The 71,397-nt window shown below is 33.3% G+C and overlaps 5 protein-coding genes and 1 non-coding gene across 25 annotated transcripts; 3 read left to right on the top strand and 3 right to left on the bottom strand.

Moving 5' to 3' along the window:
* Positions 1–14,583: 14,583 nt before the first annotated feature.
* On the bottom strand, positions 14,584–20,521 carry LOC112705561 (TATA-box-binding protein). Of its 3 annotated transcripts, none has more exons than XM_025756414.3 (10): positions 20,127–20,521; positions 18,998–19,079; positions 18,735–18,822; positions 18,393–18,464; positions 18,080–18,130; positions 17,745–17,789; positions 16,080–16,172; positions 15,505–15,606; positions 15,338–15,411; positions 14,584–14,969 (listed from the first exon to the last, which is right to left on the bottom strand). In XM_025756414.3, coding segments are annotated over exons 1-10 (975 nt in total). In that variant the 5' UTR covers positions 20,494–20,521; the 3' UTR covers positions 14,584–14,968. The 3 variants fall into 3 exon arrangements, with proteins under 3 accessions (XP_025612199.1, XP_025612201.1, XP_072056458.1); XM_025756416.3 differs by lacking the exon at positions 20,127–20,521 and adding an exon at positions 19,550–19,916; XM_072200357.1 differs by lacking the exon at positions 18,393–18,464 and having other exon boundaries at positions 20,127–20,488.
* Positions 20,522–31,323: 10,802 nt separating this feature from the next.
* On the top strand, positions 31,324–31,427 carry LOC112708577 (small nucleolar RNA R71). Its single transcript, XR_003156429.1, has one exon. It is a non-coding gene; the product is annotated as a small nucleolar RNA R71 (small nucleolar RNA).
* Positions 31,428–33,084: 1,657 nt separating this feature from the next.
* LOC112705560 (uncharacterized) lies at positions 33,085–37,066 on the bottom strand. Of its 4 annotated transcripts, none has more exons than XM_025756411.3 (4): positions 36,402–37,054; positions 35,430–35,562; positions 35,236–35,344; positions 33,085–35,099 (listed from the first exon to the last, which is right to left on the bottom strand). In XM_025756411.3, the coding sequence occupies exons 1-4, from the start codon at positions 36,755–36,757 to the stop codon at positions 35,083–35,085; spliced, it is 615 nt and encodes a 204-aa protein (XP_025612196.1). In that variant the 5' UTR covers positions 36,758–37,054; the 3' UTR covers positions 33,085–35,082. The 4 variants fall into 4 exon arrangements, with proteins under 4 accessions (XP_025612196.1, XP_025612195.1, XP_025612197.1 ...); XM_025756410.3 differs by having other exon boundaries at positions 34,735–35,099; positions 35,245–35,297; positions 36,402–37,066; XM_025756412.3 differs by having other exon boundaries at positions 34,735–35,099; positions 35,245–35,344.
* Positions 37,067–37,513: 447 nt separating this feature from the next.
* Positions 37,514–48,099, top strand: LOC112705559 (uncharacterized). 14 transcript variants are annotated; one of them, XR_003811322.2, is made up of 16 exons: positions 37,514–37,948; positions 40,081–40,490; positions 41,311–41,443; positions 41,576–41,628; positions 41,774–41,870; positions 43,139–44,091; positions 44,433–44,558; positions 44,850–44,922; positions 45,232–45,277; positions 45,405–45,477; positions 45,932–45,997; positions 46,491–46,568; positions 46,654–46,826; positions 46,959–47,005; positions 47,137–47,337; positions 47,471–48,099. XR_003811322.2 is itself a non-coding variant. In XM_025756402.3 (16 exons), the coding sequence occupies exons 2-16, from the start codon at positions 40,123–40,125 to the stop codon at positions 47,827–47,829; spliced, it is 2,841 nt and encodes a 946-aa protein (XP_025612187.1). In that variant the 5' UTR covers positions 37,514–37,948; positions 40,081–40,122; the 3' UTR covers positions 47,830–48,099. The 14 variants fall into 14 exon arrangements, 8 of the variants coding, with proteins under 8 accessions (XP_025612187.1, XP_025612186.1, XP_025612189.1 ...); XR_011864399.1 differs by having other exon boundaries at positions 47,137–47,379; XR_011864400.1 differs by having other exon boundaries at positions 47,137–47,389.
* Positions 48,100–54,707: 6,608 nt separating this feature from the next.
* Positions 54,708–60,419, top strand: LOC112705556 (glucose-1-phosphate adenylyltransferase large subunit 1). Of its 2 annotated transcripts, none has more exons than XM_025756397.3 (14): positions 54,708–56,138; positions 56,243–56,368; positions 56,457–56,630; positions 56,703–56,795; positions 56,884–56,967; positions 57,040–57,095; positions 57,171–57,264; positions 57,336–57,521; positions 57,608–57,688; positions 57,959–58,045; positions 58,139–58,243; positions 59,663–59,769; positions 59,918–59,978; positions 60,074–60,419. In XM_025756397.3, exons 1-14 carry the CDS (start codon positions 55,935–55,937, stop codon positions 60,173–60,175), a joined length of 1,560 nt encoding a protein of 519 aa, XP_025612182.1. In that variant the 5' UTR covers positions 54,708–55,934; the 3' UTR covers positions 60,176–60,419. The 2 variants fall into 2 exon arrangements, with proteins under 2 accessions (XP_025612182.1, XP_025612183.1); XM_025756398.3 differs by having other exon boundaries at positions 54,831–56,138; positions 56,252–56,368.
* Positions 60,339–63,332, bottom strand: LOC112705557 (mannan endo-1,4-beta-mannosidase 7). The gene is made up of 5 exons (XM_025756399.3): positions 62,705–63,332; positions 62,422–62,619; positions 62,026–62,148; positions 61,748–61,941; positions 60,339–61,116 (listed from the first exon to the last, which is right to left on the bottom strand). Exons 1-5 carry the CDS (start codon positions 63,014–63,016, stop codon positions 60,669–60,671), a joined length of 1,275 nt encoding a protein of 424 aa, XP_025612184.1. The 5' UTR covers positions 63,017–63,332; the 3' UTR covers positions 60,339–60,668.
* Between the last annotated feature and the right edge of the window lie 8,065 nt (positions 63,333–71,397).

Genomic DNA, 71,397 nt, shown 5'->3' with positions numbered 1-71,397 from the left:
TTGATAATATTTCATACTCCATTATGTATGATAATGTTCCATGATATGCCATCCCCAATAATAATCCTTTTATAACATTTTCTCTTGGATGTCATTAGGGATATGCTTTGTTAAAAACATTGTCAGAAAAAATCATGCATCATGCAGGATAAAATCCTGATTAAAGAAAAAAGATAATATTTTTTATAATGAGAATTTTCTCGTTTAAAAGACCTCATAAAAAAAATCCAATGGGATGAAAATCTGGAAGAGTATAGTCTCTCACTCTCTTGATAACATCATATAAAATCTCGATAGTGACACATTCTAATTTTATGTACTAGATTTTCAAATGAGGATGCAGGAAGTGACTTGGTAAATAAGTCTACTAAATTGTCACTTGAAAGAATTTGTTGAATGTCAATTGTTCCTTAATTTTAAATGTCGTGTATCAAAAAGAATTTGAAAAAAATATGATTCGTTCGATCACGTTTGATATATCTACTTTTGAGTTGAGCAATATATGCCGCATTATCTTCATACAACGTTATAAGGGTTATCTTGTCAAACAATCCACATGATCATTGAATATATCCAATTAAACTCCTAAGTCAAAAGCATTCACGACTTGCCTCATGTATTGCAAGTATTTCAGCATAATTAAAAGATGTTCCAGTTATAATTTGTTTCGTAGATCTCCATGATATACTTGTATCACCAAATGTAAACAAGTATCCTATTTGGGATCTACCTTTATGGAGATCAGATAGATGACCTGCATCTACATAGTCAACTAATTGTTACTTAGATCCACAAGGATAAAATAACCCCATACCAGTTGTTCTACGAAGATATCGAAACACATTTTTTATTTCATTTCAATGTCTTCTGGTTGAAAAGAAACTTCATCTCACTAATACATTTACAGCAAATGCTATATCGGGACCTGTATTATTAGCAAGATACATTAGTGCCCCTATGACACTAAGATATGGTACTTTATACCAAGTGTTTCTTCATCATCTTCTTTTGGTCGAAATGGATCGTTCTTCACATCTAGCGATCTTTCTATCATTGGGGTTCTTATTGGATGTAATTCATTCATATAAAATCTCTTTAAATTTTTTTTGTGTAAGTTTTTTTATGAATAATATCTTTTTTGTTACATACTCAATCTGAAAGCCGAGATAAAATTTGGTTTTTCCAAAAATTTTTATCTCAAACTCTTCTTTCAGTGTATTTATTATCGTTGGGATCTATTCAGGAAAACCAGTGATATTTAAATCATCAACATACATAATAATTATAATGAATCTAGATACATATTTTCTTATATAAACACATGGGCCAATATTATCATTTTTGAATTCCTTTTCATCAAATACTCTGTACGACAATTGTATCACATCCGTCCAGATTGCTTTAAACTATATAAAGATATTTGCAATATAATCGAGTATAATCCTTAAGAGTCTCTTCAGATGATTCAGATATCTTTAGTCATTTAAAGACTCTCATATAGATATGACGATCTAATGATCCATATAAATAGGTCATGATCACATCCATTAGGAGCATATTTAGCTTATGGTATAAAGATAAGCTAATCAAATATCTCAAGTAATTGTATCAACTACATGAGAGTAGGTCTTATCATAGTCTAATTTGTAAGAAACCTTGTGCTACAAGTCGAGTTTTGTAGTATACAATTTTATTATTCTCGTATCGTTTTCTCATAAATTCTCATATGTATTCAACAGGTTTCACACCTTCGGATCTTCGGGCTACATGTTCAAAGACTCACGTTTTGCAAGTGATTCTAATTTATTTTTTATTGCTTCTTTCTTTTTTTTTTCAATCATCCATTTGTCGACATTCTTTGACGGTTTTTGGTTTATGATCCTCATTTCATGCATATTATCTAACGCTGCATTATACGAAAATATATTATCGACAATTATTTGTCTTTGCTTTTATTTTTTTCCTGTAAAGATATTTTATCTAGATAACATCATCTTGACAATTTAATATTTTGGATTTTACTAAATAAATATAGTATATAACTAGTATATAACTAGTTTTAATATTTTGGATTTCACTAAATAAATATAGTAGTTATTTTAAAAAAATTATATTAAAATAATAAGATTCAACAAGTGATCTCACAAATCGATTTTTTAATTATTGAGTTCTATCATATAAATTAAACAATAATAAAATTATAATTTTAAAAAATTTAAAAGATTTAAATTTTAAAATAACTACTATATTATTTAGTGAGATTTAAAATATTAAAATTTTAAATATATAATCAACAATAATTTGATAAATTTGTTTAAATAAAAAAAATTTACTATAAAAAATTACAATTTAAAAAATATAAAATTTTAAAATACAAATGACAAAATAACTTATAATAATTTAATTATTTTTATTATTTTATGTAAAGAGAATTTTGTTTATTAATATCTAAAAAACAATATTAAAATTCGTGCTATCAAAAAATATTTAAAATTTAATATTATGAAGAAAAATAAAAGAAATTTATATAAGGACTAATTTGATTAATTTTTAAAATTTTAGAGATGAAAATGACTTACGTCTAGACTTTCAGGACTATTTTGATTATAAATAACTTTATTACATGTCAAGTGACACGTCAACCAATCATCTTGTAACATGTGACATTAACCTACCATGTCATCATGTCATGTGGCACTTAACGTGATACGTCATCATCTAACTAACGGAATGACCAATTTGATTTACGTTTTATCTTTCAAAGACTAATATGACTAAAAATATTATTTGAAGACTAATTTAAAAAATGAGTGATTTTTTAGGGACAAATGTGACTATTAACTCTTAATTTAGTATTAATCTTTAACTACTAATATACAGTCTAGGGTTAGAGGTAATATTTTTTTCTTAAGGCATACCATGTTTAAACACTTCTGCATATCAAAACTTACTAATGGTATGATGGAGAGGTATCAATAGTGATTAATCATAAAATTAAATTGAAATTAATTTTTTAATAGATTGGATGACTATAAACATGTTGCATACATGTCGCCTCTAAAGATCGAATCTGGAATATAATGTAATATGATGTTTAAGCAACTCAAATCATTATTACTTGTGATAAGTCTCATAATGTACACAGATATGTTTAATCTATATAAACGGCCATATTTAGTGAATAAAAATTTGAAGAAAAATAGGAAGGGAAGAGGGAGAGGAGGGGGTGTTTCAAAAAAATACATCTTTTGTTTTTGTCATGCAAAAAACCCGAAAAAGATACATCTACCATGACTTGTGGCCATCATCCATCAAAGTTTGTATCCTAGGCCTACACATAAAACATTGAAGATAGGTTTTTTTTTTGTTAACTTGAAGTTAGTATTTGAATTCTATTAGACTACGTTTTAGGGAGGAAAATTGAAAACCCAAAAATATCCATATCCAATCTTCTATTCAATTCAAGCCCATATTATGAATACCCAAAGCCAATGTCTAGAAATGCGTAAGCCACCACACCAGTATTGCAAGACAGGTGTTGTAGTGGTAAAGCTGATTGCCTCAAATACAGCCACACCAAATGCGATTTTTAACCGTGACCAGGTTAGTGTGTGTGACTGGATGAATGTGCGGGGTGTTATGTTGGATTAAATTAATTTTAATAAGGCAGATCATTTATATTGAATCACAAAAAATATATCATAATGCGAAAGGATACTTTTACTCATAAAAGTTAGAAATTGATGAAAAGATTTGAATCTTGTGGTTCTTTCGATCTTCCTCAACTAAAGTCTTCTGTGTTTTTAGGTGGCTAAACTACAACTCTTTTGATGGGGAAAGAGCAACAAAGGCGGTATTGGTATATTGGGGATCGAAACTCTGAAGGTCTATTTATATTTGAGCATAACACCCATTAAACTCTAAAACCCAAATAAAATAGTATCTAAAACCCAAAAGATAATATATCTAAAATTCAAAAAGATAATTATCTATAGAACAAAAGATAATATCTAGTTTTATTCTCATTTAATTCCAAATCAAAAGTAATAATGACTTATTCAATTAATATTTATAACAATAAATGAGATCATCACTATATAAGTCATTTAATTTAAAATAACATAATTTGTGACTATAATTAATATATGTATTGCTCACAAACAAATTAGGAAATTAAAATAATTTCTTGACAATCTCCCACTTGGGCTATACATATATTCTTTCTTGACATATATTCACATCTTATAAACTTTATGCGTGCATCTGAATGCTATTTCTCTCATTACTTTAACAATCTGGTCCGTCTCATACATTAGATATGGAACTACCACAGCTTTTATAACATTAATGTCGTGACTAAACCACGACAATCACCATCCTAATATACTTAACGACATAGATCAAATTTGGATGAGTAATATGAAAATTACATGCCAAGTGATCTTATGCATGTCTATTTCCAACTGGTCCAACTTTAAAACTTTATTGAGATCAAACATAATAAAAATATTGCAAAATGAACATTCCACATAACATAAAATAAACCATCAACTTAATTCTGTAGAAAAATAATTCAATATCTGTCATAGGTCATATAGCATAAAATAAACTCCCACTAAACTAAGGCATCACAATTATTGACACCCATCCGAGTAGTGTGCTCATGAAAGACTTTAAGGATCAATTCCTTGGTTAACGAGTCTGCTAGTATATATTCTATTTCTATATGTCCTATGGAAATCTGTTTTTCTTAACCTTTCTCCTTGATAACTAAGAGCTTTATGTCTATATGCTTCGATTTTATTAAGCTCTTATTGTTATTGGAGTATAGTACTGCTGACTTATTGTCACAGAATATCTTTAATGGTCTTTCAATATCATCTACTATATGAAGCTCAGTGACAAAGTTTCGCAACCATATGCCATGAAATCGAAATCAGAGTACCTAATGATCTCCAAATTTTCTGATCTCCGATAAATAAGCATGTAATCCTTTATTCTCTTTAAATAACGCATTACGCGTTTTATAACTATCCAATGATCCATGTCCGGATTGCTCAAGTATCTACCCCACACTCCCACTATAAATGATATATCGGGACGTGTGCAGATTTGAGCATACATTAAGCTCCCTAGTGCTGATGTATAAGGTTTATCATGCATTGTTGTCCTCTCAAGATCATTTTTAGGGCATTGCTTGAGACTGAACTTGTCTCCTTTAGCTACGGGTGTGTCCATTGGTCTACAACTTTCCATGCCATATCTACTTAAAATCTTTTCGATATAGTTCTTTTGTGATAATTCAAGAATACCTTGAGAGCGATCTCTTAGTATCTTGATTCCTAATATAAAAGAGGCATCACCAAGATCTTTCATTTCTAATTTGTTCGATAAAAATTTCTTAGCTTCATACAACAAGCCTATATCGTTACTGGCAAGTAGAATGTCATCAATATATAAGACCAAAAAAAAGTATTTACTCCCACTGAACTTGCGGTATACACATTCAGCTATTATATTTACCTCAAAATCATATGAGGTAATGACTTGATTAAACTTGTGATACCATTGATGGGAAGCTTGTTTGAGACTATAGATGGATTTTCTCTTTTCTCTGTTGGATCTCCTTAATGACCCTTTTTGAGGTTGTTGAGCTTGCTGTATGGGTTGGAGTTGAGGAGGATTCTCATTATTTTCTTGTACTGTAGCAGTATCTTGAGCAACAATAATATTCTCATTGTTCTCTTGTACTGTAACTAGATCTACAGTAGGATTCTCATTGTGCTCTTGTACTGTAACTGTATCTTGAACAGTAATAGGCACAAGGACCTGATCATTGTCAGTTACAGAATCCTCATCAAAAGCAACATTTCTAATATTTCCTTCCCCCTCCCCCCAAACTCAACATCCTCAAGAAATCTCGCATTTTTCGTCTCAAAAATAGACCTTGATGCAGGATTGTAAAACTTGTACCCTCGTGAACGCTCACCGTAACTAACAAAGTAGCAACTAATTGTCCTTGAGTCCAATTGTCTTTCATGCGGTCTATAAAGTCGCGCCTCAGCTGGACATCCCCAAATATGCAAATACTTTATACTAGGCCTTTTCCAAGTCCAAATTTCATATGGGATTTTGTTAACTGCTTTGCTTGACACCCTATTAAGGATGTATACTGCGGTCTTTAAGGCTTCTCCCCAGAGTGATTCAGGCAAGGAAGAATAACTAATCATACTTCTCACCATGTCTTTAAGTGTTCGGTTCCTTCACTCTGCAACACTGATAAACCACTATGTTACAGTTTATCTTGTTTTTAATTGAGTAGATTTTATCAATCTTTGATACACTTATTCAATGATTTGCACGAGTTTACGTTTTTCTTCCTGATTTTGTGCTATGGTTGAAAACGTGCTTCTTTAGCCTTAAATTTCCTATGTTTAATCCTCTCTTATTACTATTCGATGCCGTGATATGTGCGTTAAGTGATTTCAGAGATTACAGGGCAGGAATGGCTCAGAAGATGGAAAGGAAGCATGCAAAAGTGGAAGGAACACAAGAAACTGAAGGAACTGCTAAAGCTGTCCGGCCTGATCTTCTGATACTAAATCGACCATAACTTGAGCTACAGAGATCCAAATGACACGGTTTTAGTTGCGTTGGAAAGTTAACGTCCGAGGCTTCACAACGATATATAATTTGATATAGCTGCCCCGAAGCCAGGTGACGCGAACGCGTGCTTCACGTGGATGCGTGACCTGGCAAAAATCCAATCCACGCTAATGCGTGGACGACGCGTCCGCGTCACTTTGCCGCGACCTGTACGTACCAGAAATTGCTGAGGGCAATTTCTGGGCTGTTTTTGACCCAATTTTCGGCCCATAAAACACAGATTAGAGGATATAAAGTGGGAAAATCCATCCATTCATTCAATACATATCATACAACATTCATAATTCACAATTTTAGTTTTTAGATGTAGTTTTAGAGAGAGAGAGGTTCTCTCCTCTCTCTTAGGATTTAGGATTAGGATTCCTCTTAAAGGAATTAGGATTTCTTCTTCTCAATTTTCAGGTTCAATGTTCCTTTTATTTATTTTCTCAATTTGGTTTATGAACTCTTCATGTTTGGATTGATTTTCTTTTATTAATGGAATTTGAGGTATTTCAGATTATGATTTTATTTAGCTTTTTACATTCTTAGCTTTGGTTGATTAATTGGAGACACTTGAATTATCAAACTCAGCTGTTGATTAAAATTGGAATTACTAATTGATCTGGATCACTCTAAAGCTAGTCCTTCCATAAGGATTGACTAGGACTTGAGGATCAAGCTAATTAGTCCACTTGACCTTCCTTTGTTTAGTAAAGGCTGACCAAGCGGGATTAAAATCCAATTTCATCACACCTGATAAGGATAACTAGGATAGAAATTCCAGTTCTCATACCTTGCTAAGAGTTTTCTTAATTATTAATTTATTTTTCTTGCTATTTAAATTACTTGTTATCTATTTCAAAAACCCAAAAATATATCTTTTTACATAACCAATAATAAATCATACTTCCCTGCAATTCCTTGAGAAGACGACCCGAGGTTTGAATACTTCGGTTTATAAATTTTATTGGGTTTGCTTAAGTGACAACCAAACCTTTTGCACGAAAGGATTTTATGTTGGTTTAGAAACTATACTTACAACGCGATTATATTTTTATATTTCTTTACCGATAGAAATTCTAATTGTCAAACACCACGATCAGATTTGACAGCTTTAATTTTCTTTCCAAGTTGAAGTTCAACTTCAGCTTTGAAAGACTTGAAAACATCCAAGGCTTGGGACTTTTCATGAATTAAATATAGATACCCATAACGAAAGTAATCATCTATGAACGTAATAAAGTACCGTTGTCAATTCCAAGAGACAGTAGGGAATGGGCCACATATATCGGTATGTATCAGTTCTAAGACATCTTTCGCTCTCTCGGCACCTAATTTCCTTTCGTTTGTCCTTTTTCCCTTTATATACTCGATACAGACTTCAAAGTCTACCAAATTTAGGGGTCCAAGAATTCCATCCAACACGAGCCTGTGAATTCTCTGTTTAGAGATGTGACCTAGGCGTTTGTGCCATAATGATGCCGAATTCTCATTTAGTTTTCGTTTTTTACCTGTTTGCAGTATTTCATTATTATAGGAATTTAAGTCAAGCCTATATAAATTATCCACCAAATGACTAGAGCAAATATTATTCGAATTATAGAAAAGACTGACTTTATTGTCTCCGAACGAACAAAATAACTTGATTTGTCCAAACGAGAAACAGAAATCAAATTCCGTCTAAATGACGGTACATAAAATGTCTCTAATAAATCCAAGTAAAAATTTACTCGTGGAACATAATCTAAAGGTTCCTATAGCTTCGACTGCAACTATATTGCCGTCTTCTACATAGATGTATCTTTCAGCATCATTTGGCGGTCGGCTCCACAAGCAACCCTGCATAGTAACACTTACATGAGTAGTAGTAGCAGAATCTATCCACCAAGTATCAACTGATGCATAACTTAAACTAGCCTCAAAACAAACAAAAGTAAGAATTATACCCTTCTTTACACGCCAAGTGGCATATTTGGTACAATCCTTCTTTATGTGTCTCACCTTCTTACAGGAGAAACAAGTTGAAACTTAATCCTGTTTCTTAGCCTTTTTCCGCTGAGAAGGCACATCCGCAATAGTATCACGCTTTCTTTTATACTGAGAAGATGAAACCATGTGAGCACTTTCAGTCTTATCTTGCTGTAGCCTCTCTTCTTCTTGCACACAGTGAGATATAAGCTCATTTAAGGACCAAGTGTCCTTCAGAGTGTTATAACTCACTTTGAATTGTCCAAAGTGTGCAGGAAGGGAAATCAAAATGAAATGCACGAGTAAATCTTTAGATAACTCTAACTTTAGTGCTTTCAATTTTGAAGCAAGATGAGACATTTTCATAATGTACTCCCTTATGTTCCCTTTACCTTTATACCTCATGGAGACAAGTTTGCTCAAAAGACTACTTGCCTCCGCCTTTTCATTCTTAGTAAAGAATTTTTCAACATTCTTTAGGAACTGTTTGACATCTTTATCCTCAGTAATTGAGCCCCAAAACGCCTCAGGAATTGAGCGTTTCATGATCATAATGCTCATTCGATTGGATCTCTCCCACTTCTCTATTTTAACCTCGTTGAGGTTTTCCGGAGTGAAAGTGGGTTTCTCCTCTCGAAGAGCTATATCTAAATCCATACAACCGAGGACAATCTCCACGGTATCCTTCCAAACTTTAAAGTTTAAACCATTCAGCATAGGAATACTACTGATTTGTGCAGAAACATTGGTAGCTAAAGCCATAATTTCTGGATTAGAACAAATAAACATGCAGTAAATATTAGTTAAATAATGGAAAAAATCCATATTGAGATATCTAGAACAACATTAATTTTCAATTTTTGGATAGAAAAATTAACTGTAAGTGATACTCTCATTGAGACTTTAAGCCTTTCTTTGGACCGACTTAATGCGCACATGGAGACTTAAACTTCGCAACCTATTTATTACCGCATATATTTTCTATTAATTGGCCAAACAATAACCTTCTTTTGGGCCGATTATTGATTGCATAATCAATAGAAAATAAACAAAAATGTGCAATGCTTATTATTTGGCCAAATAATAAACTTTCTTTGGGCCGATTATTATCCGCATAAATAATAAGCATTACTTTATTCTTAATTTGTCACCCAAATATTTATTTACCATCAATATGTGTATGTAATTCGGCCAAATATAGACTTTCCTTTGGGTTGACCAATATTCGAATGAATTACATATCACCATATTCCTAATGTCTTAAATAAATTAATTTTCACAAAAGAAACTACTTTAGCAGCATAATGTTCAATTAATTTATTCCAAAATCAAATCTTTATAATAATAGGTATAATAATCCAAATTATTACTAGTTTCCTTATGTAACAATTAAAAAAATATTTAAATTCTAAAAAGAATTAAATTTTAATGGTTTCTTTTTCCGACCTTAAAAAAAACTATAATTAAATGACATTGAAACAAATTTATGTGCCAAAAAAAATTCTTGATCCGTTAAAATTAAAATCAAGCATTATAATTCAATAATACTCTATTAATGCTTTAAAAATAAATCATTAATTTTATGAGTATCAATTTATATATTTTATGAGTATCAATTTATATATATACACACAAATAAAGCAACCAAAGCATGCTTATATTTCACCGTAACAAGCACACAATATATATATGTATGTAACCGAACAAATTAATAATATGTATATAAAGTTATAAACGACATATATATATATATATATATATATATATATATATATATATATATATATATATATATATATATATATATACGCACATTCGCTCACATAATACATACATATGTATATTTTTATATATCCAATATCATAAGGTAAGGAATAGATATATACATCTATTCATATATTGAATATCTATTCATATATTGATTCAATAGAAAATAAAACTGAATGTGCAATAAAACTGAATGTGCAGTATATATATATATATATATATATATATATATATATATATATATATATATATATAGTCGCTCACATAATACATACATAATGTATATTTTTATATATCCAATATCATAAGGTAAGGAATACATATATACATCTATTCATATATTGATTCAATAGAAAATAAAACTGAATATTTTTTATGATTAAATTATGAATAATTCTGATACCACTTGGAATAAATTAATTTTAATAACTCATATCATTCATATTGAATCACAAAAAATATATTATAATACGGAAACGTACCTTTATTTATAAAAGTCAAAAATAGATAGAAGAATTTGAATCTTGTGGTTCTTTCGATCTTCCCCAACTAAAGCCTTCTGTATTTCTAGGCGGCTAAACTGTAACTCTTTTGATGGAAAAAGAGCAACAAAAGCGGCTTTGGTATATTAGGGCCGAAACTCTGAAGGTCTATTTATATTTGAACATGGTACCCATTAAATCCTAAAACCCCAATAAATTAGTATCTAAAGCCCAAAAGATAATATATTTAAAATCCAAAAAGATAATTATCTAAGGAACAAAAGATAATATCTGATTTTATTCTTATTTAATTCCAAATCAAGAGTAATAATAACTTATTCAATTAGCATTTATAACAATAAATGAGATCATCATTATATAAGTCATTTAATTTGAAATAGCATAATTTGTAACTATAATTAATATATATATTATCCACAAACAAATTAAGAAATTAAAATAATTTTCTAACATATTATAGTATTAAAAATACTTGGTGTGTAAGTTTTTTGAATAACTAAATTGTTTAAAAATAAAAATCTATTAGCGCATTACTTCTCTCTCTTCTAATGATCATCCCTCATTCTTTTTCTTACATTCCTTTTTTCTTCTTTAGTGTCGTTGTCGTCATCAATGCCGCCATCGCTATCGCTATTGCTATCGTTGCTATTACCATCGATGTCTTCTTCTTCTTCTATTTTTTTCTCTTCATCCACTTTTAATATCACATCGTTCTCACCATTTTCATCTTCTTCTCTTTCAAATGTTTAAAAAGTTAGAACACAGAAATTTTGATACACAATATATAAATTTTGGTGTACATTATATAAATTTTAGTATATAGTACAAAAATTTGTTAAGGATCACATACCCAAAACATTAACACACAATTAATAAAATATACACAACATATAAATTTTTGTGAACACTACAAATTTTGTTGCATAACATAGGATTTTTTATGTGTAGTATAGAAATTTTTGGTGGACTAAATACTTAAAACATTGACTCACCTACATTTGCAACAAAAATTTGTGTTATGTGTAAAGATTTGTGTGTTATGTGCAAAAATATGTGTGCTATGATAAAAAATTGGTATGCTATATCAATAAATTTTGTGTTATATGCAAAAATTGTATGTTATACTTCGAAAATTTGTATGTTATATTAATAAATTTTTGTATTCTTCAACAAAAATTTATGTGGTACAAAAAATGCGAAAATAAAAAAAAATACTGATGTATGCACACTTTTTTTTTTTGAGGAATTTTGTACCAACTTAATTGATTTTGATTAAAAAAGACTTTGTACACATAGCATCACTTTTACTGTATTTATATGACAAAAAAAATAAAAAAAGTTTAAGACATCTAATATTTATTTTCATAAATTATGTGGCTACATTCACAATTTTTTATTTTTCTTAACTTCCTCTCTCTCGATTGCTTCTCTCACAAGTTTAAAATACGTGTAACTCTTTTAATTTTTTTTTCTTTCTTATCGACGTTTTTCTTAACCATCTAATTAAATGGTTAATTAAGTAATTTATATATTATATTTACATTTAATAAATTATTTGTGACATTATCCTTGGGTCATGAATCTCAACTATTGCTCTAAATATCTTATGTCCAAATCTGAAGAATCTCATCACATTATTCAGAATTTTTTTTTTTCATAAGCTCTAATGATCTCATCAATGTATATTATGGGCCAATTTAGATAAACAACTTGTATTAAAAATAATTTATAAATAAATTATTTTGTGTTTAAAAAATTATCATAAAAATATTTATTTTAAAGTTGTTTAATAAATAAAAATAATAAAATAATTTTTATAAAAAAAAGTCAAATTTTTTTATTTATTAAAAATTTTTAAATAATTTTTTGAAAAATTAAAAATATATTTAAAAGATTATACCAAGATTCTAGTACCATAACTCTTTTTTAATTATAATATGACAGAAAGTATGCACTGTCTCCATTTGTGAATTAAAAATTTCCTTGAATACATACACTGGAAATTAAAGAAACAATTTGATAGATTAGAGCATATTTTAAACTAATATGCCGTATTTAGTTTAATTCTAAATATTATTTTAGCATTGCTACATATACAAGTTGTATGTGATCATGTATTAACCAAGTTTTCAATCGCAAGGTAGGTTCATTTACTAATATTTTTTTTAGTGTGTGATTCTCAGTTTAATTTTCATATTCGATTTTTTTTATTTATACAAACTCAAATGTGTTATTCGAATAGTTTATAAATCTGTTACTATTGAAGGTAAAATTACGTATTGTAATGTTGAACAAGAAATTACTTAACTGAAATTTAATTTAAAAAAACTCATATACCAAATTTTCCTGATGTCGGTAATTTATGTTCAACTAGAGAAAAACAATTGAACATATTAAATTATGTATACATTTCTTGAATTTACCTGCCACTCATTGGATTCTTTTCTTTGAATTATTTAAAAAAAATATTTTGTCTTTGAAATTTGTTAAAAATTTAAAAAATATTAAAAATATTTTTAAATTTTATTTTATTTTAATCCAAAAGATTTCGATTTGCATCAAATATATCCTAACTAAATTTTAAAAAAAATTAAGATTAATATGTAATAATACATAATAATTATCTCTAATTTGTTTGTATTAATAATTGTTCTTATAATATTATTATTAAAATTGGTACTAAATTCTTTAAAAAATTACCGTCAAAAATATATTTAATACAAATAAAAAAATTTTAAAATTAAATTAAAATAAAATAAAACTTAAAAATATTTTTAAAAATTTTAACAAATTTTAAAATCAAAATATATTTTACCCTTAAAAAAATTATGCGTCCACACGGAAGCTATAGCTATGGACCACTGCATATCCTTTTACACAAACTACAATATTCTTATAATTGTTACAATGATTTAATTAGGCAAGTTTGTTCTCATATATAAGTTGGATTTATCAAATTAAAATTTGAATAAAGTGATTTTATAAAATTAATTTTGGGTAGAAGTAAATTTGTGTCAACATAATTTATATTTGGTAATTTTATATTAAAATTAATTTTAATAAAATAAATATTATTTGAATAATATTAGTTAAAATCATTTTTAAATAGATAATTAATTAATTATTAAAAAACATAATATTAAATTATAATATTTTTTTAAGTATATTTTCGATAATCTTATTTTTATTACAATTTTAGATTCTAACTATTTATTATTTTATTGGTTATATTTTTATTACTATTTATAATTAATTTTTTATTTAATTTATTATTTCTAATAAAAACAATAATACATATTATAAAAAATTAGAATAATAAACAGTGCAAAAAATTACAATGATAAAAATTACAATAATAAATGTATTCTCAGTATAATTTTAGTTAGTATTATTTTAGACGGTAAAAATTTTATTATTTATGACTCTATTGTTATGTATAACTAATTTTTTATTTATTTTTGTTCTTTTTAATATAAGATCAATAATTCATATTATAACAAAATTATATAAAAAATTTAATAAAAAAATTCAAAATATAAAAGTACTAAAAATAATAAAAAAAATAAAATATTTAAAATGACATGAAACAAATCTGAAAATTTAAAACTATTAAAACCAATAATAATCAACAAATGTAAATGTTAAGTGAAGTTACAAATTCTAGCTTCAAATTGCATTTAGATTAGAACAAAAAAGGTTACCAAACACCAAAAAACAGCGTTCAAAAAACTTAAACGCCCTTTTATCCTGTCTAAATGAAAATCAAATGTGTCCAACAATTTGTGGTTGCAATTTTACATACATAAAATTTCTTTTTCTCTTCTAGCTCCTCCATATTTTTCTTTTCTTTTACTCTTCTCTCACTCCTCTCTGCCTCTTCAAAAATATTGTTTTGTTTTGAAACGTTAATTAGAATAGAACAATGTGCTTCACTTTACTAGAACATTCAAAGCAGAGAAACAACTGGGTCTTAACTAATATCAATCCAGATATTCCTTTTTTTTTTCTTTTTGTCTTAATATTTACAATTCCATGGAACTTCATTCCTTTAGTGGCACTTTGCTCATTCCCTTAAACAAAAATCTGTCACAATGATCAAATACTTCATTAGGATCCTCGAAATAAAAATTAAACCAAAATAGAGACGATATCTGTAAAGTCTCGTACACAAGCTAACACACACCGTTCTCTGCTCTTGGATGGGGTGTGGAATCTTCTAAATGAATGAAAACCACTCCACATCCAAAGGCGAGAGGTTAGAGTGCCGGAGTTAGTGTACAAGGCAAACATGAATAACAACTTTTTTTTGGAAAATTTGCTAGAAAGCAAGAAATGTTAAATTATAGAATCTAATAATATCTCTACAAAGAACCGATATTACAGTTACAATTCAGGGTGTAAACCAATAAATAGCAGTAATTATGTTAAAATGAACAAAACCACATCCATACCATTGTTGGTTTTTCCTGAACTCAGTAAGCACAGGATATATGTTCTCAAATGCTGTGTAAGTCTCATCTCTCACCTATATGGAAAGAAAAACAAATAAATAATCTTGGCAACAAATACATCAAAACCAAAATGAGAAGTACAGACAATAAAAAAGAAGGAATATTACCTTGGCACCTGTTAGCACAATTTTCCCAGAGACAAATATAAGCAACACTATCTTAGGCTGCTTCATACGGTAAATTAGCCCCGGAAACAGTTCTGGTTCATACTAACACCACAAACAGCAAAGTTGAAGATCTATTCAATGTTTTCTTTCACTTGATGGCATGGGAATTGATTGGAGATGCAACATGTTTCATGATTACAATACCATTCATTAAGGTTCATTATTTCACACCATGTTACTTATAAAAAATATCATACACAGGAAAGAAATATAAGCTTCTGCAGCGTTCAATAAAACATTGAGCATAGTCAGCAGCAGCATCATCACATTAATAACTAAACAAAACCAGCTTAAGGTTGTTCAATATTAGTTTTGCATATGGAGTTTGATACATGTCAGATCAACGCTCTCCATAGTTGGAGAAACTAAAATTTAGACAACATACAATTCTCCATATATAATATCTCACACGGTACATAATTCAATCTCGATATAATTATTTTTAATGTAGAAGTCATGAGATACCCAAAACACGTTAAAAAATAATAATGTTAAATAATTAGTTAATAACTTACACTTGAGAAAGCACCATGGGAATATGCAAGACCCTCAAGTCTTATGGGGAACTTGACATCACAAGAGCCAACAATATTTTGAATCTTGAAATCCTGAAGCATGAAACAAAATGAGTCAACTACTATTAGATATAAGGTTCTGAAAACCGGATCGGACCGGCCAGTCGAACCGTGAAGCGCTGCAAAAAACGGATCGGTCAGATTCCAAAACCGCCGATTTTAAAAACCGCCATTGAACCATCGAACCGGCCAGTTTTTTGAATTAGGAAGCAAACGCCATCGTTTGGGTATGCTGAACCCTAGCTCCACTTCAGTCCAGCCCTAACCAAACCTGCAGAATGCGCTCTCTGCCTCTCTCACACTCAGTCCAGAGCTCCTCTCATCGAGCTCCTAGTCCTCCCTCACTTCCGTCCAGCCACCACCTGCTCCTCACTTCCCCTCCATCGTGCAGCAGCCATCGCAACCTTCCTTCCCCTCCATCGAGCAGCCACCGTGCGAACATGGAAGCCTCCGTCGCACAGCCACGGTCCCGCCGGCGCTAGCTCTGTTCCACCGCAGCCATTGTCCCGTTCGAAGCCTGTTCGAAGGTGCTCCTTGTCTCGGTGTCTCCCTCTTGCGTGCTCTGTTCAAGGCTTCTAGCTTCTAGGTAATTTTTTTAACTATAATTGAATAACTTTTCATTTCTGTGAATTGTGATTTTTTATTTTTCTGTGAACTGTGAACTTTGTTGAATAATTATTAATTTTTGTTGCTGTCTTTTAACTTTTGTTGTTGCTGTTGTTATTGATAAAAATGGCTTTGTTACGCTGCTGCTGTTCAAATTATTGATAAAAATGACTTTGTTATTGATTATTTGTTGCTGTTTTTTGCTGTTGTTAGTGAACAATTACTGATGGGCTTATGAATTGTATCTGTTAGAAAAGAATCATGAGTTGTTTTGGCTGTTGTGAAGAGGATGATTATGCCAAGTCAGTTGAAAATGGAGGGCAATATGCCGTGAAAACCCCAGCAGGTAATTTGGCCCATTTTAGCTAAAGGATTACATCAAAGATGATATATGTATATAGGTCTCATTCGTGCAATTTGGTCGATTTCCATGTCCATCGTTCTATTTCAATTGCATTGGATTTGTAGTAGTATATGGTTAAGATGCTGTAGTTTGATGCTCAATTAGTCAATTTCAATAGTTTGTTTGATATTGTATTACCAGGAACTGAATTTTGGTGAAAGTGTTGTGAAACTTGTGACAAAATCTTTTGTACAAGGAATAATGGAAACTGTCATTCTTCTGAAACCGCAGAACCTCAGACCGTTTAAGTCCATCCCATTGAAGTTCCTGCTATACCGGCAAATGAACTAAAAGAAATTACGAATAATTTTGCACAAGAGGCTCTGGTTGGAGAGGGATCATATGAAAGAGTAAAACATTTCTTGTTTTACTTGATTTCTTGTTTATAATTATATTTTAGAATGTTTATTTATAATTTATTTATTATTTTATTCTAAAACAATTTTTCCGTTTGAACCACAGTTGGACCGATTGGACCAATAAACCAGTGACTAGAGCGGTTCGATAACCGGTTCGATTCTCAGAACCTTGATTAGATATAACAGTAGAGACTGAAAATAATTAGTAAACATAACAAGATATAACAAAAGTATTACCTTAAATTTGGCCGGGAAACCGAGCTTCTGGATAATTCGAGCATACTGAAGGAAAAAAAAAATGTAAAATTAGACATTGATACAAATTTTTAGGAATAAAGAGCATCCTAACGCACCCCCCTCTCTTTCCATATGAAGAAAGAAGGCAAATGGATACTCATGCACATGCAAAGAGGATGAAGACAAATAAGCACCTTATTCTACTCCAAACGACAAAATGAGCAGGGTTATAGCCAAACTATCACAAACAACATATTTGACCCATCTAATTAAAGCTCCATTCCCCGGATATTCAGTAACATACAGGATAAATAGAAAAAAAAAATAATGCATACCTTCCTTGCGGCCAATTTAGACTGTTGCTCACTCTTCGCTCCAGTACACACCTAGCCATACCAATGAAATTTAACATTAGGAATAAAAGCTAAAACTTAAAAAAGAGATAAATTGAACTAAAGCAACAAGAATCATCCAATCATGAATAAATCACAAAGCAAGAGCATTATTGAAATCATGACAGCAAAAGATTCATGATCAATTTAGCAAAAGTAGTTGCATATAGATGATTCACCACCGTTTTATTTGAGGACAGTGATATCCACTATCATCATTTATAACAGATAACTAGGTTATTATTATGGAACATACCATCTTGCCAGAAGCAAAAATGAGGGCAGTTGTTTTTGGTTCTCTGATCCTCATAATCACAGCAGCAAAACGCTATAAAGGATGATAACACAACTATTAGCACTGTAGAAATGACCAACCAGAATGAGTATATCAACTTATGGGTTAATTATTGATTTTGGATCAAATATAAACATATGTTTATATGATTCGAATATAACGTTTATATGTTTCAAAAAGCAAGATACATGGACAAAATGCATGTTGTTCTTAAGCAAACCATAATTATGATAGAGCAAAATGTTTGTACAACTTAGAACAAGATGCATAAGTTAAACTCAAAATCAACCAAGTGAAACTTGCCTTGGGATTGTACTCTGCATTACGAGCTTGAAGTGCAATCGTTTTAAGGTCCAACTTACAGTCCAAATTGACCGTTGATACAATATTTCTGAGGTACAATAACTTGGTTATCAGATTATAAAAGCAAAGTGATTACATATTCCAAGATAAACAACAAAGCTTTTAACACATGAAAAGTCAGCTACATAAACTAAACCTCATTAAAGAGTTCTATTGTAAACTATGTACGAAGACAAAATTATAAAGATCAGATAGATACACACTGAAGGGTAGGCACAATCCCAGAAGGGTGCTTGGTCAGATCCACTGGTTGGCTACTCTCCAATCCTTGGTCAGCCATGAACCCTGATAATTATACATTACACTCAATAAGTACCAAATTTTCTTCTTCGTTTTTTCTTACATAAAAAGAACTATTCCGACCAAAATAATTATTAATAAACCCTCTCCCCCCCCCCCCTTTCCCAAAAAAAAAAAAAAGACACCCACATCTTAAAATCTCCCCAAAAACGACAACTAAGAAAAGGAATGAAAAACCTAATAGCTGAACAAAATTCTTCCCACCATACAATATCTTGACCCTTATTCGTAACACAAGGAAACATTTTTACCAAAAGAACGCCCGGAAAAATAAAAAGGAACTCAGATCCCATATTTCCCCAAAGAGAATTGAGGAAAGAAAAAGTATAAAAAAAACATAACAGCTATAGACAAATTCCCCAAAATTCTGTGTTCTCTTAATTAAACATAAAATGAAAAGAGGGGTTGTATATATAATATACGTCGATTGAGACGAAGAACAAGCGAGATCAGACCTTTGAGCGCAAAATTAGGTTCGGATTAAAGTTAGGGATAAACGAGAATCTACAGATTTTGAAAAAATTGAAACTTAATTGAGGCGGGGAGCGTAAGAGAGTGGATAGCGCGGGAAGGATTCGAAGGAACGATTCTTTTATATGAGAAATAGATGCGATGTTATATAGAGAGAAGATAGATTTGGGAACAAGAGAGAGAAAGTGCAAGAAGGTTTTGTTCGTTGGTTGTGTGTTGTGGAAAGATCCGTAAAGGTGAAAGGGTAAAATTGCAAGACATCCCAAAACTTCAAACATTTAAAATTTAATATTTCAAACATTCAATTATCCAATACCACGTATCCTCAAAACATAACCAAAAACTTCAAACATTCAATAACATAATCAAAACCTTCAAACATTTAATTCCAATTTCCTTTAACCACTTGCATGATTGAAAAAAAAAAGGCGCGGCACAATCTCAAGATAATTGAATGGAATTCAAAGAAAAACAAAGAAAAAATCACAGAAATCACAAAATAATTGATGAAAGAAACAACAAGGTAAATGAAAATCACAGAAATCACTGTAGCTTACTTACCGAAAAGAAGAACGGCCAAAGACGAAGAACTATCGGCGACTGCGACTGAGACGATTCTGCCTCTGACGATCTTGCTGGACGGGGACGAGGGTGGCGGAGACCGAGAGACAGTGAGTGCGAGACCCAGAGAGAAGTCAGAGATCGAGACCGAGAGAGAAGTCAGAGATCGGAGGTGAGAGAGCTTGAGGTTGAGGGAGAGAGCGACGAGAAAGAGACTCCAGAATTCCAGAGAAGAAAGACGTTGAGGGCTGGGTGATCCGCAAAAGACTAGGGCATCAGATAGGGGGAGGGGGTGCCTTGCCCATGAAACGACGCCGTTTCGACTTTCGAAGAATATGTGCATGTATTTTCCTTGGGAAACGACCATTTGTACCGTGAACTTTACGAACACTAGCAAAAGTATCCATTAAAGAAAGAAACTAATGTTGTATCCATCAAAGATGGATTCCGTACGACATAAGTGTAAAGTGTAATCTTCTATCCTTGAATAGTTTCTCTTTCATATTTATTTTTGGTTTCACCTATGAAATCAATGCTAAGAAATCACATTTTACTTTCTAAACTGAAATTTAAACTTTAGAAAATCCAAATCTAAATCCTAAATTTATGTTGACTTTTTAATAAAATTTCAGAATTACTCCACCATTATCTTCAACCCCTCTTCTCTTCTTTCCTAAATCTCAAACACCTCCATTGCCTAAAAACCTTAATCTCAATACCTAAAAATCCCAAATTACCATTTTCTTAACCCTAATCTCAATACTCCTTTCAGCAAATTTCAATCTTCTCTTTATTCTTTCTTGTCTTCATCAGATGCTGGAGGAGATAATGCAAAGATACATGGACAAAGTGATGGTAAAGGTGCTTCAGGTGATGGTAATAACTCTTTACCCGATTCATCGTTGAAGGAGAATAATGGTGGAAAGAAAAGCTTGTTTTCTAGGAGTAAGCAATCACTTGGTAGAGTTATTCGCCAAGCCGCTAGGATCGGTGGATTTCGCCATTAAAGGAGGAAGGATAATAATTCCGAAATGAATTCTGATTGTCTAAATGGTTCTGGATTGAATGGTGTTGAGATGAATCATCTTGCAACTGTGAAAGGGAAAGAATCAGAGTCTGTGTCTTTGGTTGACATGCCGGAAAGAATCTTATTGTTGTTTATGACTGTGACAGTGGAAAAGGAGGAATATGAGGCTGACGGTTGGTAACGGTGGGGGTGATGATGGTGTTGGTGAAGGAGGTGGTAAAATTGATGAAAAGAATAAAGAGAAGATTAAAATTTGCTGAAAGGGGTATTGAGATTAGGGTTAAGAAAATGGTAATTTGGGGTTTTTAGGTATTGAGATTAGGGTTTTTAGGCAATGGAGGTGTTTGAGATTTGAAAAAGAAGAGAGGAGGGATTGAAGATAATGGTGGAGGTAATTTTGTAATTTTATTAAAAAGTCAATATAAATTTAGGATTTGGGTACTTTTGTCGTACGGAATCCATCTTTGATGGATACAACATTAGTTTCCTTTTTTAATGGGTATTTTTGTCAGCGTTCGTAAAGTTCATGGGTACAAATGGTTATTTTTCCATTTTCCTTATTTCCTTTGTCAAATTTGATATAATAGTTCGGTAATCAAACCAGTCAAGCTACTGTGTCACTGAATTATTGATTCAATCGGTGAATCATTAGTTAAATCGATGGATTTGATATTACGTAAATAAAAATATAAAATAGTAAAAAACTTAAAATTAAAATTTAAAATACATATCTTCACTAATATTTTAAAAATAATCAAGCTATTCTAAAATAATATGAAACAAAAATAATAAGTATTTTCATGTTCAAGTTCCTCTTCACCAATTTCTTCAAACTCTTTCCCATCACTCAAATCATAAATAGGAGGCTTAGTAAAATCTACCTCATCATCAATTCCAAGTCCAATGGGGAAGGATTCCTCAAACTCAAAAGGATCATATGTTGATGCGGAATCATCATAGATAGGGGAGCTTGGTGCTTGCCCCATTGATGGAGCAAAACCGTCGGTTAAGAATTTCTTCTCGGTTAGAGGAATTAACTTTATTGCAAGTATAGTTCCCAACCAACAAGTATTGCTCGATTAATGTTTTGATAAGAATTGGTTGTCACAAAGTCAACCCCAATATAATGTAACCGAGAGTATTGGTCTCGGGTCGTCCTCAAGAGAATGGGCAAATATGTGCATTAATATTGGTTAGAATTTCAGGGTTGGGAGTCATGAACAAGAAATTAAACTACTAAACTTATCCTGCAAGAAATCTTAAAGTGCAAGTAACTAACTAACTATGAAAGAACCAAGCAATTGAGATTTTTGGGTTTCAAATATGAATGATAAAAGGAACTCTGGCTAGGCATGGGAATTGGGATTACCATCCTTGTCTAATAACCATATCTTGACAATTATGAGGAACCAAGCTCATTAAGTTTACCCCTATGCTTGAAGTAAGTATAATGTCTACCTCAACGCATTAGGTACGTCAAATAGGCCTGATCAACATCAATCCATAAGTCCCAACCTATCTACTAATTAGATTAGCAGTGGGTTAGCGTTGATGGGTGTCAAATTGATCATCACGGGTTCTCGAATCACCAACTCAATTATACCCAATGACTCAAGTTTACCCAATTCCCTTAGCCTAAGCCAAGAGTAAAGAAAACTACTCCATAATCAAAGGAAATATTTCATCAAACACATAACATGCATCAACTAAAGACATATTCAAATTACAAAGTAATTGAAAACTACAAGTACCCACTAACAATTATCAATAGAAAACAACTCAATTAACATTATCAATCATAGAGAACATCAATGTGCTACTAGAAATTAAAGATCCATGAAATTCATAAAGTGAGAAGACAAAAGGGAAATAACAATAAAACATAAAATTCAACACAAGATCTAAATAAAATTATAACTAGAGAATTCAAATTAAGTAATGAAACCAAATTCAAAAGATCCAATTCAAAAATTTAACAAGGGAAGATCAAATCAAACCTGATCTAGAGAGGAGCCAATGTTTCTCTCTCTAGAATACAAGAACCAAAAACTAGCTAAAATTGTATGTAAGTGTGTAATGAATGATAGTTTGAAGAACCTTGCCAAGTGGTGAAATCCTCTAGAAGGGGATGGACGGGTGTGGAACGTGCTCTATCAAGACCGTTGGGAACCGCCACCAAAGTCGACATCTAATCCTTTATTTGAGTGGGTAAAACTCATAACTCTTAGCTTTATTATCCCATTTGAATTTGGTTTGCTTGAAACGGATGGCCAACTTAGGACACTTTGAGGAATTAAGCGTAAGAGGAGGATGTTTAGTGGTTGGCGTTGTAAGTCTAGGCTCATTATGGTTGGAAGCTCAAAATTTAGGAGCATGGATTGGACTAGTGCTCAAATGGATGGGTCTAGGAGGATAGTTTGGTACCTTCATGAGAATTCATCTTGCTCGCCACCCGGAGGGAATCACCATGATCAACTCAAAGACGGGTGTGAAAATAAAGTGTGGGATCCCAGATCACACAAGGAGGATCATCTTTGGGAGCCCATGGTTTGTGAAGAACTCCATCAAAGTTTGGAGTTATTAACTTTGAATGATGAAGCACAATGGAAGTCCAAGGATTGATGGATGTTCAAGGATGGATTCAAGCACAAGCCACATTGATGAAGAGCTCCCTGGTGCACCCAAATTGTAACCAATACTTTTTGCAATCCGAGTACAACTAACCAGCAAGTGCACTGGGTCGTCCAAGTAATACCTTACGCGAGTAAGCGTCGATCCCACGGAGATTGTCGGCTTGAAGCAAGCTATGGTTATCCTGTAAATCTTAGTCAGGCAGATTCAAATGGTTATGAGTTTTGATAATTAAAAGATAAACAAAACATAAAATAAAATAAAAGATACTTATGTAATTCAGTGGTAGGAGTTTTAGATAAGCGTTTGGAGATGCATTGTTACTTCTGAATCTTTGCTTTCCTACTGTCTTCATCCAATCATGCGTGCTTCCTTCCATGGCAAGCTGTATGTTAGTGGATCACTGTTGTCAATGGCTACCATCCGTCTTCTCAGTGAAAATGGTCCAGGTACGGCTACCGCACGGCTAATCATCTGTCGGATTCTCTCCTCTCAGTGAAAATGGTCCAGGCACGGCTTCCGCACGGTTAATCATCTGTCGGTTCTCACTTGTGTCGGAATAGAACTTCTCTGTCCTTTTGCACACTGTCACTACACCCAACATTCGTGAGTTTGAAGCTCGTCACAGTCATCCCGGCCCCGATCCTACTCGGAATGCCATAGACAAGGTTTAGACTTTCTGGATCTCAAGAATGCTGCCAATTGGTTCTAGCCTTTACCACGAAGGTTCTAATCTCACGAATTCGAATGCTCTGTTGTCAGGATATGCAAGTCAAACTCGTGGATCAGAAACCCAAGAGATTATACTACAGCTGTCGTCCAATGACTACGTTGAACATCATTAGACCGCTTGTGGTTGTCAGGCACGCGGATCTTGGCTAAGCGAGTAATGAAGATAGTGGGTGATTGTCACGGGTCACCCCTTCATTCTGACTTAACTGAATTAAGTACGAGAGTATATCTTGCAGAAGAAACAAGTATGGATTGAAAGAGAAACAATAGTACTTGCATTAATTCATGAAGAACAATAGAGCTCCGCACCTTAATCTATGAGGTGTAGAAACTCCACCGTAGAAAATACATAAGTGATAATGATGTTCATTAGTTTCGGCCCCAGAAGGGGAACCAGAATAACCAAGACGTCTAGTACAATAAGGAAAAGTAATATTTATACTAAACTAGTTACTAAAGATTACAGAAAATGAGTAAACTAAGGTAGATAGTGTAGAAATCCACTTCTGGGGCCCACTTGGTGTGTGCTTTGGCTGAGCTTTAAGCTTTACACGTGCATAGCTCTTTTCTGGAGTTAAACGCCAAGTAAAGTGCTAGTTTGGCGTTTAACTCCACTTCTGGTGCCACTTCTGGCGTTTTACGCCAGAAAAGGGTCTCTAGCTGACGTTTAATGCCAGTTTGGGCCATCAAATCTTGGGCAAAGTATGGACTATTATACATTGCTGGAAAGCCCAAAATGTTAGCTTTCCAGTCCAATTGAGAACGTGCTAATTGGACTTCTGTAGCTCCAGAAAAACGCGTTTGAGTGTAGGAAGGTCAGAATCCAACAACATCTGCAGTCCTTTCTCAACATCTGAATCAGACTTTTGCTTAGATCCCTCAATTCCAGCCAAAAAATATCTAAAATTACAAAAAAACACACAAACTCATAGTAGAATCCAGAAATATGATTTTTGCATAAAAACTAATAAAAATATAATAAAAAGTAAAAAAAAAACATACTAAAAACTACCTAAAAATAATGCCAAAAAGCGTATAAAATATCCGCTCATCACAACACTAAACTTAAATTGTTGCTTGTCTCCAAGCAACTAAAAACAAAATAGGATAAAAAGAAGAGAATAGACAATAAATTTCAAAATATCAATGAAGTTTAATTTTAATTAGATGAGCGGGACTAGTAACTTTTTGCCTTTGAATAGTTTTGGCATCTCACTATCCATTGGAGTTCAGAATTGTTAGCCTTTTTGGGAACTCAAAATACAGATAATATTATTGATTTTCCTAGTTAAGTTCTTTTTTATTCTTGAACACAGCTACTTTTTATGAGTCTTGGCCGTGACCCTTAGCATTTTGCTTTCTAGTATTACCACCGGATACATAATTGCCACGGACACATAACTGGGTGAACCTTTTTAGATTGTGACTTAACTTTGCTAGAGTCTCCAGTTAGAGGTGCCCAGAGTTCTTAAGCACACTCTTTTACTTTGGATCACGACTTTTACCACTCAATCCCAAGCCTTTCACTTAGACCTTCATGACACAAGCACATGGTTAGGGACAGCTTGATTAAGCCGCTTATGCCAGAATTTTATTCCTTTGGGCCCTCCTATCCATTGATGCTCAAAGCTTTGGATCCTTTTTACCCTTGCCTTTTAGTTTAAAGGGTTACTGGCTTTTTGCTCTTGCCTTTTGGTTTAAAGAGCTATTGGCTTTTTCTATTTTTTCTTTCTTTTTATTTTTTTTCGCAAGCTTTATTTTTCACTGCTTTTTCTTGCTTCAAGAATCAATTTTATGATTTTTCAGATTACCAATAACATGTCTCCTTTTTCATTATTCTTTAAAGAGTCAACTTTTCTTAATTCCAACTTCAAACATGCACTGTTTAAGCATACATTCAGAAAACAAAAATTATTGCCACCACATCAAAATAATCAACTATTCTTAAGATAATTTTCGAAATTCATGCACTTCTTGTTCTTTTGTAAATAAAAGCATTTTTCATTTAAGAAAGGTGAGAGATTCATGGAATCATTCATAGCTTTAAGACATAGACACTAAACACTAATGATCATTAATAAAGACAAAAAACTTAGACAAAACATGAAGCATAGGAAACGAAAAAAACAAGAAAACAAATAGCAAGAAAATTAAAGAACGAGTCCACCTTAGTGACGGCGGCTAGTTCTTCCTCTTGAAGATCCTATGGAGTGCTTTAGCTCCTCAATATCTCTTCCTTGCCTTTGTTGCTCCTCCCTCATAGCTCTTTGATCCTCTCTGATTTCATAGAGAACAATGGAGTGCTCTTGGTGCTCTATCATTAGTTGCTCCATGTTGGAACTCAATTCTCCTAAAGAGGTGTTGAGTTGCTCCCAATAGTTGTGTGGAGGAAAGTACATCCCTTGAGGCATCTCAGGGATTTCTTGATGAGGAATTTCCTCATGCTCTTGTTGAGGTCCATGAGCGGGCTCTCTTGTTTGCTCCATCTTCTTTCTAGTGATGGGCTTGTCCTCTTCAATGAGGATATCTTCCTCTGTGACAATTTTGGTTGAATTGCATAGGTGACAGATGAGATGTGGAAAGGCTAACCTTGCCAAAGTGGAGGACTTGTCAGCCACTTTGTATAGTTCTAGAGGTATGATCTCATGAACTTCCACTTCTTCTCCAATCATGATACTATGGATCATGATGGCCCGGTCCACAGTAACTTCAGACCAGTTGCTAGTAGGAATAATAGAGCATTGGATGAACTCCAACCATCCTCTAGCCACGGGCTTGAGGTTAGGCCTTCTCATTTGAATGGTGAGGTAGGTAGGGTTGTATGATGGTTTTGGGAAGAGGAATGGATGTGATTGGTGAAGAGCTTTTGGGGAAGAGGAATTGATATGATTGGTGAAGGGTATTTGGGGAAGAGTGTTATGGAAAGGTGTGAAAAGGAGAGAGAGTGAGTTGGGGTAGGTGGGGATCTTGTGGGGCCCACAGATCCTGAGGGGTCAAGGAATTCTGATCACTGCTCCTCTCTGGCGTTTAAAGGCCTTCTGGATAGCCCTTTCTGGCGTTTAACACCAGCCTTGCTGCCTATCCTGGCGTTAAACGCCAGCTTCCCTGCCTTTCCTAGCGTTAAACGCCAAGTTGGTGCTCCTTTCTGGCGTTTAACGCCAGCTCTGCACCCTTTTCTGGCGTTAAACGCCAGTTTGCCTGCCCATTCTGGTGTTTAGCGTCCAGAATGCTGCCTGCATGGGCGTTAAACGCCCATTCTGCTATCCTTACTGGCGTTTAAACGCCAGTAAGCTTGTCCTCCAGGGTGTGCTATTTTTTTCTGTTTTTGATTCTGCAGCTGTTTTTGTGACTCCACATGATCATCAACCTAAAGAAAACATAAAATAACAGTGGAAAATGTAATGAAAAAGTAATTAATATAGATAAATAAGATTGGGTTGCCTCCCAATAAGCGTTTCTTTAATGTCAATAGCTTGACAGTGAGCGCTTACAGAGCTTCACAGACACTCAGAGCTTGATTGTGGCCTCCCAACATCAAACTTAGAGTTTGAATATGGGGGCTCTGCTTGACTCTGTATTGAGAGAATTGGTTGAAGCTTTTCATGCTTCTTCTCAATGGTTACAGAGGAAGAACCTTGAGTCTTAAACACAAGGTAGTCCCCATTCCATTGCAAGACTACCTCTCCTCTGTCCACATTAATCACAGTTCTTGCTGTGGCTAGGAAGGGTTTTCCAAGGATGATGCATTCATCCTCATCCTTCCCAGTGTCTAGGATTATGAAGTCAGCAGGGATGTGAAGACCTTCAACCTTTACTAAGACATCCTCTACTAGTCCATAACCCTGTTTCATTGACTTGTCTGCCATCTCTAGTGAGATTTTTGCAGCTTGTACCTCAAAGATCCCCAGTTTCTTCATTACAAAGAGTGGTATGAGGTTAATGCTTGAACTAAGGTCACACAGAGCCTTCTCAAAGGTCATGGTGCCTATGGTGCAAGGAATTAAGAACCTTTCGGGATCCAGTTTCTTCTGAGGTAATTTCTGCTGAACCAAGGCATTTAGTTCCTTGATGAGCAATGGAGGTTCATCCTCCCAAGTCTCATTACCAAATAACTTGGCATTCAGCTTCATGATTGCTCCTAGATACCGAGCAACTTGCTCTTCAACAATATCTTTATCCTCATCAGAGGAAGAATATTCATCAAAGCTTATGAACTGTAGCATTAAATTCCATGGAATCTCTATGGTCTCTGTATGAGCCTCAAATTCCTTTGGTTCCTCAATAAGGAACTCCTCAGTGGTCAGTGGACGTCCATCAAGGTCTTCCTCACTGGAAATCACTACCCTTCCCTCCTCTCCAGGTTCGGCCACTTTAGATATATTTATTGCCTTGCACTCTCTTTCGGAATTCTCTTCTGTATTGCTTGGGAGAGTACTATGAGGGATTTCAGTAACTCTTTTACTCATCTGACCCATTTGTGCCTCCAAATTTCTGATGGAGGACCTGGTTTCAGTCATGAAACTGAGAGTGGCCTTAGATAGATCAGAGACTATTGTTGCTAAGTCAGAGAGGCTCTGCCTAGAATTCTCTGTCTGTTGCTGAGAAGGTGATGGAAAAGGTTTGCTATTGCCAAACCGAATTCTCCCACCATTATTATTATTGAAGCCTTGTTGAGGCTTCTGTTGATCCTTCCATGAGAAATTTGGATGATTTCTCCATGAAGGATTATAGGTGTTTCCATGGGATTCTCCCATGTAATTCACCTCTTCCATTGTAGGATTCTCAGGGTCATAAGCTTCTCCTTCAGAGGAGGCTTCTTTAGCACTGTCGGATGCAGCTTGCATTCTAGTCAGATTCTAAAATATCATATTGACTTGCTGAGTCAATATTTTGTTCTGAGCCAATATGACATTGGTGCATGAAATTGTGATCTCTTCTTTTCACAACTCAAATAATCCCCGGTGATGAATCCAAAAACTTGGTGTTCAATACCATGGCATAAACACAACTTCGCACAACTAACCAGCAAGTGTACTGGGTCGTCCAAGTAATAAACCTTACGCGAGTAAGGGTCGATCCCACAGAGATTGTTGGTATGAAGCAAGCTATGGTCACCTTGTAAATCTTAGTCAGGCAAACTCAAATGGTTATGAATGATGAATAAAACATAAAGATAAAGATAGAGATACTTATGTAATTCATTGGTGGGAATTTATGATAAGCGTATGAAGATGCTTTGTCCCTTCCGTCTCTCTGCTTTCCTACTATCTTCATCCAATCCTTCTTACTCCTTTCCATGGCAAGCTGTATGTAGGGTTTCACCGTTGTCAGTGGCTACCTCCCATCCTCTCAGTGAAAATGTTCAACGCACCCTGTCACGGCACGGCTATTCAGCTGTCGGTTCTCGATCATGTCGGAATAGAATCCAGTGATTCTTTTGCGTCTGTCACTAACGCCCCACAATCGCGAGTTTGAAGCTCGTCACAGTCATTCAATCATTGAATCCTACTCAGAATACCACAGACAAGGTTTAGACCTTCCGGATTCTCTTGAATGCCGCCATCAATTCTAGCTTATACCACGAAGATTCCGGTTAAAGAATCCAAGAGATATCCACCCAATCTAAGGTAGAACGGAGGTGGTTGTCAGGTACACGTTCATAGGTGAGAATGATGATGAGTGTCACGGATCATCACATTCATCAAGTTGAAGAACAAGTGATATCTTAGAACAAGAATAAGCCGAATTGAATAGAAGAACAATAGTAATTGCATTAATACTCGAGGTACAGCAGAGCTCCACACCTTAATCTATGGTGTGTAGAAACTCCACCGTTGAAAATACATAAGAACAAGGTTTAGGCATGGCCGTGAGGCCAGCCTCCTAATGATCTAAGATCTAAAGTGATCAAAAGATTGCTACCAAGATCCAAAGATTTAAAGATGAAAATACAATAGCAAAATGTCCTACTTATAGAGAACTAGTAGCCTAAGGTTTACAAAGATGAGTAAATGACATAAAAATCCACTTCCGGGCCCACTTGGTGTGTGCTTGGGCTGAGCATTGAAGCATTTTCGTGTAGAGACTTCTCTTGGAGTTAAACGCCAGCTTTTGTGCCAGTTTGGGCGTTTAACTCCCATTCTTGTGCCAGTTCCAGCGTTTAACGTTGGGAATTCTGATGGTGACTTTGAACGCCGGTTTGGGCCATCAAATCTCGGGCAAAGTATGGACTATTATACATTGCTGGAAAGCCCAAGATGTCTACTTTCCAACGCCGTTGAGAGCGCGCCAATTGGGCTTCTGTAGCTCCAGAAAATCCACTTCGAGTGCAGGGAGGTCAGAATCCAACAGCATCTGCAGTCCTTTTTAGTCTCTGAATCAGATTTTTGCTCAAGTCCCTCAATTTCAGCCAGAAAATACCTGAAATCACAAAAAAATACACAAACTCATAGTAAAGTCCAGAAAAGTGAATTTTAACTAAAAACTAATAAAAATATACTAAAAACTAACTAGAACATACTAAAAACATACTAAAAACAATGCCAAAAAGCGTACAAATTATCCGCTCATCAGACATTCAGAGTATCAATCTCAAGAACTCCTTTCTTCTGAGCCATCCCATTATTCACAGGATTTCTTTCAGAAGTGTACATGAACTGGTTATTTACAACCATTTCAATGAGTTTTTGAGCTTTTACAGGTGTTCTCTTCAGATGAAGAGATCCACCAGCAGAGTGGTCCAATGACATCTTGGACAATTCAGACAGACCATCATAGAAAACTCCTACGATGCTCCATTCTGAAAGCATGTCAGAAGGACACCTTCTGATCAATTGCTTGTATCTTTCCCAGGCTTCATAGAGGGATTCTCTTTCCTTCTGTCTGAAGGTTTGGACTTCTACTCTGAGCTTGCTCAACTTTTGAGGTGGAAAGAACTTGGCCAAGAAAGCATTGACCAGCTTTTTCCAAGAGTCTAGGCTTTCTCTAGGTTGTGAGTCCAACCATATCTTAACTCTGTCTTTGACAGCAAAGGGAAAAAGCATAAGTCTGTAGACCTCGGGATCAACTCCATTGGTCTTAACAGTGTCACAGATTTGCAAGAATTCAGCTAAGAACTAATGCGGATCTTCTAATGGAAGTCCATAAAATTTGCAATTTTGCTGCATTAGAGAAACTAATTGAGGCTTAAGCTCAAAGTTGTTTGCTCCAATTGCAGGAATTGAGATGCTTCTTCCATAGAAGTTGGAAGTTGGTGCAATAAAGTCACCAAGAACCTTCTTTACATCTCCACCATTATTGACAGGTTTGGCTGCCATGTCTGCTTTTTTTGCTTCTTTTTCGACAATCTTTGTTAGGTCCTCTCTAGAGTGTTGTACTTTAGCTTCTCTTAGCTTTCTCTTCAGAGTCCTTTCAGGTTCATGATCAGCTTCAACAATAACATTTTTATCACTGTTCCTTCTCATACGAAAAAGAAGAGAACAGAAAAGAAGAGGACTCCTCTATGTCACAATATAGAGATTCCTTTACGTGAGTAGAACAATAGAAGAATAGAAGAATGAGGTAGAGAGAGTAGATGAATAATTCGAACAGAGAGAAGAGAGATGGGTTCGAATTATGAGTAGAAGAGAAGTGTTAGTAAATAAATAAAATAAATAGAAAGAGATGAGAGAGAGAGTATTCGAATTTTAAGAAGAGGAAAAAGAAAAATATTTTTGTTTTTATTTAATTAATTAGTTAGTGTTCGAAAATATTAAAAGAAATAGAAGAAAATTAAAATTTAAAACAATTAGTTAATTAAAAAGATTTTTGAAAAAGTGGTTAGTGGTTTTCGAAAATTAGAATTAGGAAATTAGTTAGGAGGTTTTGAAAAAAATAAGAAATAGTAAACTTTTAAAATTAAAACAAACAAGTCAAGTAGTTAATTAGAAAAGGTTTGAAAATAAAATTTTTGAAAAGATAAGAAGTTAGAAAAAGATTTTGAAATTAAAATTTAGAAAAGATATGATTTGAAATTTATTTTGAAAAAGATTTGAAAAAGAAATTAAAAAGATTTGATTTTTGAAATTAAAGTGATGACTTGACTAACAAGAAACTAAAAGATATGATTCTAGAATTTAAAGATTGAACCCTTCTTAACAAGAAAGTAACAAACTTGAAATTTTTGAATCAAAACATTAATTGTTAGTAAAGTTTTCGAAAATATGAAACAAAATTAAGAAAAAGAATTTGAAAATTTGTTTTGAAAATTTCAAAAATATTAAAAAGAAAAATAGAAAAGATTTGATTTTTGAAAAAGATTTGAAAAGATAAAGTTTTGAAATTGAAATTTTGACTTGATTAACAAGAAACAACTAAATTTTAAAAATCTTTTACAATTTGCAAACTGATGATTCAGGAACTGGCTGGGTTCCGGGAGTTTTAGGTGAGGTCAAACCAAGGTTGCGAAAATCGGACCGGACATTGAACCGGCCGAGTAACTGGTTCAGTGGTTCAATGGTTAACCGGGATCGAACCGTGATTGAATCGGTTTAATTAAAAGGCCAGGAATTTGGTTTCAGAAGAGTGATCTTAGCAAAAGACAGTCTAAGTGCATACAAGTTGTCTCTCAAATGTTGATACAGAACATCATCAAAACAAGTCTTAAGACACAAAATGCAGAAAAAAAAATGTTCTTCTTTCCAAGCTTACGTAGGGATGCCCTTGAGCGATAACATTTCCTCCAAAAGCAACCAAATGCAAGATTTAACACTGCAGACTTCAAGAACCACCACAAACACTCAGATACAATAAGAATTGCTTTGAAATTAAAAAAAAAGTGAAAAACGCATGCTTCTAACACTTCTTCCAGATCAAGATTCCACAAAAACTCATGCTAGCTCAGCTCCAAATCCTAGGGATTCCAATTTCCATAACAGCAAGAAAGAAAAGATTTCTCATACTGACAACATCAGGAATTCAAAAATTGAACTCTGCATTAAAAAAATAAACAAGCAAATGAGCAGAAATCAGTACCTGGCAGACAGATCAATGGAGTAGTAGGTGAACGGGAAGGAGAGGTAGATCTCAGATCTGGCCGCTGTGATAACGCTGGATCTCAGATCTGGAGAGCTGTAAACTTGCTGGCTACTGCTACTAATTAAGGGTTAGAGTCGAGGAGTTTACCTCCGACGACATTTAAGAAGCATGCAGAGACACTCGCCGCGGAGAACGGAGAGGCGAGCAGAGAGGCGATTTGGGCGGCGAGCCGACGACAGAGACAAAGAGGCGAGACGACAAGATGACCGACGTGCGATGGTAAAGTGGGCGACGCGAGCGACGACGACGACGTTCCATGATGAGGAGAAGAGGGTGAGTCGGTGAGAAGCAGCTGTTGGTGGGGGTTGCTCTTGTTTGAGTTCTCTGATTGGGGTTAGGTTGTGTGAATGTGAAAGTGAAGGGAGAGGGAACCTTCTGTACTAACCGTATGGGTTTTCTCTTTTTTTTTTGTCTGCGTAAAAAACGACGCCGTTTCAAGCAACAATAAAAAACCGGAATCTTTAAAAGCCCAGCCGGTTCGGCCGGTTTTTCACCGATTTTTGCAGAACAATTTTAGGTGTCAACCAGACCGGCCAAGTGACCGATTTCTAGTTAACCCGGATAAATCGGCCGGTCCGGTCCGGTTTTCAGAACCAGGGGTCAAACGCGTCCCAGTTTGCAAAAAATTATTTTTTTCGCTCCTTTTTTTTTTCAATCAAAGCCACAATTGCAGCCGACTCTTTACCTCTTCAGTTCCAATTTTATTTAAGTGTTTAAAATCGAGGGAAAAAACAACTGTAAATTTCTTCCTTGCGGCGTTCTGCAACTGCAAGCACACAGGCATCATTCTTCTGCAAGTGAAGCACCATTCACTCGGCCTCAGATGCGTTATTATTTATTTTATTGAATCTTTGACTTCTTTTCTTTATATTATTTAATATCTAATGACTTGTGGAATTGTTTCTTGTCATTATTTTATTGTTGGAGGGCAATATGTTATGTTTGATATTGTTTTGCCTTATGCCTAGTACTTGGCTTGCTGTGTATTGATCATTTTGAAAATTGAATTGCAAAACTAATCCATAGTTTAATTACTTTCTGGTCATTTTTATTTCTGGATATTATTATGAGACATGAATTATATGGTTATTTAAAGGTTTAGTTTTATTTATTATTGTTGTTTATATCTTATGATACACAATAGAATACGATATGATATACGATACAGAAAATTGATGTTTTGATACACGATACGTATCCCTATTTAATAATCTGGGATGGGAAACCTCTCCCATCCCATGAGACTTCAAATAGACAATGAACCTTGACATGTTAGATGTCAAAACCAACAAATAGACAGAGTACACCATTTAGCTCATGTTCAAACTTCAAAAACTTCCCCATACAATAGTAAGCCAATAAAAAGTAGCTAAATAGATGGCTTGAAAGGCGGGAGAGAGAAACCAAGTACCTCACATTTAGCTGAACAATCAGGCCTTTCATCTATCCAAGGACACCAATCTAACGCCCATACAGGGCCTCCAACACACATCACAAAGTCTCTGCATCTACAGCATTTGAAGTGTTTGGCCAAGTTAAATGATGAGTAGCAATGGAATACGATAATTTGTCAGGAACTTCAAAGTGGGCAGTAATGCCCATACTGATGTCAATGGACCAAAAGACCACAGATAGGCAACATACTAGTGATACCTGGATTCCTGCAATTTGGTATCCACGGGTTGCTCTTTGCTTTGCACATCACACTAAGAACGATACACAAAAAGATAATGAATTGTTTGCAACACAACACCTGTAACATTGTTACTAATCAAGAAGAATTTTGATAAGAGGAGCTCTGAAGAAGAAAAAAATAAAAGGATACAAACAGCTTATACCTGGGGAACAGTGGCTGATGAGAACTGAGGCAAAGTTATGGCTCCAGCATCTTTTTCCTCAGAGCTCTGACATCTCTCAGTTATGTAACCAAACCTAATGCTTTTTGGTGGATACCTAAAATCTCTCCATTCTCTACACATTTGAAAAACAAACAAGCTAAGAACTACTTATTTTCATTCAAATTAACACATCCAAACAAACTCTGACTATCAAGCTGTTCTCAGCATCTACATCACTATTTTCTATTCTCGGGATATCTCTATCTAAAGTAAGTTCAAAACAATTTACATGCATTTCAAAAGAAATCTTGTATTGCCATTTGTTTCAACTTCTTTTTGACTGAAAATAGTGATCACTTTTACCAAAACAAATCAAAATTTTTTAGAAAATATTTATCTTAACCACTTAACTTCAACTCTTGTTATTTTAAAAATTTAAAAGTTTCTGAAACATTCTTTAAAGCAAAAGATGAAATAATTAACTTCTCTTAAACTGAAAAGTGATTCCTTTAGTACTTAAAAATCACTTTGTCCAAAACAAATTTAAATAATAAAAAATAAATATAGAAGCTAAAACAAGTGCACCTAAATATTCTACAAGCACATACAAAATTATTGTTTCCTTATAAAATGTACCCTATTATGATTATAAATACTGAGATTATGTGTACATGTTTATAGCTAGAGTTGTAGCTGAAACATCACCAAATAACTACCTCTAATGGCTCAAGTAACTAACTCTAACAAGCACTAATATAGGTGACTCAGCTACAAATGAGAACTCAGCTATTCACTAAGACGCTCTTAACATTAACAATGGGTATAACTTCAATCTAGAAGCAACTCAAAACAGTTTCTAACTGATTCATATGCAATTAAAATAAACATACCTCTAATAATATTATAATAATTATAAAGTTTAAACATATTACAACAAATTCTATTTATTTTTCAAAAATTGAAATTAAGTACCTTAAAAATGTGAGGGAGGAAGAGAATCTCTGAACCTCACTGTGATGAAAATCAGTATTCTGATCTTCCCCGCATAGTGCTGCAATGTCATCAATGTATCTGAAGAAATTCTCAGCAGAATAGTCAAAGGAAGAAACCCTAATCCCGCTACTAGTAGTAGCATTATTACTAGCACCAACATCGTTACCACTGCCATTGTCAATGCCTACAGCTGTAGCAGTAGCACCAGCATCAGCACCATTGTCTGCCGGTGGAGAATCTTCTGGAACATTTCCATCCTTCTTTGGTTTTGTTTTCATGTTCTTCTTTCCTTTGAGGCCAAAAAGTTCAGCGATACAAAGCTCTTCTGCTTCCATTCCCTCAAGTTTTAGAGAGACTTGAACTCTAAACGTGTTCCCCTGTTGTTGTTAACATAGTTACTAGGTAACCCAGTCATTATTAAATAAATATACAAAAGTATAAAATCACCAAAGGCCAACATCTACTAAAATAACACCAAAAAGCCAACATCTACTAAAATATAAAGGTATGTAATAAGGTAGGGAACAGGAGTTCAAGGAGCCATCTCAAGCAGGGAAGGGCGGGAACACCAAAACAGAAGGAATACTGTAGCAAAATAAGTAATATATAGCACACACCCAAAAAAAAAAAATGAAAAATTAGCTAAGGCCAGGCCATGTGAAGGATAACAAAATAAACAGTAGTTACCAATGTTCTAAAAACTGGTTCGAACCGGGAACATTAGCAAATACGGTTTGAACAAAAGATGAAATCGCAGAATTTGAAAATCGATGTTGGCCTGTCGAATCGGCCGATCGAACCGAATCGTGACCTGGCCGGTTTTTGATATTTGCCCCAAAGGCCGCATTTTGCATGCTGAAGGGCCAAAGGAAACCTTAGTCAGTAGTCACCAAAATTCTAAAAACCGAACCGAATTGACGGTCGAACCGGTTCAACCGGAAACCAACAAAAAAAACAATCCAGTCCAATATGTAAAACCACAAAATAAAAAATCGCTCATAAACTACTGAATCGGCCGGTTATCGGCAGGTCGGACCGGACCGAAACCCGGCCGGTTTACAGAAAACGACCTCCTTGAAAGGGAAAAAGTTGCACGCGTTATCCCCCATTCCCCCCTTCTCCAACTCCTTCCTTCAGCAAACCCTAGCCTCCACCAATAGTTGTCGCCGTCTGTTGGATGAGAGACTGCTGCCGCCGTCCATCGCACTCAAGAACTTCCGTCTTCGTGCTCTCGGGCCTCTCGCCGGATCCTCCACGTCGGGTGCTCGCATCTCGCCGTTCTCCTCTGTGCTCGGCTGCTCGCGCCTCCCTCCGCCAGTGAGTGCTCGAGCTGTGCGTGTTGGTTGCTGCTCGTCGTCCGTGGTTGTCTCTGCTCGATTCTGCCTCCCAGTCTCACTCGAGTCTCGTCTCAGTCACTGGCATCTCGTGGTTCGTCTGTCTCGTCGCCGGCGGCAGAAGCAACTGGTGGGATTGTCTTTGCTTCGTCGCCTTCCGTGGGATGGTCGCCGACTCGCCGTCGACCATTGGTGAGTCCCTGCACCATCGCTTCCCTGTTCTCTGTTTTCAGATTTCCCTTCTCCCTGTATTTTTGCATGTTGCTGAATTGCTAATCAAATTTGCCTTGTTGCTAATCTAAATGTTGCTGTAAATCGGGACTTTACTTGGATTTGTTAAATTTGTTGCTGTAACTTGAATCTGTTGCTGAATTTGTAGCTTCCCAGTCACAGAATCAGAATAGAATACTCAGTCAGTGCTTGGTTGATTGGTTTTGCTCACTGATTGTATTTGATGATAAATTTTAAATTGATAACTTTTAAATTTTAAATTTGCACTGCGTGTTACTGATTCACTGTTCCTTCAGTCCTTTTTGTTGTTGTTAATCATTGTGATGAGCTTTATTAAAATTGGGTTGAAAACTGTTGAATCTTTTTTCATTTTTCATTGTTCTTAACTTCTGTTCTTATTAAAAAATTTGCAATTGGTGATCTTTTGATTTATTATATGCTTCATGTTTTTAATTTCACTCTGCTTCTAGGCTTTGAAATCTGTTTATGATAACTGTGATGCAATTATTTAGTTGGATAACTGATGTAATTATTGAGTTCAAGAGATTGAGTTTTTGATTTGCAAGGTGATTTTTGGTTGATTTTTTATTTAATTTGGTAATGGTGTTTATGATTGGGGTTATCTGGTTTTCATTCTTTTTGAATTTGGTAATAGTGTGATTACTTGTTGCTGTTTGTAATGTTTGTTGCTGAATGATGATTGTTCTTTCTTGCCTCTGTTTAGTAATGTTTATTGAAATTTTGTACTTTTTCAATGCATATTTTTATATGTGTTATTAGTCAAAGTCATGTCAAGGCCATGCAAATTTATTCAATTCCTCCTACTTCAAACTGCTTATGCTGCTTCTCACTATTTCTGGTGTGTAACTTGTATACTTCTGCATGATTCTCTTTTGATTCCACACAAAGTTGATGAAAAAAACTGATTTTGTTATCTGGGGTAATCTTATTCTGTTTCTGTCTATGTTTTCTTGCTAATGGAACATTCCAGTCTAGTTGTTTAGTGATCAGAATGTTATTCCTTCTTAGCTTCATGGAATGAAAGAGAAACTACATTGCATCCTCAGAGGAATCAAAAACCATAAATTAATTTATATATTATTCATTTTAGTTTTATGATTCTATCAATTTGGTTGTGTACTTATTCTTCTTATTCAGCATAGGAATTTAAGCATTTTATTTTTCTGATATTTCAAAACTGTGTTTTTCTCAAGAGACATTTATAGTTTTATACAGACAAGTGGTTCTGATTTTGGAATCAACTATGGACAAATAGCCAACAATCTTCCCTCTCCATCACGCGTTGCTGTTCTAAAACGGTTTTTCCGGTTGAACCACCGGTTGGACTGGTTGGACCAGTAAACCAGTGAACCTGATTAAAACGGTTTGATGACCGGTCCGGTTTTCAGAACCTTGGTGAACTTTGATTCAAGTCATTCAACTGTGAACTGATATGGTGATATAGTGATTGAATAATTGTTTTTTTGTGAACTGTGAAGTGTGAATTGATATAGTGATATAGTGATTGAATAATTGATTGAATAATTGTTTGCCTGTTTCAACTGAACTATGTTACTGATTTAGAACTGTGAACTTTGTATTGTTATTGGATTGGATTGTATTGTTATTGGAATGGATTGTTATTGCCTGTTTGCCTGTTTCAATTGAATAATTGGATTGGATTGTATTGTTATTGGATTGCTGGTAATGTTTAGGTATGTATTGTTATTGTATTGTTATTGGATTGCTGGTAATGTGTAGGTATGAATGAATAATTATTGTTAGTTAATTATTGCTGTTTATTTTGTTATCCTTCACATGGCTTGGCCTTAGCTAATTTTTCATTTTTTTTGGTGTGTGCTATATATTACTTATTTTGCTACAGTATTCCTTCTGTTTTGGTGTTCCCGCCCTTCCCTGCTTGAGATGGCTCCTTGAACTCCTGTTCCTTACCTTATTACATACCTTTATATTTTAGTAGATGTTGGCTTTTTGGTATTATTTTAGTAGATGTTGGCCTTTGGTGTTTTTATACTTTTGTATATTTATTTAATAATGACTGGGTTACCTAGTAACTATGTTAACAACAACAGGGGAACACGTTTAGAGTTCAAGTCTCTATAAAACTTGAGGGAATGGAAGCAGAAGAGCTTTGCATCGCTGAACTTTTTGGCCTCAAAGGAAAGAAGAACACTAAGAAGAACATGAAAACAAAACCAAAGAAGGATGGAAATGTTCCAGAAGATTCTGCACCGGCAAACAATGGTGCTGATGCTGGTGCTACTGCTACAACTGTAGGCATTGACAATGGCAGTGGTAATGATGTTGGCGCTAGTAATAATGCTACTACTAGTAGCGGGATTAGGGTTTCTTCGTTTGACTATTCTGCTGAGAATTTCTTCAGATACATTGATGACATTGCAGCACTATGCGGGGAAGATCAGAATACTGATTTTCAGCACAGTGAGGTTCAGAGATTCTCTTCCTCCCTCACATTTTTAAGGTACTTAATTTCAATTTTTGAAAAATAAATAGAATTTGTTGTAATATGTTTAAACTTTGTAATTATTATAATATTATTAGAGGTATGTTTATTTTAATTGCATATGAATCAGTTAGAAACTGTTTTGAGTTGCTTCTAGATTGAAGTTATACCCATTGTTAATGTTAAGAGCATCTTAGTGAATAGCTGAGTCACCTATCTTAGTGTTTGTTAAAGTTAGTTACTTGAGCCATTAGAGGTAGTTATTTGGTGATGTTTCAGCTACAACTCTAGCTATAAACATGTACACATAATCTCGTATTTATAATCATAATAGGGTACATTTTATACGGAAACAATAATTTTGTATGTGCTTGTAGAATATTTAGGTGCACTTGTTTTAGCTTCTATATTTATTTTTTATTATTTAAATTTGTTTTGGACAAAGTGATTTTTAAGTACTAAAGGAATCACTTTTCAGTTTAAGAGAAGTTAATTATTTCATCTTTTGCTTTAAAGAATGTTTCAGAAACTTTTAAATTTTTAAAATAACAAGAGTTGAAGTTAAGTGGTTAAGATAAATATTTTCTAAAAAATTTTGATTTGTTTTGGTAAAAGTGATCACTATTTTCAGTCAAAAAGAAGTTGAAACAAATGGCAATACAAGATTTCTTTTGAAATGCATGTAAATTGTTTTGAACTTACTTTAGATAGAGATATCCCGAGAATAGAAAATAGTGATGTAGATGCTGAGAACAGCTTGATAGTCAGAGTTTGTTTGGATGTGTTAATTTGAATGAAAATAAGTAGTTCTTAGCTTGTTTGTTTTTCAAATGTGTAGAGAATGGAGAGATTTTAGGTATCCACCAAAAAGCATTAGGTTTGGTTACATAACTGAGAGATGTCAGAGCTCTGAGGAAAAAGATGCTGGAGCCATAACTTTGCCTCAGTTCTCATCAGCCACTGTTCCCCAGGTATAAGCTGTTTGTATCCTTTTATTTTTTTCTTCTTCAGAGCTCCTCTTATCAAAATTCTTCTTGATTAGTAACAATGTTACAGGTGTTGTGTTGCAAACAATTCATTATCTTTTTGTGTATCGTTCTTAGTGTGATGTGCAAAGCAAAGAGCAACCCGTGGATACCAAATTGCAGGAATCCAGGTATCACTAGTATGTTGCCTATCTGTGGTCTTTTGGTCCATTGACATCAGTATGGGCATTACTGCCCACTTTGAAGTTCCTGACAAATTATCGTATTCCATTGCTACTCATCATTTAACTTGGCCAAACACTTCAAATGCTGTAGATGCAGAGACTTTGTGATGTGTGTTGGAGGCCCTGTATGGGCGTTAGATTGGTGTCCTTGGATAGATGAAAGGCCTGATTGTTCAGCTAAATGTGAGGTACTTGGTTTCTCTCTCCCGCCTTTCAAGCCATCTATTTAGCTACTTTTTATTGGCTTACTATTGTATGGGGAAGTTTTTGAAGTTTGAACATGAGCTAAATGGTGTACTCTGTCTATTTGTTGGTTTTGACATCTAACATGTCAAGGTTCATTGTCTATTTGAAGTCTCATGGGATGGGAGAGGTTTCCCATCCCAGATTATTAAATAGGGATACGTATCGTGTATCAAAACATCAATTTTCTGTATCGTATATCATATCGTATTCTATTGTGTATCATAAGATATAAACAACAATAATAAATAAAACTAAACCTTTAAATAACCATATAATTCATGTCTCATAATAATATCCAGAAATAAAAATGACCAGAAAGTAATTAAACTATGGATTAGTTTTGCAATTCAATTTTCAAAATGATCAATACACAGCAAGCGAAGTACTAGGCATAAGGCAAAACAATATCAAACATAACATATTGCCCTCCAACAATAAAATAATGACAAGAAACAATTCCACAAGTCATTAGATATTAAATAATATAAAGAAAAGAAGTCAAAGATTCAATAAAACAAATAATAATGCATCTGAGGCTGAGTGAATGGTGCTTCACTTGCAGAAGAATGTTGCCTGTGTGCTTGCAGTTGCAGAACGCCGCAAGGAAGAAATTTACAGTTGTTTTTTCCCTCGATTTTAAACACTTATATAAAATTGGAACTGAAGAGGTAAAGAGTAGGCTGCAATTGTGGCTTTGATTGAAAAAAAAAAGTAGCGAAAAAAATAATTTTTTGCAAACTGGGACGCGTTTGACCTGACCTAAAACTCCCGGAACCCAGCCAGTTCCTGAATCATCAGTTTGCAAATTGCAATATTAATTGCTATTCAAGTGATTCAGATGTGATTCAGGCGATTCAGGCGTGATTTTGATAATTCCAGCGATTTGTATTGTATTTATTGCAATACTAACCATGTGTTTTCCGTCAACTAGATTTATGAAATAGATGGATGAAAGGAGTAACATGTCTTCCATCATAGCAGTGCAATTGACAAAGCTTTTTAATGCATTGCACTATCATATGTTATATTGTTATACTTGATACAGATAAGTATTTGGAATTATTATGTTACTACTTTCTTGGATGTTAGTCGGCACTTGCATGAGCTTTGCTCTTCTAAGAAGTTATTAGGAATTTAGGATATAATTTTTGTTCTTTTTTATAACCTTGACATATTGTATATTGGGTGACAATTTTTTATTCTGTATTAGTTTGTTGCTGTTGCTACTCATCCACCTGGTTCTTCTTACCACAAGATGGGTGCCCCACTGACTGGTAGAGGTGTTATACAAATATGGTGTCTTCTAAATATCCGTGAGCAGGATGAAGAAAAATGTTATTTAACAAATAAGGGGAAAAAAAGACCTAAAAAAGACAAGTCAACAAAGGTGACGAGGCCTAGAGGAAGACCTAGAAAGAATCCCAAAGGAAAAGTAATTGATAACACAAATAGTGAAACCCCCCAGTACATACCAGCCCTAGATGTTCAGTTTCCAGAAAGTTCTTCTGAGCTTCCTGCTTCGGATGGGGTTTGTTGGAACAATGAAGAAATATTACCTATCATTGACATGAGTAGAAGAGGACATAAAATAATTGAGGCCTCAAGTGAAAAATCAGCACAAATAAAGAGGCCTAGAGGAAGGCCTAAAAAGAGTTCAAAAGAAGCTACTGTATGTTCTTCAAATTCTGAGAATCAAGCTGTGCAAGCTCTTGCAGTTCAGGTTCCAGAAGATTCAGCTGAAATAAATTTTTCAGGCGCAGCTGATGGATATCGCAATGAATCAGCCTTGCAACAATGTTCAGTTGCAAAGCAGAAACAAACCAAGAAAGCTGCTTCTGCATGCAATACTATCTTGGAAACTCATGTTAAAAGTAGTAGGTTGAAAGCTAACCATAGGGATGTGGGATGCAACGAAGATGCGGCACTATTGACACAGGTTGAGAATGACTCAAGTCAACCTCATGGCAGCTCTGCAATGGGTAATGTAGTCGCCCCTAATTCTATTTCAGGGAATGTGACTATGCCAAAACTTGTGTCTTGCCTAGCTCATAATGGAAAGGTGGCATGGGATGTGAAATGGCAACCGCGCAACATGTATGACCCAGTAAGCAAACACCGAATGGGCTATCTTGCTGTCTTGTTGGGCAACGGATCTCTAGAAGTGTAAGATATCTGATGCCTCATCTCCTATTGATTATTATTGTTCTTGTTTAAAAATTTTACAGGTAGTTGAAAATTTGGATATTTTTCATAATTCAGATGCAATTTGTAGAATAGCACAGCACCCTATCTTGGAATTTAATTTAGATTAGAAATATCAAAATTGGGGTGTAATTTATGTTTGGAGTTGTTCAACTCTATTCTATATGGTTATTCATCTCTTCTCATATGTTATGCTATTTCCTTTTGACATTAAATCTCTTTGTATCAGATATTTTCACAACTCTTTTATGGGATGCTCCTTGTTATTGTTGCCTTATCAACATGTCAAGTTTCAATTGCAGGTGGGAGGTTCCTCTTCCTCGTGTGTTGAGGGAGATTTATAAGCATAGGGAGGGCACTGATCCTCGTTTTATAAAATTGGCACCTGTATTTAAATGCTCAATGTTGAAGCGTGGTGGAAAACAAAGGCATGCTTCCTTCTTCTTTCTCTTTTTATGGTGTTACTTAACTTGTTCCTTTTAGGGGAAAAATTGTACGAATTCAATCACCGAGGGGCAAAATAAATTAACATATTTAATTTTAACTTGGCTGATAACTGGATAAGTAAATTGGAAGTGAGCACATTTTAAAAAAGTGCTTCAATTTAAAACATTCATGCCGTGCTGCCTAAGGTAGTTGAACTTGCTTGATGCCGGTAATTATAAGTTTCCTTTTAGCCTTGTCACTGATTTAATTTCATCCATTGTTTGATATCACAGCATTCCGTTGACAGTGGAGTGGTCTGTCATGCCCCCTCATGACTATTTACTTGTGGGCTGCCATGATGGAATGGTATAATTTTTGTTAACTATTCTTCTATTTTCCGTTCTTCGCTTCTTCATTATTTTATTTTATTTTGTTTTATTTTTTCATAGTAGGTTAGTAAGATTAAGAAAAAAATTCATTCATGATGTTTTATTGGGAGGGATAAAGAGAAGTCATTTTGATAATATTACCCTTATTTATTATATATTTTTGTAATTTTGTATTTATTGTTAAATTTGTTTCTCACCATCATTGTTCAGTTCAAACATAAGTATATTGTCATCCCAATACTCTTTATAAAGTATATCTGCTAATGTATTTTGCTTTATATTTAAGGTTGCTTTGTGGAAATTCTCTATAAAGACTTCATCTAAATGTGATGGTAATGTTTTTGTTGCCATACTCATGTTTACATATTTCATTCTTAGGGAAGGTAGCTGTGTTGAAAAACAAAGTCATCAGAGTCACTAGACAATAATTATTCTACTGACCCAATTTTTTATATGCAGATACAAAGCCTGTGCTTTGTTTCAGGGGAGATGCAGCTCCTATTAGAGCCGTCGCCTGGACACCGTTTGAAGGGTTAGTAATGATTGAAACCAATTCAATGAAGACATGTTATTTAATTGCATTTAACATTTTTCTGTTGCTATGTTGTGTCTTTATAGGATTTGGAAGAATTAAAATACTATAATTGAATATTTGTTCTATATTTTTATTTTCACCTCTGTATTTTCCGATTTTGTTAAATTGAAAAGATTCTAATTGATTTCCAGCTTCAACCTAATATAATCTAGTTATTTACATAGTTTATGAAACTTATTGTGTTCGTGGGCTTTTGAAATTGTTGTGGAATTTTCCTTTTTTCATTTAATGTGCTCAGACAACTGATTTCATTCATGTAACTGTCCCCTTTTCTTCTTGATGAAAGTCTAATAGTATGGTTTGTAAGTCTGCCTTATTCATTGTTTACCTGTGTAATGTTGATCAGGATAAGCAATTTTATTGTATCTTGTTTTTTGTTGTTTTATTTTAGTGATCCTGAGAGTTTCAATATAATAGTTACTGCTGGACATGAAGGCCTTAAGTTTTGGGACCTGCGGTTAGTGCTTTTTCTTTTCCTTTTTCTTTTTTTTTTTTTTTTGTCTACTTTGTAACTTTTGAAGCATTCAATGCACTAGAAGCACAATACCTTTTCTCATGAAAATTTTCCTTTCTTGATTCCTTGACCAGATTTTATTTAATTTTAGGTTTATTCTAAATTTCTGTCTTTCAATCGTTTATATCACCTTCATCTTAGAATATAATTTTCTGTATAGAGGATATTGTTTCCAAATATTGGGGCAATTATATTATACGTTGTAAAACTTATCTAAGATTGGCAAACTGGTGAACACTCTTCAAATGGCACATTAATTGCGATTTCTTTTTGTATCTGCGTGTGCATGAGTAATTAGTTCTCTCCTTGGGTAGAAAGGATGAATATTGACATCTCATTATGTCAAGGCGCATATCTCGCTACAAACGGTCTTTGGCTAGATTTGTGTAAAAACCTAGTTCAGTGTTCTGATTTATTAGTAAAAATCTATTTGTAGTAATCCATTTCGTCCTTTGAGGAGTATGCAACCTGTGCCAAGAAACATATATAGTCTGGATTGGTTGCCAAAGCCAAGGTAATGCATAATTTCGACAGGACAGAATTGCTGTATGACCTCATCATGATGATTAACCTAGAGTTGTTTTGTTTATGTTTTATAGTTGCATCATTATGTCCTTTGAAGATGGGACAATGAAAACCATTAGCTTGGTGAAGGTTGCAAATGAATTCCCTGTAAATGGAAAAACATACAATGGGAAAAGACAACCCTGGTTGCACACTTATTCACTCTCATCTTCTGCCATATGGAATGTTCAAGTGTCACGTAACACAGGTACCTTTTTAGTGGTTATATTCTTTGCAAACAAACTATCAGTTAATGGTAATTTGTGACTCTCTAAGTTATCTAAATATCATGATGAACTACTTAAATAATGTGTTGTCTCTAATTATCATGTTGTGCCAGGCATGGTTGCATACTGTGGTGCAGATGGTACTGTCTTCCGTTTTCAGGTGAGTAACATTTTGTTGGATATTCCTCAAACATGATGGTATTCCTCAAATTTGTAGCAGTTCTTGACTAATGCTTTATACAAATTGATTTTCTTTGCCCTTCTGCCCATTTCTTACCTATGTTTTTTAAGGTCAGCTTACGACTAAAGCAGTAGAAATAGGTGATTCACACCATAGTGTTCCATTCTTCCGCTGTGGGTCAGTAACTGAGGAGGACTCAACTCTTGTGATCAATAGTTCAGTTTCAACTGGTCCCTTTCCATTAAAGAGGTCCATTGAAAGGGTTCGGCATGCTCAATCTTTTCGAGACTTGCTGAGAAAAAGTGCAACCGGTGAGATGGCGAAGGCTTCGAATCCTGATTCTCAAACTTTTGGTTTGCCTTTGTAAATTTGATGATATACTTATCTGATTTTCTGCAATAATTTCTCAAGAATATTTACTGATTCTTCAATTTGTTGTGGTAGCGCTCTGTGGTGATGACGATTTGGGTATGGCATCGGAATCTGAGGAAGCATTGTCTTCTGTGAAGCAGCCTAAAAGACAAAAACTGACTGGTAGTGACAAGAAAAAACCAGCAGAAAGTAATTCTCTTGTTAGCAAAGATGATGCGTCGGCAAGTAATCTCGGGGATGATACTGAGAAGGCAGATTTTGGTAATATACCAGAAGTATTTCCTTCCAAAATGGTAGCTTTGCATAGGGTGAGATGGAACATGAACAAGGGTAGTGAGAGATGGTTGTGCTTTGGTGGAGCCGGTGGAATTGTACGTTGTCAGGAGTTTGTTTACACTGATATTGATCGGAGATGGGCCCTGAAGAGGTGACAGCATGTTTCACTTAAAATTTGATTACTTAAATGTGAATAGTTGTAAATTTAGAATACATTACCAGTAGAGAAAATTAGGGAATAATATATAGTAGGGTAGCCATGCGGGATAAAGAATTTGCCCTGCTTAGTTAATTATGATTTATGACCAGATTGAACGAAGTATCCAATCTAATCGAAACCACTTGAAATTGGATCGGTAAAAATATCCGATCCATTTCAAACTGCATCGCAAATAAAATTAGTGTTAATGAGTTTTTGATCCAAACCGCACTGCAAATACCTACTCTTTTGTCTTAAAATATAAAGTAATTTTAAATTATTTACTATAACATTTTCTAATAGAATTATTTAATCTAATTTTAAAAATATATTAATAATACTATATTATATACAAATATGTCACCAAAAAAATATTATATACAAATATTCATAAAAGTCCACATGAATAAAGTTTAAGAATAATATGCATAACCTTCTCAAGAAGGAGATTCTTGCTCTGCGGTGTCTAATTTGAAAACAAAAAGCAGCATAGAAGCGAAAGAAAAGCCTAACAATGATAACACTGCTGGTGGCGGATTTCTGGGCTTGGCATGTGCTAGTTTTGAACACGAAGACGACAATGACAAATGATACTTTTGATGGAAAATCACTTTGTTCATTCCAAGTTATTTAGTTTTATTATAGAAAGTTTTATTTCGTTTAGAACATTGTGTTATTATATTGCGTAGTGAAGATGGCATGATAAGTTTCATGTATGAAGCATTAGTATTAAGGCTGAAAGAGAACAAGACGAAGTGATACTATATAAGTGTACAATAAGATGGAAAATACAATTTTGAATGAATCTATAAAGGATTGTCAAAATTTATATCATCTGCAAAGTAGAACAATTTTAGCCCCAACTATTAACAGTGTTGAAGAGATTAATGATTACATACTATCTTTAAATAAAAATGAATTGAAAACATATCTGAGTTCAGATTCACCTTGCTTTAAAGAAGGAACTGATGACACAGTTGCTTGCGTATATACACCAGAATTTTTTGGCAACAATAAAATCTTCTGGGTGGAACTAGATTAATTGTCACGAGACTTGGAAATAAAATTATTGAAGCCAAAATTTTATCGGGAAATAGTCAAGGTGAAAAGATCATCATCCCTAGAATGACATTAACTCCATCAGATGCAAAGTTACCTTTCAAGTTTTAACGTAGACAATTTCCTCTGATTTTATCATATGCAATGACCATAAATAAAAGTCAAGGGCAGTCTCTAAATCATGTTGGCTTATTTCTGAAACAACCAGTTTTTATATATGGACAACTTTATGTCGCAATTTCACGGGTCACCACCAAAGATGCAAGATTGTAATATCTCATGATAATTCTAACAATTTCGCTGCAACAGAAAATGTTGTTTACTATGAAGTCTTCAAAAATATTCGAATCTCTACTAATAGTCAAAAGGTAAGTGTCTTCGAATATTAGATACTAAATTATCTTCAACAATGCTTTAACATTTGCTTATTTAAAAAATATGATATATTACCATTTTTTACTAATGATAATTTTTTATTTATGATGAAAATATGACCTAAGACTATGTAATTAGAATAATTTTACACTCATTTGGTAGATTTATTTTTTAAAAATCAATGCCGATGCTGAATGTGAATATTTAATAACTTTTGTTATGCATAATACTTTTAGATATAACATAAGGTAGCATTCTTGCATCTCTTTTTGTAAATCAACTCATCTGTTTGACCTCACAATTGATTTAAAAAATAATTACTTTATTATTTGTTGCTGTTAATATGAAATTTTTATGAGATTTTTTTCAGGAGAATCACTTAAAACTCTCAAGGAGTGGTTAAGTTTTTAATAACTGCAGTAATCATAAAGAACAAATTTTTTTTATAAGAAAAAATATTAATAATATGAATAGAAAGTTATTATACATATGAAATAGAGCTTAGAGAGATCCCTTTATGCAGATTATATATGTAGTCTCAATTAGGTAGACATCACAAACAAGAAATCCCTCTATTAAAATAGGAGATGGTGAAAGGGAAGGAAAGAAAATAGGACATACTTAATGAGAAAGGATTGTGGTTAAAATAAGAGTTGTGCAGCTGCCCTTGCAGTCAGATTTATAAATCATGGACACCCGACTACGGTGGTCTCAACTGACCTTGCTCTCTCCTTAAGCATACTATTGAGTTGAATTATTAGTGACTCATTATTTATTATAAAATTATTGGATATCAATAGTCACTCTTGTTTTTTGTCCCCTCCCTTTTCAATCAGCGGCATAATTTTTTATATATTTTTATCAACTTTGTTTAATGCTCATGAAAATCAATTTTGGAATGTTTTGAATATTGTAAAGTCACTTATTGATTTAACGTATATTTTCTAGAATATTACATCAACTTCGTTATAATTTTAATTTTTTCAAGGAGCGAGGAACAATTGCCACTGTCCGTGTTGAACAAGAAATCATAAAATTTGGTGAAGAACTTGAGGTTTGGGACTCATGAAAGTATGTTTACTAAGGCTTTTCTTGGGATTTGGGTTTCTTTTAGATTAAATGCATTGCTTTTGATTAAAATCTCAATTGTAGACATTTAGTTGCATCTGTAAATTATGATCATTGTTGTATTTCATGTATGGCTATGAGCTATGACCTATGGTTGATAGTACTTGGCAAACTTTTGATGCTTCTCACTTGCAATTCTGATATGCAAATGTGTCATGATTTCTGTAGTTAAGATAGCAAATTTTTAAGTTGTGAATTAGATTCTATTTTTCAGTATTCTTGAACCAATACAAAACTTAACATTTGAGACTCTACACATGTTTGAGTTAATATTCTCCATTTGATTCTGAGATGAGATCTTACTTTTATTAGATGAATTTATGAAATTCAAAAAGGCATGTAAACTTGCAAATAAAATTATTTCAATTTTGAGTATTTATCAAATTATGAATTTCAAAGGGAAGAAAATTGATTGATAAACATGTATCTCACATCAAATGCTGGTTTCGAGGCACTATTTACCAATTGAACTGATGAAGCATATAATTCAATTTTAATGAGTATTTGTTTTGATCATAATGAAAAAAAAAAGGAGAAAGACAAAAGCAAAAAATAATTATTTAATTTTAGTTCCATTTCATATTTTAATATCTTGCTACTGCATGCTCATTTTTGTTCTTCAGGATACTACAGTTGACATTGTAAAAAGGAAGATGTAGTTTATAAGAGTAGTTGCACATTAAAAATTCACAGTTGTTGTCTTATGTACATGTTAAAATAGTTGAAACAACTTACTTAATCAGAGGTTTAATTGCTGCATTATTATTCAATTTTGTTTACCAATGATTAATAATTTTACTGATATAAAAATGCTGTAATTGAAGTGCTTTTTAGTGAGCAGATTTCATGCTTTGTAAACCTAATTATCAACTCAATTAAAATACAAATTAAATTATCAAAAGTTGAACAGCTAAAAAATTAAATTCTTAAAATAAAAATTATATTATATAATTAAATATTAAAAAGCATTCAACAAATTAGACTATTTTATATTTATATTTACCAAGTGATATGTTATCATAAATTTTTTCAGTTATATAAGATTAATAGTTAGATTATTTAAAAATATAATGCTAATTTAGTACATAAATCAATAATACGTAAATATCTATGATTAAAAACATAATTTATAATTTAAAATTAACAAATTTATAAAAAAATTGTCCTGCGCGGGCTTTTTGCTAGTAATATAGAATTTTTTATTTTAATATGGAAGAGTGAAGAGAGTTTTACGTTAATGTTGTAAAAAATAAAGTTTTATAGTGTTATGGGGGCGTTGTTCTGTGCAAACACATTACGCAGAACACGTATTGTACTGACAATACGCAGACTATGTATTTACAATACGCAGTCTGCGTATTATAATTTAATATTAAAATAATACAATACGCAGTCTGTGTATTGTCTTTATAAATTAAAAAAACATTAATCTGACAATTCGCATTCTGCAAATTCTATAGCCCTCATAATTTTATAAAATACCATAATTTCCAATATTAAAGAATTACACCAATTTTTATCCAATATCCAAAAAAATTAACCTAAAATATAACGTCAAGTAAGTGAGTTTTAGTGGTAAGTGGATTAGATTGTTTAACAAAGCAATAGGTGTTTTGAATTGCACCTTGGGCGTGGAAAACATCATGTCAACTAGACCACTACCACTACTAAGGTAGTACGGTAGTTTCACCCAGAACCTAGAAAAGAAAATAAAGAACTTTATGACATCATTAGTTTTTGAAGTTTCTAGGTAAAACATTTAAGTTGAGAAAAAAAATAAAAATAAAACGTTGATGAATAAATTTATATTAATATATAATTCTATGCCACCTTGCAAGTGAAGTTAGACTTCTTTTAGATATATTGTATTATTGGATATAAAATTCATTTACTTTTATTGGAAAATGCATACAAATTACTCTATTACCTAACATAGGAGTGTAATGTTAAGACAAAAAAAAAATTCGAGTGTAATGTTAGGAATACCCAAAGTAATTCTTAAAATTTGTTTAGTTGTTATTAAATTATCAAAAAAAATATAATATTTTGAATATATTTAACAAAATTTTAATAATAAAGGTAAAATTATTAAAAAGTAAAAATAAATTTTAAAAGTTTTAATTTATATTTTTTAAAAGATATTTTTATTTAAAAAATATTTTTATATAAAATATCTAAACATAAAATTATTTTTTTTAAAAAATATTTTATAAAAAAAATCACTTCATAAAAAAACTTAGGTGAACAAGCTCTTAATCTAATAAGAATAAATCTCTATGTACAAGTCAATTAACCAAACAAATCCAATAAATCATTTATACTTACGCGCACACGACCTTCTCAGCGTCCCTGCATGTTCTTCTTCTTTTTCATTATCGTCGTTACCAACACCGCCACCTCTTCCTCCTCATCTTCCTCCTTCTTTTCTCATTGGAACTTCTTCTCCTCATTTCTTTTCTTCCATCTCCTACATCATCTTTATAATCATGATTATCATCGTTATAGTCATCGTCGTCGTCTTCTTCTTATACGTATTGTCGTTATCGTTATCATAGAATTTGAATCTGTTTCATTCTCGTTTCGGTGTATTTTAGAAAACTTTCGTTATATTTTTATTCTGATAAGTTCTACATAATTCAAAACTCTTCCTCTCCCTCTCCCTCTTCCTCTTCTTCATCTTCTGCTGCTGCTTCTTCTTCTTTTTCATCATTATCATCATCTTTTTTTTTTCTTATGCATCTTTTTCTTCTTGCTTTACCTTCTCAAGTTTCTTCTTGTTTTACTTCTTAACAAGAATAAAAAAATCAAATACAGAAGAAGAAGAAACACATAATGTTGAAAAATTATTTGGAAGAGGATGAACCTATATTCATTCAACTAAAAGAAAGAAAGAAATAAAGAAAGAAAAACAAATGATTAAAGGAAATAATTTTGTGCATTTGTAGCAAAATTTCGGTACAGGAGTTCTGAATCTGAATTATTATTGTGATTAATCTGTTCCATTCTCGTTTCGGTGTATTTTAGATAATTTTCGGTGTATTTTGGAAAATTTTCAGTATATTTTGAAAATTTTTCGGTGTATTTTTATTTTGATAAGTTCTACATAATTCAAAGCTATTTCTCTTCCTCCTATTCATCTTCTATTGCTGCTTCTTTTTCTTCTTCTTCTTTTTCATCATCTATCGTCATTTTTTTTATTCATTTTTTTTCTTGTTTTACCTTTTCAAGTTTCTTCTTGTTTTACTCTTTTAACAGGAATAGAAACAAAAAAATTAAACAAAGAAGGAGAAAAAAACACATAATGCTACAAAATTACTTGGAAGATGATAAAGCTACATTCATTCAACTAAAAGAAAGAAAGAAATAAGAAAAAAAAAAGAAAAAATGCATTAAAAAAATATTTTTGTGCATTTGTAGCAAAATTTTCATGTAGTAGTTTTGAATCAAAATTGTTATTGTAATGAATTTGTTCCATTTTCGTTTCGGTATATTTTGAAAAATTTTTGGTGTGTTTTGATTGGTGTATTTTGAAAATTTTTTGGTATATTTTTAATCTAAAAAATTCTGCAAAAATTAAAATTTTTTTTTTCTAAAAAAAATTATGAGAAGATAAAATAAGAAGATAAAGAAGAAGCAACAATAGAGCAGCAATAAAAAGAATGACAATGAAGATGAAACACACGAAAAAAATGAGGAGAAACACAAAAAAAAAAGGAGAAAAAAAAAAGAATGCAGGATACAAACTTTAGAAAAAGAATAGTGTAATTTCATATGTACGCTATGTAAGTGAATTTTGTTGGCTTAAAATTAATTTATTTAGACTTATTTACAAAAAGACTTATATATCAAGCGGAGTGATGTAACAATCCCCAAATGTAGTATTAGTGAGGAATGATGGAAGTTTAATTAGTCATGTAGAGAGTTGTGTTTGGGAAGGGGGACAATTGGACATACCATGGTGCACTCAGCACTAAGATTGGCAATAATCATGGAAGAAGACATACATGTCATAGTCAACGAAGCTCGTCAACGGTTGAGAGTTGTTGAGACATATTGAGCGTTGAAGCAACAGCAACTCTCAAACCCCATGTCCAATGGGCATCGACATGATCACATGATGTGTTCCATTTCTTTTTCATCATTTCTTGGTTTGAAAAGGTGGCAACCTTTCATTCACATTATTAATATCCGTATCGCATTCATAAACAGAAGCAACTCTCTCATCTTACAAGTAACGAGCCTATATTGCTGCCCCTTCGAAGTTCGAATAATGGAAGATATTTTTTATATAAATGAACAGAAAAATAATATTTTCTTGTGCTACACAAACAAAATAAGCCATTGATATACTTATAAGTTATAACGTCTCAACTCTTAATTAGCCGCACTGATAAGAAACGCCACCTTTTTAAGTTCACATGCATGTGTTCTCATGCTTAATTTACAAAATCAATTTCCCTAATACTTTTACAATCGCTACGTTACCCACCAGCTAATCAAACATCTTTAACGTTTCTCTTCATCATTTACCAATGGAAATTAATTAAAAGCCAAACAATATAAAATCACAGTTATTGTTCCAACTTCAATGCGACAAGTAGGAGCTGTAGATGGTAAGATGGATCTCGCGAATAACAGAATAATACATTTGTTTTATGAAAGCATTGATGCCATATATTTGTAAATCATTACTCTCTTGAAAAGATTATAAAAAAAATAATAATTTCATTCTTATTTTTTATAATACCACTTTATATATGATTATATTGTATGAATTTGATTAGTCAAATAACAATGTCCTTAGCTTAGTAACAATATTAAATTTGATTTGATTAACGAAAATAGGAAAAACAGATATGGATTAATATTTAATTCAACTAAATATTACTTTTAACGTACATGAATTGATTTGATTTTTGTATCTATTTTTTAAAATTCTTTTGAATATTCTAATTTTTAAAATTGATCAAATTTCCAAATTGCAACATTGTGAATAGGACCCAATCGTCTTTAAAACCAAATCAAACCCATCTTTTATAAATTAATACCATTTATATAATTTGATTCGGATTGATTATATTTTAAAAATTGATCCAAAGTTCCAAACAATGAACATAGCAAAGAAATATATTAACCCAATACAAGAGAGTTTCTTTGAAAAAACAGATACATTACATTACATCAAAATGCAACTAAAAAAAAAAAAAAGATGAACACGTAATTGAATGATACGGGGCCAGTCCTAGAAATTTGCAGCCACTGCTGAGTCAGTGTCAGAGAAAAGAAAGTTGCAGGTTTCTCGTGACCGCTTCTGACTTTTACTCCATTTTCCTTTCACATTTCCGAGTTGGGTGCCCTCAAAGTTTTCTCTTTCTTTGAGCTGCATATTCTTCTGTTTGATTCCTTAACTTCCCTGAAAAAAATTGGAAAATTTATGAAAAAGGTTTAGCTTTTCTAGTTTTCATCAGTAGCCCCAGGTTTGAGAGTTTGAGTTGAGCCATGGATTCAACTTGTGCAGCACTGAGTGCCACCAATCTAGTTCAACTTAGTAACAAAGTTGGAAGAAACAGAGCAACTCTGTTCTGGGGTGAATCTAAAATAGCACCTCAAATAAGAACAACAACAACGTTGTTGAGTGTTCAATCATCCAAGCCTGCAACTGCACACGCTGTTCTCACATCAGATGTGAATCAAGAGTCCACGGTAAATTACTATTACAACTGCATTCTGCAGTCAAGTTTGATGGTTATGCCAAAGCAGTTACCTTTTGATGAATGTATTTTGATTTGGGTGCATAATAATTTAAGGCATTCCAGGAGGAACATAATTTTGAAACCCTTGAAGCAGACCCAAAAGGTGTAGCTTCTATCATTTTGGGTGGAGGTGCTGGAACTCGCCTCTTTCCTCTTACTGGCAGAAGAGCCAAACCTGCGGTACAAATATTAGTTTATCTTTTTAGTTTTAATTGTTGAGGACACTCATGGTTGCAAATCATTCATGCAAGCTTTCTGGACTTTGCAGGTTCCAATAGGAGGGTGTTATAGACTCATTGATATCCCTATGAGCAATTGCATCAATAGTGGCATCAAGAAAATATTCATTTTAACTCAGTTCAACTCTTTCTCCCTCAATCGTCACTTGTCTCGCTTATACAGCTTTGGAAATGGCCTCAGTTTTGGGGATGGTTTTGTGGAGGTCAGTAGCAATAAATGTTATTGGATTTACAGTTATGAACATGTTCATACTTATAGCAATTTCTCGTAACAGGTCTTGGCTGCAACTCAAACACCTGGAGAAACAGGGAAGAAATGGTTCCAAGGGACAGCTGATGCCGTGAGGCAATTTATATGGGTCTTTGAGGTAAAAGCTTACAGTGTTTAAACTTTAAAGTACTGCTTTGATATGGAAGAGGGTGAATGTGTATGTGGATTGCCAATTTCTGATGCAGGATGCCAAGAACAAGAATATTGAGAATATATTGATACTTTCTGGTGATCATCTTTACCGAATGGACTATATGGACTTTGTTCAGGTACAAATTATATGATTCATCAACCATTCTTAGGATTGAGTATTGTAAAGCTAATGATGACTGTCATTGCAGAAACATATCGACACAAATGCTGATATCACAGTTTCGTGTGTGCCCATGGATGATAGGTACATCTACTTGACTACACCTGATTAAATCTTTTTTGCAAGATATGAACATGATTGCTGTTGTCTTTCTTGCAGCCGCGCATCAGACTATGGGCTGATGAAAATTGATAAAACAGGACGGATTGTACAGTTTGCAGAAAAGCCAAAGGGATCTGATCTGAAGGAAATGGTATGTTAATGGTATCTAAAGCCTCATATTTCTTACATGTTGCCTTGCTAATGCTTGATTTATAACTGCAGAAAGTTGACACCACTGTCCTCGGGTTATCTGCAGAAGAAGCAAAGAAACATCCTTACATTGCATCAATGGGTGTCTATGTCTTTAGAACTGAAACCCTCCTGAAACTACTAAGATGGAGCTGTTCTTCGTGCAATGACTTTGGATCTGAAATAATCCCATCTGCTGTGAAAGATCACAATGTCCAGGTAGCGAGGGAATAATTTAATTTTTATTCTTTTTAAAATCTTACATTATGTTTAGCAGTACCTTAATGTCTGATTTTCATTCTCAGGCATATTTGTTTAATGATTACTGGGAAGATATTGGAACTATAAAGTCCTTCTTCGACGCAAATTTGGCCCTTACAGAGCAGGCTTGTTAAAAACTATCCTTTGATTTCTTCTAATTTTTCCTCATTAACTGATTATTTCCATGGTAATAAATTCGACTAGAATTAAGTGGGGTGGGTGATTATAAAGTCCAGAACTTGGAATGTTTCACAATTCAGAAAACTAAATTCCAAGTTTGATGATAAGACAGCTTGATAACAGTGTTAAGAAAAAAGTAACATTTTACATACCGGTTCCCGAGCTCAGAAAGAAAACGCTACTAAATTTTTAATCATATATGTCATCATTTGCAGCCTCCAAAATTTGAATTCTATGATCCAAAGACTCCTTTCTTCACTTCCCCAAGGTTCCTACCACCCACTAAAGTAGAAAAATGCAAGGTATGACAGCAAACTTGACTTGTCCCAGATAAGATTGCTTGATCAGTTTCTGTTGTTGGTGGTACTTTTTGAATGTGCAAACGATTGACACAGATCGTGGATGCAATTATTTCTCATGGGTGCTTCTTGAGGGAGTGCAGCGTTCAACATTCAATTGTTGGGGTGCGCTCACGTCTAGAGTCCGGTGTGGAGCTTAAGGTAAATCTGATTCACTTTCCACTCCTCTATACTTGCTCAATATGACAAGACTATAACTATAATACATCTGTTAAGTGCTTGTTTGGACGTAGTTAAGTGCTTGTTTGGACGTTATTATCTTGATTAAAAAAAATCTTCTTTAATAAGAAAAAGATATTTTTTTTTATTTTTTAGCGTGTTTGTCAAAATTCTAGTAGCAAAAGTAAGAGTACTAGAAAAAAAAACATCTTTTTCATGTAATAAAAAAACAAAAAAATACTTTTATATTGTTATACGCAAATATAATTGATAGATAAAAAGATCTTTTTGTATGAGATATCCAAACATAAAATTATTTTTACTTTTACATAAGATCTTTTAAAAAAAGATAACTCGAAAAAAGATATTTTTTTAATTCACCCAAACAAGCCCAAATCAATAAAAAAAGAAATTCTTTTTTCAATGAAAAAAGATATATTTTATTTTCTAGTATATTTGGCAAATTTCTAACAGTAAAAGTAAAAGTATTAAAAAAATAATTTTTTTTTGAAAAACTACAATTTACATCTTTTTTTAAAAGATCTGGTTTTTCTTTAAAAAATGATGTTTTTCACATAATAAATGAACAAAAAAGTACTTTGATGTTATTTTAGCTAAACAAAATTGATAAATAAAAAGATCTTTTTACATGAAATATCCAAACATAAAATCATTTTTATTTTTGTAAAAGATCTTTTAAAAAATATTATTTAAAAAAATACCTTTTTCGTGAATGGCGCCTAGACTCAAGATCAGGGTGCTTATTTCACTTTGAAACAGGTTATGTTAACATTATTTCTAGATGAGCCCTGTGGCGAAATGTAAATTGTAGCTTCTTGAGTTGATACCTTGAGTTAGGGGTGAACGCGGATCGGATCGGATCTGACCAAAATCTTGATTTAATCCGCACTAAAATCATCGGATCGGATTCAGTATTCACAATTTTTAAGTTTGGATCTGATCGGATCGGATATCGGATATATCCGTAAAACACAAAAATATTTGTAAAAGCTTATTTTTATTAAAAAAATATTAATAAAATTCTTTTTTCCTGTTCTTTTAAATATGTTTACTCTTAAAATAATATTAAACATATTTTTCTTAAATAATAAAATTAAAATAATACAACATATATGATAATTATTAGTTGAAATAAAACATAAGAAGAATATTTAATTATTTATTTTTGCGGATCCGCGGATATGCGGATACCTACATAAAATCCGCAATGTGATCCTATAAGTGTGCGGATCGGACTGGATTTGCGAATCGGATCCATATCCGCAATTTCCGGGTCGGATTTGGATAAATACCGCGGATATGTGGATTAGATTCGATCCATGAACATCCCTACCTTGAGTGATGGATATTTTTATGCCTTTTATGACCTTTGGTTTTCAGGATACCATGATGATGGGTGCTGATTATTATCAAACTGAGTCTGAAATTGCATCCTTTCTAGCAGAAGGAAAGGTTCCAATTGGTGTGGGAGAGAATACCAAAATCAGGTTTCATTACTATGTCTCTTAAATAACTAGTTTGATTCATATATTATTGGACTCTAAAGCAACAGTCGAAGAAACTCGATTACTTGCCATAACCCCAATGGTTCCCTACATTTTTGTGTCTGCTAATTTCATACTCAACATTTTGAAGGAATTGTATCATTGACAAGAATGCCAAGATAGGAAGAAATGTGATTATTGCAAATGGTGATGTAAGTGCTGCTTCCGAAAATTGCTGTAAAAAGATTTAGTTACTGAGTTTTTATCTAGAGTTGTCTGAATATATAAATGTATATTGATTTCTCAGGGTGTGGAAGAAGCAGACAGGCCTAATGAAGGATTCTACATTAGGTCTGGCATCACAGTTGTTCTAAAAAATGCAACAATCAAAGATGGAACAGTAATATGAAGCCCTTCAAATCATCAAGCGTGCCTCTTTGTCTAAGACCTTGTATATTAGTACAATTTAGTTCCAGGAAAGAACTCATTAGTTTTTGAATAAGTAATAGCCAGAGCTTATTTCTCTTGATCATAAGTAATAATTACGTGTAACAAATAGGACTACATGTTCATGATATAAAATTCCAATAATGTAGTAGAGGGATACTATATTATTATGAAGTAACAATCCATGGACAGAACATGTTTACAAATTGCTGATCACAATTACATTTGTAAGACTATGAAATTCAGAAGTCACTAGTAATTAGTAAGAACATAAACAATAATATACCACTCATCTTTAGTGGAGCGGAGGGACACTATTGTGAAGAACAACAATTCATTGTCAAACAATGCTTACAAATTTGGCAACTCTTGTTTCCTCGGCCTCACTCTCAGCTTTTTTTTTCCTCACTCATAAAATATATAGTAATATGACATATTGCATGGTGAAGCTTATCTCAGTTTCTGGCATCAGAGCCACCGTGCCATTGTGAGCTTCTGATTTCCCTTGCTTTGTTCCACTTCTCAATGTTTCTAAGTCTGGCATACATCTTGCGAATTCGGTTCAGCTTCTGAGACTCTTGAGAGATCAAAGCAGCCATGGAGGGGTTCTCATCTAACACAACCTCATAACCGTCTCGGAACGAATCCATTCCTTGAGCCAGAAGTTGCCAGAACAAGCCGCCAACAGCGGCACCACCACCACTTGCCGATGAGTATATGGCAGAATACACGGTGTTGTAAAACCTTTCCCTTGGTTCTAAGTTAGAACCAAAACTCTTTGTTGAAACACCAAACTCCCCAACTAGTATTGGCTTGTGAAGGGTGTTTTGTGCATCTTGGATGTGCTCATTTAGCCACTTTCCCAAGAAAGACATTTGATCTTCATAGCTTGAGCTTGATAACCTGCTCATGGAAAGTAGCATACAACCACTTCATCGTCATGGTAATAGCCATATCACTAATCTATGTAACTATGTTAGAAGAATTTTTAATGTGTACATAGTTAACAATATCAATAGTATGATCATTGATAGATCAAAATCTAACTGATCTATACTTTCTAAGAATTTGTTTGGATGAAATTTTACGAATATATATTTTTTTAGATATCTTTAAAAAAGTAAAAATAATTTGACATTTGAATATCTTATATTCGCGACCTCTTAGATGAGTATGGAAGACTATGCCATTTGAGTTATAACTTATTGGCAAAATAACTCTTTATTTATTAATTATGTTTGAGTATAACAATATAAAAGTATTTATTTATTTATTTATTATGTCAAAATATTTTTTTATGCAAAAAAATGTTTAAAAAAGATATAAATTAGAATTTCTTAAAAAATATATATTTTTTATTTTTATAGTGTTTTTATTTTTATCATAATAAATTGTTAAATATATTAAAAAATATATGTTTTTTTTTTTTTACAATTTAATGCTATCCAATTACGGAGTAAATTGTGGCATTCATAGTAACAGTTTGCATTATTTGATAAAGTAATAATGGTAGGTGAATAATAAAGAAGCAGACCATTGATCAGGGTAGGCGTGGACTGTTGCAAAATCAATGGCGGGGATTTGGTTATTAGCAATAAAATCTGTTCCAACTTGGAAGTTGGGATTAGAGTCGCTCTTTGATTGACCATAGAAACCCTCAAGACCAGCTTCTAGCAAGTGGTTTCCATCTATGGATTTCAAGTAAGATGCCATCTCACTAATCCAACCCTGTGAAATCATTAAACATTATGTTGTGTCGGTGAAGAAACTTGGAATCCTAATTGCAAGTGATGCAATCTCGTTAGTTTATACCTGAACTGTATTTCCTGATTGATCTGATTTGCACCTAATTTCGTTCATAAGCTCCCAAGCCATTATGGTTGGGTCATCTTTGTAAGCAACACCAGTGACGCTGTTACGTCTTGTAAGTACAGTCTACAATAACAAAACATAAACAAAAACTTGGATTCATCCAACACTTTTTACCAGTTATTGAGTACTAGAAGGTGTTGGGCCATCACGGAAAGCTCTTGCCCAAAATATAAAATAAAAAGACATTACATCTAATTTAAAATTTAAAAATAATAAATTAATAGATTTTTCGTCTTATAAATTTTTCATTCTTTTTTGCCAACTAATTTCGTACATTTCTCACCCTTGTAACACTAACCGAAAGGATAGGAAAAAATAAAGCATGGTTATGATTACCTTGATATGATTTTTGTAGTATCCCTTAACAACTGAATTTGTGAAGAAATCGTCCTCAGAATAAATGGACTGTCCACCCTCATTCCTTGCCCACTCCACATATTGCTTCTTCCCTCCAAAATTCTCATAGTTATCCACCAAACTCAACACAAGCTTTATCCCATATTTTCCGGCTTCCGCTATTACAAAGTCCAACCCCTTTTAATTTCAGTCCAATGTGAAATGAATCAGTAACAGATATAATATACTACTACTAATTGAAGATTAAAAGATTAACAAGTACCTGGAACATTTGCTCATTATAAGAACCAGGAGAGTATTGAAGAGGTTTATATCCACCATCACTGAAAGCCCAAGTTCTTGCAATGTTAAGGCCATTATTTGAAGCCTCTTGAAATGTAGAGGAGACCTTGGTCCTCTGAGATGGATCAGAGGCCATGTACATGAGCCAGTAAGCATTGAAACCATGGGCATAGTAGGGGCTACCATTCAGCACAAGCTGCACCCCTCTTGTCTTCACAAAACCATCTGCTTCTACTTCAACTGCCACTAACAGAACCAACAAACCAGCTCCAAAGAACCACTGCTTCATCATGGTGCTTAATTGTTTTACTTTGTGTTGTTGTGATCTCAATGTATGTTGGGTTTTGAAGCAAATGAAGATTCTGTCCTTGTTTATAGAGCAAGTGTCTCGGTTGGAATATATAAGATTTCACATCAGTGAATAAAGGTGATCCAAATGCGAGAAAATTACAGAAAAGGGGCGTGGTGGTTAAGCAAGATGAGAGGGTGTCCAATCCGTAATGGGCCGACAATGAGGGTGGGCCTCGGAGAACATGCACATGACCACAACCCTCACATGATACTGTCCCTCATGGTCATGGTATGCAACTATGCATACCTATTTGGGTACGATAAATATCCGAGTCATTTACTTTTTATGTCAAATTATCTAGATACTCATGCAATTATGCCGTAAAAAGTTCTAGTAAACGAGTATTAAAGAATACTAATTAACGTTAATGATCTTTACGTTATAACTCGAACGTAATTAGTAATATTATTAAATTTATTATATATTATTAAAATTAGATTTTTTCAATTAATAGTATAACTGATCTGTATGTTTTTGAAGGTATTTTTAATTTATTTTATTTGATTGATTTAAATACGTTAATTAATTATTTATTTATTTGATTTAATTAAAATAAATATTAAATTATTTTATATTTTATTTGATCACATTAATTATAATTAATAAATAATATAAATGATTTGATTTGACTAAAATAAATAAATTAATTTTGTTTTAATTTGTATTATTTTTTATTTTATGGATTTTAATTAATAATTTTTAAAATTGTTATGATTTTTACGTAGCATATTTATAAAATACTTTTATTTATTTGATTTATTATACGAAGCCAAACAATTATAATTAATTTATTATATCAATTATTTCATTTAATTAATTTAAAGAGTAATGCTACACATCTAAGTTTTTTTATGAATCAAATCTATCTAAATTAAACAATAAGATTTGAAGTAATACTATTTATAATTGATTTTTGTTGATATTAGACCAATTTTATTAGATTTGATTAATAAAAATATTTAAATATGTAATATTATTCTAATTGAAATATATATTATTTGATTCAAGTTATTGTCACATTAATATATAAAAATTTTTGATTTGACTGAAATACATAAATTAATTTTGTTTTAATTTGTATTAATTTTTTATTTTATGTATTTTAATTTATAATTTTTAAAAGTGTTATAATTTTTACATAGTATATTTATAAAATATTTTTATTTATTTGAGTTACTATACTGAGCAAAACAATTATAATTAATTTATTATATCAATTATTTCATTTAATTAATTTAAAAAATTAAAATATATATTATTTGATTCAATTTATTGCCACGCTAATATTATGAGTTGTTATTTACCTAAAGTTCTTATTCATTTTCTTTTTTTATCTTAAATATTTTAATTTTAAATTTTAGATTTTTATTCATTGTTTATATTTTTTATTTTAATATCAAATCTAATATTTCTATTAATATTTTTTATAATTTATTGTCTAATAGTTATATGTTCGCCATCAATTATATAATTATAAATATTTTTCAATTTATTAAAAAAATAATTTCATTAATTTCTTTTTATTTTACTTATTTTTATATTTCATAACTTATTCACCGTAAAAAATCATATATGCTAGAAGAGAATCTCATTTTTTTTACCAATTGTTCTTCCATTTGGTAATACGTTTTTTTCCTTATAATGCATTATTTCTACGCTTTGATATTTTTTTATAAACTATAAACCATTATTATTCGTTATTGTATTCTATCTCTTCAATTTTTTATTTTTCATATTTATTTGTTTTTATATTTTTTATTATAAATTTTATCATTTTTATCCTATACAAGTTAATTTATCATAACTCTTCACATGTTGAATCTTCTAAATATTTAAATTATATTCCATATGTGCTTAAATTCATTTCTAATTTGGAAGATTGAGTGATAAAATAACATTGATGAAGATTATTGTATGTCTTCTTTTTCGTCTCTTTTGCTTACCTCTTTTTTTGTAGAGATCATGAGTAATTATATATAATGGTGCTTATGCATAAATGGTAAGCATAAATTATATCTTATCTTTCCTTAATAAAATTTTTATTATCTACCTTAAAATAGGATAAAACATTGTATGGACCAATAAGTCTATCATCGTTGTGATATGATATTGTGCATTCATCTTATCTTTAGCAGTTTTGATTGGTGTTCAAACTAACAAAAAAATATGATATAAAACTGTTCTAGGTAATTTTAACAAAAAAAAGTTCTCCATAATATTTTTTGCTATAATAATAAAGAAGGTGCAATGACAAATTTTATCTCATGTTAGATTATACTTGCGATAAAATCGGTTTTAACATAAGAGTAATAGGATTTAAAAATTTTACTCATGCCTCATGAGCAAATATCTATAAATGTAATTAGTAATATTATTTGAAGAGAAATTTTTAAAAAGATAAGATTCTAATAATGTAAATATTTGTTGAAGGTGCAGCAAGATGATGCAAAAACAATTAGATGAGAGAACAGAGAGAAGAAGATGAGAAATGAAAATGAATTCAATCGAAATAATGATTGAATCACACTTTACACTAACAGTCACACTTGTCTTATATAGTGGCTGTTACAACAAAATTTGCATAATTAAAAATTATCTAACCTACTACTTAGCAGTAATTTACGCAACTAAATTAGCTCAATTTGTCTAACTACCTAATTTACTATACCGCATAAAATGAATGTCTATTTCCTAGTTGTCAATTAATTTTTCCACTAGATAACACCCTCCCTCAAGTTAGGAATGTGAAAATTTACCAATCTTAACTTGCCATACAATGTATGAAATGTAGTTGGGGCTAATGGCTTCGTTAAAATGTCTGCGACCTGATCGGTTGTGGAGATTGGCAGCAAATGAATGAGACCCTCCATGAACTTGTCTCAAACGTGATGGCAATCAGCCTCAATGTGTTTAGTTCTCTCGTGAAAAACGGGGTTGGAGGCAATATAAATGGTTGATTGACTATCACAATAGGTGCTGATAGGCCTGGTGAGAGGCATCCCAAGGTCCTTCATAAGAAAGCTTATCTAAATGGCTTCTTTGGTGGCAGCAGCAAGAGCGCGATATTCAACCTCAGCTGAGCTACATGCCACAGTAACTTGCTTCTTACTTTCCAAGAGACTAAAGCACTGCCGACATAGAAACAATAAGCAGAAATAGATCGTCTTGAATCTGGGCATGCAGCCCAGTCAGAGTCAGTAAACCCAGTGACACAAAGGTCTGAATCAACAGGGAAAAATATGCCTGTGGCAGGAGAGCCCTTGATGTATCTTAATACTCTGTGAGCTGCAGTGAGTGAGCATTAGTCGAGTGATCCAAATATTGACTTGGCTTGCTAATTGCAAAGCTAATGTCTGGCCGTGTGATGAATCCATATTTGACAATATATTTTGGTATGATTTGAGTGGATTTCATCATAATAACCCACATTTATTCATCCAAATAGCATACTTTTGTTTTCCTAAATTGAGCCTAATTGTGAAAACATGCTCTTTTGTGCTTATTTTGAGTAATTTTATTCCATTTACCTTCTATTTGGTACCTTGATGCTATTAGTGAGTGATTTCAGATGAATAAGGTAGGAATGGCTTAGTGGGAATAGAAGAGGAGCATGCAATTGGGAGAAAACATGAAGAAAACAAAGGAGAAGCACACAGTTATGCGTGCGTGCGCACAACCTTACGTGCATACGCACAAGAAGGAAATCAGAATGCGTGCGTGCGCACAACTCTGTGTGCGTATGCACAAGTGAAAATTCAGCGAAGTGTGCGTACGCACACCAACGCGTGGCTTCATTTAAAAGTCACGTGGATCGCGAATTTGGGGCTTTCTTGGCTCATTTCTGAAGGCTTGGAGGCTGAAATCAAGTGATATATAAAGGAAACTTCATGACATATGAAGAGGGAGCCAACTTAGAATAGAAAAATACATAGTAGGAGTAGGAGTAGAGTAGTATAGAAAATTCTCTCTTAGGGTTTTAATTAGGGTTTGTAGAATTTTATAGTTCAAGTTTTGCTTTTAGATTTTGCTATTTCGTTGTAAGTATTTCTTTAATTCCTCTTTTATTACACTACTTGTCTATATTTCCTTACACTTTAATTTTCTTTGTCAATATATCCATAGTTTTGCAATTTTGAATTTCTAGTTGGTTAATTGATGTTTAATTGTTTTTTTATATGTTCATTGAATTGTCTTTGTTTATTTTGATCATTTGGTTGTTCATAGCTTTTATTAATTTACCAATTTTGCCATGTTTTATATTTATGCCCTTTATGTGTTTGATGAAATGCCAATCTTAGTTATGGGATAGATTTCCATCCCTTAGCTTGGAAAAATGAGTTTATGGATTACTAGAGCCATAATGTCCAACATTTTCTGATAATTCTTGGGTTGTTAGTTGTTATTATTTCCACTAACACTAGCTTTTTACCAATTAATTCGGTAAGTTGGCTAGGATTTGTGGATTAATAACAATTATGCTCACTTGACTTATCCTTCGATGTTAAGGGTTGACTTAGTAAGATTAATCCATCATAATTATCATAGTTGTGGTTATGGTAAGGAAGGGAATTCATAACTCATCACAAGTCAAGGCTCCATTTATGTTTTGAACCAACTCTTCCATCATTTTGAGTTTTACTTGTTCATATTACATACATAGTTCTTTTATTCCTTGATTACTTTATTAATTGTAATTTTGTCTTGTTCTTTTATTTCTTAATTGTTTGCGTTCATCATTGAAACACCCCCTACTTTCTACAACCAAAATTGTATACACTTGTTGGCACTAGTTCCTAGGGAGAATGACCCGGGAGTCTAAATACTCTCGGTTTATATTTGCTTTGATTTGTGACATCTTTAGGATTATAATTTGATTAGGATCAATTGTCGGTTCATAGCTATACTTGCAACAAAAAATCTATTTTGTGAAACTCCTAACCTACTTTTGGTACTTGTCACCGTGTATTAGCCAATTAGAGTAATTTGCCAATCAGCGTTCGAAATTTGCCAGAGTCAGTCAGTGGGGTCCCATCATCCTTGCTTAGCTTGTTGGTATAATCCATAGGAGTCGTGAATGGTTTACAATTCTCAAAACTTGCATCCCGAAGCAAATCTAAAGCATACTTTCTTTGATAAAGCATGATACCTTTCTTGGACTGAGCCACTTCCATACTAATGAAAAACTTCAAGTCCCCTATGTCCTTTATCCTGAACCGATCATCCAAGGTAGCTTTAATAGCATTGATCTCATTTAGATCATTACCAGCTAAGACTAAATCGTCAAAATAAAGCAAGACTACAGTGAAACCCAAATCAAATCTCATGGTAAACAAACTATAATCTGACTTGGACTGCACATAACCAATTTCAATCAAAACTGACTTCAACTTTGTATTCCACTGTCTGCTTGTCTGTTTGAGATCATATAAAGACTTCTCAAGCTTACAAACTTGGCCAGGTTTCACATCTAATTCTGGTGGTGGCCGCATGTACACGTCCTCATCCAAATCACCATGTAAAAATGTCGTATTAACATCAATTTGTTTGAGATACCAACCCTTGGCAGCAGCCATAACCAACACAATTCTCAAGCTAGTCAACTTCATCACTAAACTGAAAGTGTCACGATAGTCAATACTAGGGACTTGAGTAAACCCTTTTGCTACCAAGCGGGCCTTGTTCCTCTCTATTGTTCCGTCAGGGTGGTATTTGACCTTGAACACCCACTTACACCCAATTGACTTCTTGCCATGTGGAAGGAAAGTGAGCTTCCATGTTTGGCTTTGCTCGAGTGTGGTAAGTTCATCTTTGATGGCTTTGATCTAGCAAGGTTGAGTTATGGCGTCACTATAGTGCTTGGGTTCAATATTTGAGGAGATAGCCAAAAAAAATGCAGTATGAGATGCAGAAAATTTGTCATATGACAAATAATTAGATATTGGATACCTTTCATGGTGTGAAGTTGGAGACTGGTCAGTGGTGGTGTTTAAACATTGATAGTCGCTCAAGTGAGACGAAGGCTTTCTAATTCTTGAGGATTTTCTTTGCACATGGTGTTGTTGGAGATGTTGTTGCACAGTGTGTGGTGTGGGAGATTGTGTTACATTGTGATTTTTGGAAGGTGGTGTTGTTGTGTGTTGATCAAGTGGAATAGGTGCTGGTTGTATTTCATGTTCATTTTGTGGTGAGATAGTGTTGTGTATCTCGGATGTGTGTGTGGATTTAGGATTGAATGCAACTTGTGGTGAATATATATCATAGGTAAAAGGATCAATGCATGAGTGAGGATAGTGAGTTGTTTGATTATTATTGTTGGGTGTATTACTGGACGAAAAATAAGAAAAATGATTTTCATAAAAGGAAAATCCCTGGAAGTGAATATTTTCCCGGACTTTAAATCAATGAGGAGGTATCCTTTAATACCCTCCCTGTATCCTAGAAACACACACTTCCTGGATCTGGGGTCCAACTTTTTTCAATTAGCATGCAGAGTATTTGCATATGCTAAGCACACGAATACCTTTAAGTGTGAAATGGTCGGTAGTGTGTCATATAAAAGCTGACAAGGGGATTGATGAGCGGATAATTTATACGCTTTTTGGTATTGTTTTTAGGTAGTTTTTAGTATGATCTAGTTACTTTTAGGGATGTTTTCATTAGTTTTTATGCTAAATTCACATTTCTGGACTTTACTATGAGTTTGTGTAATTTTTCTGTGATTTCAGGTATTTTCTGGCTGAAATTGAGGGACCTGAGAAAAACTCTGATAAGAAGGCTGACAAAGGACTGCTGATGCTGTTGGATTCTGACCTCCCTGCACTCGAAATAGATTTTCTGGAGCTACAGAACTCCAAATGGCGTGCTCTCAACGGAGTTGGAAACTAGACATCCAGAGCTTTCCAGAAATATATAATAGTTCATACTTTATTCAAGATTAGACGACGTAAACTGGCGCTCAACGCCAGTTCCATGCTGCATTCTGGAGTCAAACGCCAGAAACACGTCACGAACCAGATTTGAACGCCAAAAACACATTACAACTTGGCGTTCAACTCCAAAAGAAGCCTCAACTCGTGTAAAGATCAAGCTCAGCCCAAGCACACACCAAGTGGGCCCCAGAAGTAGATTTCTACATCAATTACTTACTCCTGTAAACCCTAGTAGCTAGTTTAGTATAAATAGAACTTTTTACTAGTATACTAGTCGTCTTTTGACCATTGGTCCTTCTCCCTATTTTTCGAATTCATATCACATTTTGGGGGCTGGCCATTCGGCCATGCCTGGACCACCACTTATGTATTTTCAACGGTGGAGTTTCTACATACCATAGATTAAGGGTGTGGAGCTCTGCTGTACCTCAAGTTTTAATGCAATTACTACTATTTTCTATTCAATTCGATTTATTCTTGTTCTAAGATACCATTCGTACTTCAATCTGATGGATGTGATGATCCGTGACACTTATAATAATCTATCCTTATGAACGCGTACCTGACAACCACTTTCTTTCTACAAACAAGAGCTAGAGTACGTATCTCTTGGATTCCTGATGCACGACGCATGGTTGTCCCTCGCCTGACAACCGAGCCTTCCATTCCGTGAGATCAGAGTCTTCGTGGTATAAGCTAGAATTCATGGCGGCATTCATGAGAATCCGGAAAGTCTAAACCTTGTCTGTGGTATTCCGAGTAGGATTCTGGGATTGAATGACTGTGATGAGCTTCAAACTCGCGATTGTTGGGCGTGATGACAAACGCAAAAGAATCAAGGGATTCTATTCCAACATGATCGAGAACTGACAGATGATTAGCCGTGCCGTGACAGAGCATTTGGACCTTTTTCACTGAGAGGATGGGATGTAGCCATTGACAACAGTGATGCCCTACATACAGCTTACCATGGAAAGGAGTAAGAAGGATTGGATAAAAGCAGTAGGAAAGCAGAGATTCAGAAAGGACACAGCATCTCCATACACTTATATGAAATTCCCACCATTGAATTATATGAGTAACTCTATCTTTATTTTCTGTTATTTATTATTATTATTCGAAAACTTCATAACCATTTATTATCCGCCTGACTGAGATTTACAAGATGACCATAGCTTGCTTCATACCAACAATCTCTGTGGGATCGATCCTTACTCACGTAAGGTTTATTACTTGGACGACCCAGTACACATGCTGGTTAGTTTTGCGGAAATGTTAGTATGATTGACTTTCTTTCGGTCATATAAAAGAACTAAAAAACAACAACAAAAGATATACTTTTAGAATTCCAAGAGAAAAACACTAGGTAATACATATGTATTTGCGCATCAA

Source organism: Arachis hypogaea, chromosome 8, assembly GCF_003086295.3.
Source record: "Arachis hypogaea cultivar Tifrunner chromosome 8, arahy.Tifrunner.gnm2.J5K5, whole genome shotgun sequence".
In the NCBI taxonomy this organism is placed as follows: Eukaryota; Viridiplantae; Streptophyta; class Magnoliopsida; order Fabales; family Fabaceae; genus Arachis; species Arachis hypogaea.
This window is presented reverse-complemented; position numbering and strand designations above follow the sequence as displayed.

Excerpts from the sequence above, each read along its gene's own strand:
- LOC112705561 (XM_025756414.3), bottom strand. The coding sequence starts at position 20,493 with ATGGTCGTTTCCCAAGGAAAATACATGCACATATTCTTCGAAAGTCGA. Across the intron at positions 19,080-20,126 it reads TTTGGCCGTTCTTCTTTTCG|GGTTCATGGCTGACCAAGGA; the intron begins GTAAGTAAGCTA and ends TATAATTATCAG. Across the intron at positions 18,465-18,734 it reads ATGCAGAGTACAATCCCAAG|CGTTTTGCTGCTGTGATTAT; the intron begins GCAAGTTTCACT and ends CATCCTTTATAG.
- LOC112705560 (XM_025756410.3), bottom strand. The coding sequence starts at position 36,757 with ATGGAAGCAGAAGAGCTTTGTATCGCTGAACTTTTTGGCCTCAAAGGA. Across the intron at positions 35,563-36,401 it reads TCCTCCCTCACATTTTTAAG|AGAATGGAGAGATTTTAGGT; the intron begins GTACTTAATTTC and ends TCAAATGTGTAG. Across the intron at positions 35,298-35,429 it reads CATCAGCCACTGTTCCCCAG|TGTGATGTGCAAAGCAAAGA; the intron begins GTATAAGCTGTT and ends TATCGTTCTTAG.
- LOC112705559 (XM_025756401.3), top strand. The coding sequence starts at position 40,123 with ATGGAAGCAGAAGAGCTTTGCATCGCTGAACTTTTTGGCCTCAAAGGA. Across the intron at positions 45,998-46,490 it reads CTTAAGTTTTGGGACCTGCG|TAATCCATTTCGTCCTTTGA; the intron begins GTTAGTGCTTTT and ends ATCTATTTGTAG. Across the intron at positions 46,569-46,653 it reads GATTGGTTGCCAAAGCCAAG|TTGCATCATTATGTCCTTTG; the intron begins GTAATGCATAAT and ends TATGTTTTATAG.
- LOC112705556 (XM_025756397.3), top strand. The coding sequence starts at position 55,935 with ATGGATTCAACTTGTGCAGCACTGAGTGCCACCAATCTAGTTCAACTT. Across the intron at positions 56,796-56,883 it reads AATTTATATGGGTCTTTGAG|GATGCCAAGAACAAGAATAT; the intron begins GTAAAAGCTTAC and ends TTTCTGATGCAG. Across the intron at positions 59,770-59,917 it reads GGAGAGAATACCAAAATCAG|GAATTGTATCATTGACAAGA; the intron begins GTTTCATTACTA and ends AACATTTTGAAG.
- LOC112705557 (XM_025756399.3), bottom strand. The coding sequence starts at position 63,016 with ATGATGAAGCAGTGGTTCTTTGGAGCTGGTTTGTTGGTTCTGTTAGTG. Across the intron at positions 62,620-62,704 it reads ATAATGAGCAAATGTTCCAG|GGGTTGGACTTTGTAATAGC; the intron begins GTACTTGTTAAT and ends TGAAATTAAAAG. Across the intron at positions 61,942-62,025 it reads AATCAGGAAATACAGTTCAG|GGTTGGATTAGTGAGATGGC; the intron begins GTATAAACTAAC and ends ATGATTTCACAG.